Raw genomic sequence first — 58,337 nt, forward strand, 5'->3', positions numbered from 1 at the left:
GTTTCTTAGCTTGGGGTCTCCCTCTCAGAAGCTGATCATCTATCTCTCAAGATGTATTAAAGCTTTACTGCAGAAGGATCCGAGTGTCCTGCGTCGTTCTTGCTGGCGAGACGGTAGCGCGGGACATCTGGTGCCGAAACCCGGGAACTCTTCAACATCGCCGGCGCCGCGGGAGACCCCTCGGAAGACGGGGCGGATTCAGAACTGCAGGGACGTAAGTTCAGAGAGGTATGCTTTATCCTGAACACCCCTTTTCTCGACTTTGGCCTTAGTTTGTCATCACCGTGGGACGGGTCAGTGGAGGCTTTGGTGCTAGTCCTGTTTGTCCTTCTTCATCGTGGCTGGTACTGACAGAACGGTGCTGTCAGTCTGGTAAGTCGAGCGCCGTTTTTAGATAAGCCGCTAGCGCGATGGGGTTGTCACAGTCAGTGGTTACTGCCCTACAGACTGTGCTAAAACAAAGAGATCTCAAAATTGCACCACGAACACTTCAAAATTTTGTGAAGGAGGTAGATAGAGTGGTACCATGGTATGCTTGTTCCGGGTCCCTCACTGTGGCCTCATGGAACAAGCTAGGTAAAGAACTAGACAGGAAGCATGCAGAAGGAGATCTCCGCTTAGGTACCAAAGCCATTTGGAAGCTAGTTAAAAACTGCTTGGAGGATGAGGCCTGTCACCCTGCTATAATAGAAAGTCAGGGAACCTTAGAGGAAGTTCAGGATAGCATGTCAGAAACTGAACGGAGTGAGAGAATGGGAGCTCGCAAAAGGAAAGACATGTCTAAGAAAAAAGGCCCTCCCCAAGAAGTTAAGAAAGGGGGAGAGAAAGAAGGGAGTGATCATTCACCCCCTAACAAATCTAAGAAAAAGAAAAAGCCAGAATCTAGCCTATACCCTACGGTAGAGCTAGAAGCCTTGGAGCTAGATAATTCCGATTCTGACACTCTGGATTCTAGCGAAGAAGGTGGTCTAGAGGAGGAGGTGGCACGGTATGAGGAAGAAAGATATCACCCTGATAGACACCGGCCGCTGAAAACAAAAATGAATGTGAGGCCACCGCCTATAAATCCGGCGGGCTCACGCCCTTCGGCGCCTCCGCAGTATGAGCTTTGGCTGAATACTGGTACTGACTCCTTTTTACCTTTAGAGGAACGGAGAAAAATACAAATGGCTTTTCCAGTATTCGAGAATGTGGAAGGCGGAAGAGTACATACTCCCGTAGATTACAATCAAATCAAAGAATTGGCCGAATCCATTCGTAATTATGGGGTCAATGCTAACTTTACCACAATACAGGTAGAAAGGCTTGCTAATTTTGCCATGACTCCCACTGACTGGCAGACGACAGTGAAAGCAGTGCTTCCCAACATGGGACAATACATGGAATGGAAGGCTCTCTGGTATGATGCAGCCCAGGCGCAAGCTAGAGTTAATGCCACAGCTGAAGATGAGAATCAGAGGCAGTGGACATTTGAAATGCTGACAGGTCAGGGTCAACATGCCCTTAATCAAACCAACTACATCTGGGGCGTCTATGGTCAGGTGTCGGCCGCCGCTATTAAAGCATGGAAGGCCCTCACAAAAAGGGAAGGCCCTCACAAAAAGTGGACACCTTACAAAGATTGTCCAAGGACCCCAAGAGCCATTTTCAGACTTTGTGGCCAGAATGACCGAGGCCGCCGGTCGCATCTTTGGTGATTCAGAACAAGCTATGCCCCTGATTGAGCAACTTGTCTATGAACAAGCAACCCAGGAATGTCGAGCGGCTATCGCCCCTCGCAAAAGCAAAGGTTTACAAGATTGGCTCAGAGTGTGCAGGGAGCTGGGGGGACCCCTAACCAATGCAGGACTAGCTGCCACCATTTTACAAACGCACAGGCGTAGAGATTTATCTAGTCGAAAAGCTTGTTTTAATTGTGGGAAAATGGGGCACCTTAAGAAAGATTGTCAATCCCCTGAAAGAACAAGAGAACTGAAGCTTTGCCATCGTTGTGGTAAAGGTTATCATAGGGCTAGTGAGTGCAGGTCAGTCCGGGATATGAAAGGGAGGCTTCTGCCCCCTATTGAAGAACCCAAGGTACCCCAATCAAAAAACGGGTCACGGGGCCCATGGTCCCAGGGCCCTCAGAAATATGGGAACCGATTTCAGAAAAGCAATCAAGAGGAAGTAGAGGCTTCCGAGGAACCCCCGGAATGGACTTGCGTGCCGCCTCCGACTTCTTACTCATGCCCCAAATGAATGTTCAACCGGTCCCAGTCCATTCCCCTGGACCTTTGCCCCCTGCCACCATTGGGCTTATTCTGGGCCGTGGCTCCTTAACTTTACAGGGACTCATTATATATCCTGGGATTGTTGACCCGTATCATAAAGAGGAGATTCAAGTTCTCTGTTCTAGCCCTCGGGGTGTATTTTCTATAAAGCAGGGAGATAGAATTGCACAACTGGTGTTGCTGCCCTCCCTCGGGGATGGAGAAACCTACACTTTACAAAAAAGGGCTATGGGATCTTCTGGAAGTGATTCAGCCTATCTGGCTATACCCCTAAATGAGAGACCTACAATAAAATTGTTAATTAATGGAAAAGAATTTGAAGGGATAATGGATACGGGAGCAGACAAAAGCATTATTTCACTCCATTGGTGGCCGAAGTCTTGGCCCACTGTTGTTTCATCTCATTCTCTACAAGGTCTTGGATACCAGTCCTCTCCTGCCATCAGTGCCTCAGCCTTAACCTGGCGGAACGCTGAGGGCAAACAGGGATGTTTTACCCCCTATGTGTTGCCACTCCCTGTAAATTTATGGGGACGGGATGTGTTACAAGCCATGGGCATGACCCTAACTAATGAATACTCCCCCAGGCATCAGCCATTATGGCAAAGATGGGGTATACAAAGGGTAGAGGCTTGGGTAGGCAAGAACAAGGCAGAATAAAACCCATTACACAACATGGAAATCGGGGTAGAAAAGGACTGGGTTTTATTTAGGGGCCGTTGAGGCTTCACGACCCATACCGTGGAAAACAGAGGAGCCGTTATGGGTCTCTCAATGGCCTCTATCCTCTGAAAAATTAGAGGCTGTCACAAGATTAGTGCAAGAACAGGAATGGCTGGGGCATCTAGAGCCTTCTACCTCCCCATGGAATACACCAATTTTTGTTATTAAGAAGAAATCTGGGAAGTGGAGATTACTCCATGACCTGCGGGCCATTAACAATCAGATGCATCTTTTTGGCCCTGTTCAAAGAGGACTTCCTTTGCTTTCTGCACTCCCTCAAGATTGGAAGCTTATTATTATAGATATTAAGGATTGTTTCTTCTCTATTCCACTTTACCCACGGGATAGACCAAGGTTTGCCTTCACTATCCCTTCTCTTAATCATATGGGACCAGACAAGAGATTTCAGTGGAAGGTACTGCCGCAAGGCATGGCCAATAGCCCAACAATATGTCAGCTGTATGTGCAGGAGGCTTTGGAGCCAATTAGGAAGCAATTTACATCTTTAATCATGATCCATTATATGGACGATATTCTTATTTGTCACAAAGAGTTAGATGTTTTACAAAAGGCTTTTCCCATGCTGGTGGCTGAATTAAAACAGTGGGGATTAGAGATTGCCTCAGAAAAGGTTCAAATTGCAGATACAGGCCTCTTTTTGGGCTCAATGATTACTCCCAAAAATATAGTTCCTCAGAAAATAGAAATTCGCAAAGACCACTTACAAACATTAAATGATTTTCAGAAACTTCTGGGAGATATAAATTGGTTGAGGCCCTTTTTAAAAATTCCATCTGCTGATCTAAAACCCCTCTTCGATCTCCTGGAGGGTGAGCCTCATATCTCCTCACCCAGAAAATTTACCCCTGCTGCCCACCGAGCCTTACAGATGGTGGAAGAGGCCTTACAGGAAGCACAATTACAACGTATTGAGGAGTCACTACCTTTTAATCTGTGTGTTTTTAAGACAGCTCAATTGCCAACTGCAGTCCTGTGGCAACATGGACCATTACTTTGGATTCATCCAAATGCTTCCTCTGCTAAGATTATTGACTGGTACCCTGATGCTGTTGCACAGCTCGCGCTTCGCGGAATAAAAGCAGCTGTTACGCATTTTGGCAGGGATCCTGATTCCTTGATTGTGCCTTATACTGCTGCACAAGTTCAGACCTTGGCAGCCACATCTAGTGATTGGGCAGTTTTAGTTACTTCCTTTTCAGGACAAATTGATAATCATTTTCCAAAGCATCCAATTTTACAGTTTGCCCTAAACCAGGCTATAGTGTTTCCACAAGTGACAGCTAAAGACCCACTCCCAGATGGGACTGTGGTGTACACTGATGGATCGAAAACTGGTATGGGAGCTTATGTGGTCAAGGATAGGGTTATATCTAAACAATATAATGAAACTTCACCTCAAGTTGTAGAATGTCTGATAGTACTGGAGGTTCTTGAGGCTTTTCCAGGACCCCTCAATATTGTATCAGATTCCTCTTATGTGGTTAATGCAGTTAATCTCCTTGAGATAGCTGGAATAATAAGATCCTCCAGCAGAGTTGCTAACATCTTTCAGAAGATACAAGCTGCCTTGTTAAATAGGAGATTTCCTGTTTTCATTACCCATGTCCGAGCACATTCTGGACTCCCAGGTCCCATGTCCTTAGGGAATGACTTAGCGGACAAGGCTACAAAGCTGGTGGCCGCTGCCTTGTCTACCCACACACAAGCAGCAAAAGAATTCCATCAGCGCTTTCATGTGACAGCTGAGACCTTGCGCCGTCGTTTTGCTCTATCCAGGAAAGAGGCTAGGGAAATTGTTACTCAATGCCAGAATTGCTGCGAATTCTTACCTGCTCCCCACGTGGGAATAAACCCACGTGGCATTAGACCATTGCAGATGTGGCAGATGGATGTTACTCATATTCCCTCTTTTGGAAGGCTTCAATATGTTCATGTTTCTGTTGACACCTGTTCTGGCGTAATGTTTGCCACACCTCTAACAGGGGAAAAGGCCTCATATGTGATTCAACATTGCCTTGAGGCCTGGAGTGCTTGGGGAAAACCCAGAATTTTAAAAACAGACAATGGACCAGCATATACCTCTCAAAAATTCCGACAGTTTTGTCGGCAAATGGATGTTACCCATCTAACTGGCCTACCTTATAACCCTCAAGGACAGGGCATTGTGGAACGTGCCCATCGTACACTCAAATCATATCTGATTAAACAAAAGGGGAGTATTGAGGATGTTCTACCCTCGGTACCAAGAGTTGCTGTGTCCATGGCACTTTTTACCCTTAATTTCTTGAACTCTGATGCCCAAGGCCACACTGCGGCCGATCGCCACAGTTTAGAGCCTGATAGGCCAAAAGAAATGGTAAAATGGAAAGATGTCTTGACTGATCTCTGGAAAGGCCCGGATCCTATTCTTATAAGATCCAGGGGAGCTGTGTGTGTTTTTCCACAGGAGGAAGAAAACCCCCTGTGGATCCCTGAAAGACTCACTCGAAGAGCTCCTTCACAACTCCAGAATAAGAAGGATGGAGGCCAAGTGGGTGATGAAGACTCTCCTACTCGGGATGATGGTTCCTAGTATGATGGGAGAGTTACGGTGGGCCATCATGTCTACCTTCCCCCTACCGATGCCAGTGATGCATAATGCCCAGGAGTTCCCTAGATTTTTCACAACTAATAGAGAGTTGGGGCTTGCCTTTTTGCCTTTAGATCCTCAGATACAGAGTTTTCAGGATGAGAGAACCTTGTCATTGGTAGGAAGCTTGTGCTTTACTGTGATTTCTTCATTAAAGGATAATTTTATTCATATGGATCCAGAAAGATCTAATGCTAATCCTTTTGAATTAATGGAAGCTGTACTGATCTTTCTCCTATGGCAATGATTGCTGGAGGATATAGTGAGAAGGGACAGATTACTTTTGATTGGAAAGGGGCATTAGGCAACAGTCTGAGTGAGGGACAGAGCTCTGGATCATCTGATTGGTCCTCCTCCAATGTTAAGTATACCCCTTTTAAGAGAACTAATTATTCAGCTGCTCCAATTTGTGTTTGGCTGCCCTTTATTTGGGTTGTGAGTAATGATACCTTAGGTAAGAATCAGAAAGAAATAAATTGCTCTGCTTAGAATTGTTTTTATGCATTATGCTGGGATGCTATTAAGCACCCTTTTGCTTTGGTAATGCGCATGCCTCGATTTGTTCCAGTTCCTGTTGAGGTGCCAAGTAGTTTGAGTTTGTTTAGGGAAAAGCGAGATTTTTGGGATCTCTGCTATTATTGTGGGCCTGATAGCTGCCGCCGCGGTTACTGCTTCGGTTACCGCCTCGGCCCTTGCACTTTCCGCCACTGTGCAGACAACTCAAACCATTAATGAACTATCAGCCACTGTGACCATGGCCCTAGATAAACAGGCCACTGCCAATTCTCAGATACAAGGAGGCCTGATGTTGGTAAACCAACAGATTAATTTGGTTCAGGAACAATTGGATATATTGTGGCAGATGGCCCAATTGGGATGTGAACAAAAGTTGCCTGGCCTTTGTGTCACTTCAGTACAATATGAGAATTTTACAAGAGCAGCTAACCTGTCAAAAGCTCTGTCTCAACATTTATTACAGAATTGGACTTTTGAGTTTGAGCAGACACTCCGTGAGTTGAGAGTGGCGATCCTGCAAGTGAATTCGACGCGTCTGGATCTTTCTCTGATGGAAGGCCTCTCCTCCTGGATTTCATCTGCATTTTCTTATTTTAAGGAATGGGTGGGGGTGGGATCATTTAGCCTAGTTCTCTGCTGTGGAATAGTGTTGATGCTTTGGATGGTGTGTAAGCTCAGAGCCCAAACAAAAGAGACAAAGTGATGGTGGCACAAGCACTTGCTGCCTTAGAACACGGAGCCTCCCCTGACATTTGGTTAACCATGTTAAAGCAATAGGTCGCTGGCCTCCCGGCTCTTGCACCCCACGAGGCTAGTCTCATTGCACGGGATAGAGTGGGTAGGCTTCAGCAGCCCAAGGAGTTGCAAGGCTAAGCACTGCACAGGAGAGGTCTGCGGTATAACGACTTTCTCCTGGGAGATAAGTCATCTTGCATGAAGGTTCTATGTCATGATCTCCTTCCCCCAGAAAAACGACATCGGGACTGGTCAGGGCTCCCTCTGGGGATAAGACCCTGGAGAGGAGCTTTGTACATGTTCCAAATTTGCACATGGGGATTTGACCTCTATCTCCACTCCAAAGTCGTGGGTGTCCTATGGCTTCAAAAATAAATGAATAGGGGGAGATGTGAGGAGCCACCCTCACTATCGCTATCGCCATTAGAAGATGGCGCTGACATTTGCTGTCAGTTGGAGTTTACCGTTTAAGCTGTGCCTCACCCGTCATCTGGGGTGATGAGCAAACCACCAATCCCGGCTCTACACGTCTCACTCGGAGCTCCTAGGCTTATATAAGGGGCTGGGTTTCTTAGCTTGGGGTCTCCCTCTCAGAAGCTGATCATCTATCTCTCAAGATGTATTAAAGCTTTACTGCAGAAGGATCCGAGTGTCCTGCGTCGTTCTTGCTGGCGAGACGGTAGCGCGGGACAGTGTTGGATTTTGTTAAAGGCTTTTTCACTATCTAGTGAGATGATCATGTGGTTTTTCTTTTTCAGATTGTTTATATAGTGGATTACATTGATGGATTTTCATATGTTGAACCATTCCTGCATCCTTACTTGATCATGGTGTATGATTTTTTCTTATGTGTTCTTGGATTTGATTTGCCAGTACTTTATTGAGTATTTTTGCATTAATGTTCATGAGGGAGATTGGTCTGTAATTCCCTATCTTGGTTGTGTCTTTGTGTGGTTTGGCTACTAATGTAATTGTAGCCTCGTAAAAAGAATTTGGCAGTGATCCTTCTTCTTATATTGTGTGGAACAATTTGAAGATTATTGGTATTAGATCTTCCTTGAATTTTTGGTAGAATTCCACACTGAAACCATCTGGCCCTGGACTTTTCTTGGTTGGAAGACTTTTATGGCTGCTTCTGTTTCTTTAGGGGATATAGGTATGTTTAACTTGTTTATCTCTTCTTGATTTAATTTTGGTAAGTGATATCTATCCAGAAAACCATCCATTTCCTTCAGATTTTCCAATTTAGTGGAGTACAGATTTTCAAAGTATGACCAGATGATTCTTTGGATTTCCCCAGTGTCTGTTCTTATGTCCCCCTTTTCATTTTTGATTTTGTTAATTAGCATGTTCTCTCTCTGTCTTTGGTTAGGTTTGATAGAGGTTTGTCTATCTTGTTGATTTTCTCAAAGAACCAACTCTTTGTTTCATTGATTCTTTGTATTGTTTTCTTTGTTTCTACTTGATTGATTTCAGCTCTCAATTTGTTTATTTCCTGGTGTTTACTCCTCCTGGGTGAGTTTGCTTCTTTTTGTTCTAGTGCTTTCAGGTGTTCTGTTAATTCTCTAGTGTGGAAATTCTCCAGTTTCTTCATGTGGGCACTTAGTGCTATGAATTTTCCTCTTAGAACCGCTTTCAAAGTATCCCAAAGGTTTGGGTATGTTCTGCCTTCTTTTTCATTGAATTCTAGGAAGTCTTTTATTTCTTTATTCTTCCTTTACCCAGGGGTGATGCAACTGAACATTGTTCAGTTTCCATGATTTTGTGAGGTTTATGCAGTATGTGTTGACGGTGAATTCTAATTTTAAGCCGTGGTGGCCCGAAAGTTTACAGGGGGTTATTCCAATTTTTTGTATCTGTTGAGGTTTGCTTTACTGCCAAGAATGTGGCCGATTTTAGAGAAGGTTCCGTGTGGTGCTGAGAAGAAGGTATATTCTTTTATGTCTGGGTGGAATGTTCTATAGATGTCTGTTAAATCCAATTGGGTGATAATTTCTGTTAATTCCTTTGTTTCTTTGTTAAGCTTCTGTCTGGTGGACCTGTCCTGTGGTGAGAGTGGGGTGTTGAAGTCTCCCACTATAAGTGTGTGGGGTTTAATGTGTGATTTGAGTTGTAGTAATGTTTCTTTTATGAATATAGGTGCCTTTATATTTGGGGCATATATGTTTAGAATTGAGACTTCTTCCTGATGGATTTTTCCTATGATGAATATGAAATGTCCTTCTTTATTTCTGTTGATTAATTTTAGTTTGAAGTCTATTTTGTTAGTTATTAGGATAGCTACACCCGCTTGCTTCTTATGTCCATTTGATTGGAAAGTCTTTTCCCAACCCTTAACCTTGAGGTAGCATCTGTCTTTGAAATTGAGGTGTGTTTCTTGTATGCAGCAGAAGGATGGATTCTGTCTTCTTATCCATTTGGTTAACCTGTGTCCTTTCATAGGTGAGTTAAGACCATTGATATTCAGGGATATTAATGACCATTGATTGTTGATTCTTGTTTGCTTTGGATCCATTTTATGTGTCAGTTTTTCTCCTATTTCTGATTTCTGGTTAAGTTGGATTATCTATTTCCCATGTTATTTTGAGTGTAGTTAACTTCCTTGTGTCAGAGTTTTCCCTCTAGAACTTTCTGTAGTTCTGGATTTGTGGATACATATTGCATAAATCTTGTTTTATCATGGAATATTTTGTTTTCTCCATCTATAGTGATTGAGAGTTTTGTTGGGAATAGTAGTCTGGGTTGGAATCTGTGGTCTCTTAGTGTTTCTAGAACATCTATTCAGGACCTTCTGGCTTTCATAGTTTCCATGGAGAAGTCAGGTGTAATTCTGATAGGTTTGCCTTTATATGTTACTTGGCCTTTTTCCTTTGCTGCTTTTAATATTCGTTATTTATTCTGTATGTTTGGTGTTTTGATTATTATGTGGTGACGGGACTTTTTTTTTGGTCCAATCTATTTGGTGTTCGGTAACCTTCTTGTAGTTTCATAGGCATCTCCTTCTTCAGGTTGGGAAAATTTTCTTCTATGATTTTGTTGAATATATTTTCTATAGCATTGAGCTGGGCTTCTTTGCCTTCTTCTATACCTATTATTCTTAGATTTGGTCTTTTCATGGTGTCCCATATTTCCTGGATATTTTGTGTTAGGGATTTGTTGGATTTAAGACTTTCTTTTGTTGATGAGTCTATTTCCTCTAGTTTATCTTCAGTGAATGATATTCCGTCTTCCATCTCTTGTATTCTGTTAGTTATGCTTGCATCTGTAGTTCCTGATTTTTTTTTCAGCCTTTTGGTTTCCAGCATTACCTCAGTTTGTGTTTTTCTTAGTGTCTCCATTTCAGTTTTCAGGTCTTGAACTGTTTGAATTGTTTCTTTCATCTGTTTGATTGTTTTTTCTTGGCTTTCCTTAAGAGATTTGTTGATTTCTTGCATTGTTTGGTTTGTGTTTTCTTCCATTTCTTTAAGGGACTTTCTCATATCCTCTTTGAGGGCCTCTATCACTTTCAGGAGGTTGTTTTGAAGGTCATTCTTTTCTGTTTCATCTTTGTTAGTATGTTCAGGTCTTGCTGGTGTAGAGTTTCTAGACTCTGGTGGTGTCATACTGATTCCTCTGTTGTTAGCTATGTTTTTATATTGACTTCTTCCCATCCTTTCTTTCAGTAGGATCTTGTGGGGTCTCTTCCTCTCCTGGTGGGTTTGGGTCTAAGGATCCTTTCCAGTGCATTCAAGCAGGTCCAATACTTCAATGTGTGCAGGTGGGTCTGGGACACTCTTGAGCTCAGGTTGGAGACCAGAGGGTACTTAAGCACCAGGAAGAAACTTAAGCACTTAGGCACTTAAGCACCAGGAAAGGACCAGAAGATGCTGAAGACTGAGGTGTGGGCAGATTCAGTGCAATCCTTGGGGGGGCAGGTCCTCTTTAGGCACAGAAAATTCCCAGGGAGATGGAGCTGGGGGATGTAGGGAATTGGGGCCCAGATCAGGGTCCCCACTCACCTTAAGCACTTAAGCACTGGGAAAGGACTGGAAGACATTGAAAACTGAGGTGTGGGCAGGTTCAGGGAGATCCTGGGGGGGGAGGGCAAGTTCTCTCTAGGTGCAAACAACGCCCAGGAAGATGGGGCTGGGGATGTAGGAGTTGGGGCTCAGAGCAGGGCCCCTACTCACCTTAAGCACTGGGAAAGGACCAGGAGACACTGAAGACTGATGTGTGAGCAGATTCAGGGTGATCCTTCCAGGGTCTTTCTCTTAAAGGGATCCTTTGCACCTCCCTGGAACCCTGGGCTGACCAGGGTACTGCCTGAGTGCATTCTGACCTACGATGGGACAGGCCAGCATAATGCCTGAATCCCTATAATGTTTAACCTGCAATTGGGAAGCAGAGAGAAAATAAGAAGTGGGGCCTCCACATAAATACTCAAGGCTCACCCTTGGTGACTCACCTCCTCCAAGAAGGTGCCACTTTCAAAGGTTCTGCAATCAAATTACCGCACATGAGTTACTTGGGATCTGAAGAAAGGATGCCTTTGAGGAACAGTGTTTGGGAGCCAACAACATTGAAATGTAAATGCCCTTAAAGAAGACTGTGTCTTGAATGTTTGAGGATTGATAGAGCATCCATTGGTTTGAGCGAGGGAGAGCATCATTTGTCTGTGATGTTTTATATTGACCCTCATAGCAGACTAATATAATAGATTCATACATGCCACTTGGAATTACTCTACTCTTTTTGTTGTTGTTGTTGGATTTTGGAGGCAGGGTTTCTCTGAGGTGTCCTGACTGACCTGGAACTCACTTTGTAGGTAAAGTTGGTCTTAAACTTACAGAGATTCACCTTAAAGGTGGTGGCCACTATGTCCCCCAACTGCCATATTCTTAAATTCACAAATACTCATGATGCTTGAGAACCTAATAATCTTATGCTGTGTGACTGTGAAGCACAGATATTAAAGATTCCCCCACAAAAATGAAGATTACTTTATCCATGCCCTCCATTAATGAATGGGAAATCCATTATTTGAGTGTTAATCTATCTGATATTAATGGGTACATATTCTCAAGGTTCTACATGTTCTGTAGACAGTGAAAAATGCATGCTAATTGCTGTATCTCTTTGTTTTTGTGTTCCACATAAAATGGAGTACATATTGATTCCATCTGTGTCAGAATGTCTGGTAATTTTCACTGGCCTGCAAATGGGGTATTCTCATAGAAGCTCTAAGATCCAAGTCCTCTGCCCTTTTGTAGGTTTTTGACCTTGGGTATTTTTTTTTCTTTCAAACTTGCCTCAACCCACCAAATGCTGTTGGCTAGATACCAACCTTGGTTCTGAGAAAACTGGAAAGTGTTTTCTTTAGCACAAGTGACAATAGCCTTAGGACATAATAACTATTCAGATGAGATATAAAGGAATAATGGGTTCTCTCTGATGTCCATCGCATTCTTTCCAGGGGGTGAGGTGTTCTGGCCTCTGATCACAATGTCCTTTAGCATGGAAAACAAGGCAAGTATTTTTGACTTCTCCCCAGTCACTATGTACACATTCATCATAATTTACATACTTCACGAATATTCAGGAGCATATCTGCCAATTGCCTTTGGGAAAACTTACGACTACAGTAAAGAGGATTAGAGGAATGTTCTTTAACAAAGCAGAAAAAGGCAGCTAAATCAATGAATAAGGGGTATGGATGGGAACCTTTCATTCCTGAAGATGTATGTAAATTGGATTGTGATAGATGTGACTGGAGACTGTGTTCTTATGGAAAGTAATGAACAAGAATTAACCAAAATAATAACCATCTTTCTCTTAAATTAGGCTCCAAACATAGCTTTGTCTCTTGAACTCTTTTCCACACATGTGAACTAAGTTGTAACTGGTATTAAGTCAGTGATTTCCAATGAAGAGATGACTTTTCCAATTGCTGTGAGAAGATTAGGTGTCCTGTGAAGACACTCAACCTGCAAGATCTCCTGGACTCTGCAGTGGGATGAACCAGATAGATTTGCTCAGGATGCCTGAATGAAACCCATGATTTTCTACTTCTTCATGAGACACTTAATCTTAATGAATGATTTTGACTCTTGGCCCCCCAGTTTCTAAATCTTTGGCCCTATGTTTCCTAGTGGAACAAAGTACAGAATCCTACATGATGCCACCATGATGAGACTTCTGTGTGTGTGTTCAAGAAGCATTGCTAGCCTGTATGTTTCCTGCTTGCATCTAGTGAGGATAGTCATCATCCAAGTGACACTGAAGAGTTTCTTTGACCATTATATTAGTTTAGCCAAGGTATAAAACCTATGTTTTCATAGCTCATCTTCTCCAGGGTCTGTGCCTTTATCAGCATTTCTTCTCATGTTTACATATGATCATGACAGAAATAATGTCTGAAAAAAGAATCCCTGACCTCTTCATACACAGTTGGTGACTGATGACTGTTAACCCTACTTTTACCAACACGGTCATGATGCCTGGTCTCTAAGAACATTTGTTCTTTACTTTGGATTGTCTTGAAGTATACCAAACCAGTTGGAATGGAGACGTCTACTTCTGGTTTGGTGTTCAATTTTCTAATTATCTCTCTCACTATTAACTGCCTTCTTTCTATTTCCATCTTTCACTTCCTCCCTCTCTTCCTCTCTCTTCTTATTCTTCCTTTTCTCATCCTCAAGGGCAAAGTTTTGGTTAATTATTGCTCTTGAAATCAGACAGAGTTGGATGTGATCCCAAAGGCACCTGCGTGGTACTGTGTAGAATAAATACTAATATCTCTTCAGGTTTCATCTCTAAAAATAGCAGAAGAAGACAGAATGTAACTTATAAAGTTGTGAGATTTTCAAAGATTGTATGTCATGTTGGAAAAGTCAAAAGTCCAAAGTTTCCCTACAGGACAAGCATCACTTTCAAAAGACACCATGGAATATTCTAAGAAGGATGTTCACTCACTCTACGCCATTTAGGACAAATTCACTGTGGAGGAAGTGTGTGTGAGCAGACAGAGTAGGAGGAGCAGAAAGGGAGAGTATAAAGTCAGAGGCAAGGTTTGCTCCTGTGTGTGCCATCAGCAGGCAACTGGACGTGATGAGACATCTTGTGGGCTGGGTGTCGCTAGCTGTCTGCATGTATGGACTCAATGCAGGTGAGGTGGAGAAGAGGGGGTGAGGTTCAGAGGGGGAGAGCCCAGAGCAAGTGAGGATTGAGAAAGGCTGGAGAGCAACCGTCCATGACATCCTTTCAGTACAGCAAGCAGAGAGTGGATTGAACAGTTGTTCCTTCTTCCCCTCCTTGGTTGAGTGTGCACAGAACAGGTGACCTTACCTGTAAGGGAGCTCTAGTTTCAATATCTGTATAGTAATAAAAAATTTCTTCATGAAAGAGGGAGACTATTGCGGGTTGTTTTGGAAGCTTTTACAAAATCTGTTGTTAAGAAAGCAAGGGCTAGTAAATAGTATATGGTCTCAGCTATTCTTTGCATGAGAGTAGTCTATTAATGTGTTTCTAGCTGGCTGTTGACTGACAGTGTCTGTAAGTTTCAAATACACAAAACATGGGTGCCTATTGGGCAGATGTCAGGGTGACTGGGGTCAGGTTTGGTGGGGAGAAACTTCATGTTGATTCCTATCATAAGTCATTTGGAATTTGAACCATATCAATTCTATCCTCAGGAGATGAATTCAATGCAGAACAAGGGGTCTCATCTCCCAGTGTAGTTTTGTGAGGGTTAATCAGGAAGGGTAGAGGCATCCCTTAGAATGGCCAGCATCCTGCAGCTGTGTCCATAGGAATGCAGAGCCCTGGAGAAATTTGGGCCTTTTGTGCATGACAGCTAGAAGAAAGTTAGAATATTTTGTTGTTATAGTAGTTTGTTTTGAAGGAGTTTTGGGTAGTATAAATACATATCATGTTTACCAGGTAGATGAAGGTAGCCTTAAGCTCCTGATTTTCTACCTTCTGAGTGCTGAGAGTACAGGCAAGTACCACCATACCTACTCAGTTTATATGCTGTTGAGATAAAACCCAGGACTTCTTTGTGCATGCAATGCAAGCACTCAACCACCTGAGCCTTATCCTCATCTCTTAGAAAGGATCTGGACTCTTGTTGTTACCAGAGGTCTACAGGAAGCAAGAATAATGCAAGTTGGAATGCAGTCAGAAAGGAAGTCAATACCATGACATAATAGCTTAGTAAGTCTTCTCTGTGGCAAGACAAGTAGCTATCTTTGGGTTTGGAGTAAAAGAAGATTGATAGAAAAGAGGGGGTGAAAGTTGGTGAGGGAGAGTCCAGAGCAAGGATTGAGAAATGCTGGAGATCAACATGAAAATTTACCGAGTCAAGATGTGATATTCACTCGCTTTGGCCAAGGGAGTCACAGACATCACTTGCTGGAAGGGCTTTATTTCCCTCCCGTGTTTTCCCAGAACTCTGAAGTGCTCTTATCATGACTCATTTTATCTGATGAAAGTACTTCAGAACTTCGTGGAAGCATAGTACAATATCAAGGAAGTTGCATAAGTCAATCCTAACAAAACTGAAGATAAAATATAAAGCCAGAAAGTTATGAAGGAAGAATCCTTAGGAGGTTGCTTCAGAAAATAAAAAGCTATTATAAAATACTTTACACGAATGACAGCTATACACAAAGGGTGTGTAAATAACCTTACAGGAAATCAGGCTTGGAGACAGCTCATCAGATATAAAAGCTTTCCCTTAAGCTTCACCAGCCGACATAGCTTCCCAGAATACATAGTAGGAGAGAAATGACTTCTGTAAGTTGTCCTCTGACCTTAACACACCTACCGTGGCTTATAAACACACACACACACACACACACACACACACACACACACACACACACACACCAAAAACTCAAACTCATAAAAAAACTTGTAAGTATTCTCTCAGTCACATTTTCCAGCAGGTCCTTGTTGAATTTTAGGCTGATATCACCCTTATTATGGATGTTTAGTGTCAATTCTCATCCCAATTTATAACAATCCTTCTTATTTCTGCTCTCCCTTGACCAAGGCTCCTTAAATATGGCTAGCATTTTACTTTGGCACCAGTATTCCCATCAAAATGTTCTGTTAATCCAGCAATAAGCATCATTTTCTTTGAAGAACATTATTTAGATTTTTAGTGAATGGTCAGAACTGGGATGGCATTGGACATGATAGAATGATTTTAGCCTACTCCAGGGAAGATGGAATGATTTTAGCCTACTCCAGGGAAGACACAGGAAGAGTGAGAGCTCACATCTGAGTGGATGGAACTTCCTGGCTTCCTATAGCTCGATGTGCCATTTCCTTGGTAGATATACAACCACAACTTGATGAGAAGTTGTAGAACACTAATGTATATTTCATAGCTATTCTGGATGTGCAGCGCTTTAGAAGGTAGCTTACATTTCACCAATTATTTTGTGTCTTTCAGACTTGATTCCCTATTTACAGCCCCCAGAGGAAGGTAAAGTGGCAACCTCTATCTGGCAGCATATTAAATGTCAGTTTCCACCCCTTAAAGAGTAGTAGCAGATACATAATTTCCTATCGTGGAAACTTTTTCTGTTTTATTCTTCTGACCTAAGAGGTTTCCCTGAGCCACATCAGCTAAACAGTATCCAAGATCCAGTTAAATGACCAACTCAAAAGATTCTCACTTGTCACTCAAAAAGGCACTCCTTTATCCATTGGGACTCAGATAAGGCACTATGTGGCTTTCTATACTTGGTTGTTTATTTTCATTTTCACTGGCAAATAGTAATTTTCATTGACAAATAGTAATTATGTATGCACTAAGTCAAATTGGATATTTGGATATAGGTTCACACCATGAGTTGTTAAATCAAGGCCATTAATGTAATTAATAAAACCATTTTGTTCCAAATATTCCTTTACATTCTCTAACTCCTCCAATGTTTCCTCCATATCACTCCCTCTCAAATTCCTGATGTCCTCTTCTGTAAAACACACACACACACACACACACACACACACACACACACACACCATACATACTTTTACTTATGTAAGCACAACTTGGTGAGTCTATTCAGTGATGCATGCATGTACATGATTTCAGGGCTGACCACTTGGTATTGGATAATAAATAGGAAGATTCTCCATGAGAGAAAATCTTCCCACTCTGGGTATCCTTTAGTTTCTGGTAGTTCTTTGACTAGGGATAAAATTCAATGATATTTCCCTCTTCTGTGTTATTATGCCCATTGGTACTGTCCTTGGTCAGGTCTTGTTTATTCAGCTCTATTGTTGAGTTATCATGGGTAAAGCTTCCCTGTCATTTCAAGGAGACATAATCTCAGAGTAGATTCCCTGGTCCTCTGAGTGTTCCGATTTTTCTGTCCTCTCTTTCACAATGTTCCCTGGGTCTTCCGTGCAGGAGTTGTGTTGTAGATGTATCCATTAGGAATGGGAGCCTCGTGACCAGTTGTTCTTTGTTTGTGACTAGTTGTGGTTTTCTGTAATGGTCTTTGTTGGCGAAAGAGGCTTCTTTGATGAAAGTTGGGAGCCACACTTACCTGTGGATATAAGGACAAGTATTTATAACACGGTTATGAATCATGCTGACAAGCTTCAGGTTTTTTTATAGGAAGAGATAATCCATTTCTTAGTCTTTTCTTATCTTAAGAACAAGGGAATGTTAATAGGCCATCTGTATGGTTCAGTTTATGATTAAGAGTGAGCATGGGCCCTTCAGAATGGGGCACTACATTGGGAGAAGGTACAGATACGCTATTGCTGCAGACAAGACAAAGAAACAAGCTAAGTGATGGAAATGCTTGTGGAGGGCAGTGGAGAGACTGGAGAGATGTTTTAGAGATCATGTTGGTAAGTCAGGGGTACAGATGATGGGGAAGGGTCCAGAGTATGAGCTCTGGAAATGAAGTCTCTCACTGATAATGGATATCCAATTGAGGAAATCTCCAACGTTCTTGGACATTTGCTGATATTTTCTGTCACAAGTAGAAAAAGTATCCAGTGATACCACCTGCAGGTGCACATAGGGGTTTTGGGAGAGCAGACCTGGGCCTCATTGAAATGAACATTCTAAAATCAAGTTCCAGCTGTGCACAATAGCTTACATTTGTAATCTCAGTACTCAGGAGACTGAGGAAGGGAACAGACATGAGTTAGAGGCCAGTCTTGGTTATAGAGTTCTAACACAGACTGAGTTACAGGAGTGAAACCCAGTTTAAAAATTAAAGGAAACAAACATTTAAAAGTCAATTCCTGCTCAGCATGGTAGCGAATGCTTTAATGCCAACACTCAGGAGGCAGAGGCAGATTGATCTCTGAGCTAAAGGTCAGCCCAGTCTATATATCAAGCTCTCGTCCAGCCAAAGTCAGCATAGAGAGACCCTGGAGTCAACGAAGCAAGACAAAACAAAAGAAACTCATTTTCCATTTGAGCATCTTTTTACATTCCGAAATTGTTCTTTCCTCCAGAAATTCCTCTGCAAAACTGTACCTTTCCGTTCATCTATAACGGGGTAATCTACCATGGCTGCATCTCTGTTCACAGTGACTTTGATTGGTGCTCCCTTGACTATTATTTCCAAGGAAGGTGGAGATACTGCAAAGCATTTGGTGAGAGTCCTATAAACGTGTATATCAGATATCCATGACCCAAGAGGCAGTACGCAGAATCCTGAGAAAATGTTTTAGATTTCAGAAAGCAGTCTTTCCTACATTAAAAACAATCAGAGGAAAAAACCTTGAATGTTTTCTCATCAGGGATTAATTTGTGGACAGTGTTCATAGTTCATCCCTTACCCATCTTTCTCTGCAGACCCACCAATGTGTACCTTCCCTTTCCAATTTGGAAAAAAGTCCATTAATGAATGTATCAAGGAAGGCTACATTATGGATCGGAGTTGGTGTTCGTTGACTGAAAACTACAACAAAGATAGAAAATGGAAGCAATGTTCTCCTCATAAGTAAGATGATGGATGGGAAGTGGTGTGTCAGCATCCTATAAGCTATGAAAAGAGCAAAGCATTAGGCTGATGGATGAGGAGCCTGAGATCTAGATCTCCTGGCTGTGACCTAGTCAGGGGGCAGCAGACATTTCCTGTGACGTGTCTCCTGTTGAGTACAGTAGCCTTATCAGGCTATGTGGTACTGGCCAAAAATATTCAGCTTGGGTTTGTAGCACAAACATAGCCATAAACAGAGCATGTTTTCTGGATCACTGGAAAATCTGATGTGCTGGTGTCTTTTTACAGAATCATATGTGTATTAGTTACTTTTGTCATTGCTGTGACAGAACACACAAAGAAAACAACTCAATGAAGGAGGGAAGGGTTCCTTTGGTCTACTGGTTTGAAGGAACACTGTCCCTTGTGGTATCATTGTGTCTACATTCAGGATACATAGACAGACAGACAGAAAGACAGTCAGCCATCCATCCATCCATCCATCCATCCATCCATCCATCCATCCATCCATCCATCCATCCACCCAGATCCACCCAGATAGAGGCTTGTACTCAGTTGGATTACTCCTTTTTTGTCTCCCTGTTATAGTGACTGAGGCCTAAGTCCAAGAGCTGTTGTTGCCCATGTTCAGGTGGGTTTTTGCTCCTCACTTAAACCTTTTCTGACATACCTGGAAGTGTGTCTCCCGGGGGATTCCAAACCCAGTCACATTAACAATAAATACTAATTAGCAATTTCATGATTCATGCATTGCTCTTCCTTTTTAAAACTTGTTTTGAGTCACTAAATAAGTATGAGACAAATACTCTCTGAAACACTGAGGCAGCATACGACAAGAGAAACATCATCATTCTTTATGTTCTCCTCCCCTGGGACTCCCTTCCACAGATGCTTGTGTCTTCCTACACATCTATGTAGACACATAATTTTAAGGTCTTTAAAATAAAACTGATCTGCTTTCTGCTTTGTCATCATGGCTTGGTCATCATTTAAAACACATTGTGGAGGGTTTTCTCTGTGAATACATCAATCTCTCCCACTTTTCTGAGTGCATGCCTACCAAATTTTAAGTGGTCAGAAATTATCCATCATCCACATATGAGACTTGTGATTAAAACAATCTTCCTGCACATTGACAATGATGGATGATTTTCAAATAGTGGATAGCATAACTTATATCATCATAAAAATAACGTATGCCTATTTATTTATTTATTCAATATTTTAATTTTTATTTAAATCTGTTATGTAATATATTTTGACGTTTTCCCCTCCTCCAACTTTCCCCAGAATCTCCTTATCAGTATTCTTCTACCTCCTTACTTATATTTTCTCTTTCTTCCTTTCTTAAACACACACACACACACACACACACACACACACACACACACACACACACACGCAATCCACTATGAAGAATATGTACATCCTTTTGAAGCCATCGGTATTATGCCACATGGATTCATGCTATTCTAATCTCCCATCAAAGAGGAGAAAAGACTGTTTAATAGCAGGGGAGGCAAATGAGACATTGACATTGGGTGGGTGGAGAACAAAGATATTTATTCTAACATGTTACTCTTTCTTCAGTTTTTAGATAAGCTGTGTTTTTGAAGAGACAGAAGTTGCAGATCTATTAGCTGCTTCTCCAAATACAATTCTCTGTCATTAAGGAGTATTATGGTAATAAATGTCTATGCTCTTGTCTATCTGGGTACTTTGTTTTCTGGAAAAAAGTCAAAGCACTCATTTGCTGTGTGAGAGGCTTTTTCTGAGACAACACACACACATACACCACACTCTCTCTCTCTCTCTCTCTCTCTCTCTCTCTCTCTCTCTACACACACACACACACACCCCTACTTACTCCAGATTTGGAACTCACAAAAGATTAAAGTAACAATAGCACCAAAGTCCAACTTGGTGAATCCAATTAATTTTTATTGTGTTTCTAAGAAGAGTATGGGTAAGGGGTTGCTCACAAGAGTAGGGAGGGATTCACCCCTGACCCCAAATCAACTGCATCATAGAAAAACCACACTTTAGCAATTTTGACAACTCATGGAAGCTACAAGCCTGGACCTCCATGCTCAACTTGTAACTAAAGTTATGCATCCAAGAATGTCCTCTCAGTAGTTTTCCTGGACTGGATAGAGCTGTGAAAGGACATTAGAAAAGCTCCCAAGTTTCCACTTTCCCAGACATGTGACATCTTGTTTACCTCCAGAGTCTTATGAGCCTCCTGAAGGGAATGTCAGAAGAAAACACTGTACAACAAAATGAGTGATTCATAAAGTTACAGCAGTCAGTATTATCACCCTTCAATAAAAGCAGGATACATAAATCCAGGTCATCAAGAAGACTAGTATAAGATTAAACAAATGAATCAAAAGACAGGGAAAAAGGGAAAATAGAAATAGTAAGAAACACTCCCACCAGCATAAACTGTCATTGGTGTGTTTGATTTTAGCCATTCTGACAGGAGTAAGATGGTATCTCAGAGCTGTTTTGATTTGCATTTCTCTGATGGCTAAGGATGTTGAGCATTTCTCAAGTGTCTCTCAGCCTTTTTAAACTCCTCTATTGAGAATTCTCTATTTAGCTCAGTCCTCTACTTTTTAATTGGATCCTTTGGTGTTTTGGAGACTTGCTTCTTGAGTTCTTTGTAAATTTTGGAGATTAGCCCTCTGTCAGATGTGGGGTTAGTGAATATCTTTTCCCATTCTGTGGGCTGCCTTTTTGTCTTTTTGACTGTGTCCTTTGCCTTACAGAAGCTTCTCAGTTTCAGGAGGTCCCATTTATTAATTGTTGATCTCAGTGTCTGTGCTACTGGTGTTATGTTCAGGAAGCAGTTTCCTGTACCAATTCGTTCAAGGGTACCTCCCGATTTCTCCTCTAAGAGTTTCAGTGTGGCTGGATTTATGTTGGGGTCATTGATCCATTTTGACTTAAGTTTTGTGCATGGTGATAGACATGGATCTATCTGCAGTCTTCTACATGCCAGCATCCAGTTATGACAGCACCATTTGTTGAAGATGCTTTCTTTTTTCCAATGTATAATTTTAGCTTCTTTGTCAAAAATCAAGTGTTCGGAGGTGTGTAGGTTAACATCAGGGTTTTCAATTTGGTTCCATTGGTCTACCTGCCTATTTTTGTGCCAATACCAAGCTGTTTTCAGGAATATAGAGTTGAGTAGGGGGAAGAATAGAGGAGAGTAGGATGAGAGATAACATAATAGAAGGAGCCATTATAGGTTTGAGAGAGATCTGATACTAGTGAGATGTCCAGAGGCCTACAAGTATGACATCAGCTGGCAATCTAACCAATACTGGAGAGGTTACCTTAAATGCTCTTCCCTGATAACATGATTGACGACTTCCTTGTATGCCATCCTAGAGCCTTCATCCAGTGGCTTAAGGAAGCAGAGGTAGACACCCACAGCTAAACACTGAACTGAACTCCTGGAACCCAGTTGCAGAGAGGGAGGAGTGATGAGCAAAGGGGTTAAGACTTGGCAGGTGAAACCCACAGAAACAGCTGACCTGAACAAGGGAGAGCTCATAGACCCCAAACTGATAGCTGAGAGGCCAGCATGGGACTGATCCAGACCCCCCTGAATGTGGGTGTCAGTGAGGAGGCCTCAGCATCCTTTGGGGCCTCAGGCAATATATCAGCATTTAACCCTGTCATCCAGATAGACTTGGGGAGCCCATTCCACTTGGAGGGATGCTGTTTCTGCCTGGACACATGGGGGACGGCCTAGGCCCTGCTCCAGATCATATGACATCTTTTTGAGATTCCCCCATAAAGGGCCTTACCATCCTTGGAGAGTGGAGTGGGGATTGGAGGAGGGGTTAGGAGAGGGTTAAAAAGGGGCGGGGGGAGGAGGGGAGGAAGAGGGAGCTGGGATTGACTTGTGAAGCAAACTTGTGTTTGATTTTTTTTTTTTGGTTTTATGAGACAGGGTTTCTCTGTATTGTTTTGGAGGCTGTCGGTCCAGCCTGGCCTCGAACTCACAGAGATCCGCCTGCCTCTGCCTCCCGAGTGCTGGGATTAAAGGCGTGTGCCACCACCGCCCGGCGCAAACTTGTTTTTAATTTAAATTAAATAAAAAAATTAAACAAAACAAAAAACCAAACCAAAACAAAAAAGAAATAGGAAGAAACAGGTTGTGTAGGTGGTTTAGTGGGTAAAATGTATGCTGGGCAGGCATGAGAACGTAAGTTTGGAGCCCAGCACACACATTAAATAAACAACAACCGCCTGTAACCTCAGCACTGCTTGGAGATGGGGATGGAAGCAACAGACCCTGCTGGCTTGCTGGCCAGTCAGCCTAGCTATAACGGTGAGTTTCAAGTTCAGTGAGATACCCTGCCTGAAAAAACAAACTGGAGAACAACAGTGGGAAATATTCCAAGTTGACATCTGGCATTCACACATGCATGCACACTCAAGTGCACAGAGTCCCCATGAACACACATGCTTATCACGCACACACACACACACACACACACACACACTGAGGGGGGAGAAACTGAGACACATCTATATCAATACATGCATAAAACACAACAGATAAGAGGCAATAACTCATTTTAACATCTCCAAAAGTTCACAGCTCCTCACTAAATTCTGGAAACCAAAGATAATAAGAAGGATAAATACAAGATAAAGATATCAACTACTCCAGGGAATTCCTCACATTTCAGAGTACTTGACCAGTATAACGGATACCACAGGATTTCTGGTATGTGTGTGTGTGTGTGTGTGTGTGTGTGTGTGTGTGTGTGTGTTTTATTTGGTTAAAGTTTATTGTTTGTTTTTCTTTTTCCTTTTTGGGTGTTGTTTTATTTTGTTTTCTTGGTTTTGGGGTCTGTAGTCATTATATTGGGTTTTTAATTTTTCATTTTGAGAAAGAACTTAAAGTTGAGTGGATAGGGATGGGGAGAGGATCTGGAAGGACTTGTGGGGAGGGAAAGAATCTGATAAAAATATATTTAAATTATTTAAATAATAAAGCCATAGCATGAAAGTATAGAATAAAATATATGTATGAGTTATGGGAGAAATTGTAAAGCACAGAAACCCAGTTGGTAAAAAGAAAATTGAAGTGAGACTAGGAAGAAGTGGGGATGGAGAAAGTGGATCCTAACAACTTGTTAAGAGGAAGATGCTCTGGTTAACTACTGTACAGAGCCGGGTGGGAGTGTATTGTGTATCCAAAAAGCAAGAGGAAAAGTTGTTGAATTGTTCATCATAAAGAAATGCTAAATATTTGAATTGCTTTAAATAGTACAAGATGTATGTATGTATGGGCACATCAAATGGGTACACTGTAAGTGTGTACAGTCTATGTGTGTCATTTAAAAATAAATTAATAAAAACAAGATCAAAATAAAAAAGGATCAGTGATCATACAGAGGACCCAAATGGATAGATTAAATAAGAAGCCCAGTTACAGGCCTAGATGAGAAAGTTAACAATATGGGTGAAATGGCCAAATCTTTAGAGGAAACATCCAATAACATGAAGTTAAGATTAAACAAAGAAATTGAGCCTAAATGGAACCAAATAATAGAATTACTGGAAATAGAAGAGCCAATCAATTCAATAAAAAGTGCGGTGTTAAGCATCAGCAATAGACTAGGGTAAGCAAATGAATGAATTTGGGGGGATAAAAAGATAGGACAAGTTGAGACAATATTCAATTCATACACCCTGCTCTATCTTTACTAATCTATATCTATATCTGTATCTGTAACCTCTGCACTGGTTGGGAGTGGTGACAGAAGCAACAGATCCTGTTGGCTTGTGGCCATCTAGTGCTGTGGAATATTCCTTTATACTTTGTGAATATATGTCACCGTGGTTGGTTTAATAAACAAGCTGACTAGCCAATAGCTGAACAAGATAAAGTTAGGTGGGAAAACCAAACTGAGAATGATGGAGAGAAGAAGGATGGGTAATTGAAATGTAAGAGTTAGCTAGTAATAAGCCCGAGCTATTGGTCAAGCATTTATAAGTAATATTAAGTCCCTGTGTTGGGACAGGGAGTGGGCAGTTAGGACAGGAAAACTGTGCCATACTATCCAGTCTAGGAATAATGATGAGCTTCAAGTTCAGTGAGAGACTCTGGCCCCATCTCCCAAAATAAAGTGGACAGTGATAGTTGAATACTTTCAAAGTTGATATTTGGCATTCAAGCATGCATACACAACTAAGTGCATCCTCCACAAACACACACACACATGTATTTATACATATATACATACTATATACATACAAACTTGCATATGTACATACATACAAACATACAGCGAGAGGGGGGAGTGAGCGAATAATGAGATTAGTATGGCCTAAGCTCAATGACTTCAATATATTCAAGAGACAAAAACCCAAGAATCCATGGTGTGGAAAGATGAGTACAGAAAGTCTAATAGCATAGACAGCGTGTTCAGTGACACTGTAGTAAGTTTCTTAACTTAGTGAAGGAAACAAATTTTTAAATTCAAATATGAGAGACATTCATATCATAGCAAACAGGTTAATTTTACATGGATGACTTAGATTTTGAAAGTTAGCCTAGTTCCACACAGCAGATATGCCCTTTCAAGACATACATGTTAATTGAAAAACAACATGTAGCTTATCCACATAGTGGGACATTATTGGTCACAGCAAGAAACAAAATACTGAGATAGATAAATGTGGGTAACTCTCCAAAGCAAGACACAAACTGTCATATGTTGTATAATCCCATTGTTGTTGAGCATCCACAATTGTAAAATTGATAACAAAAGAAAGGTTTGTGACTGTCAGCATCGGGGGAAAAAGAATGTGGGTGATTACTGCTTGGTGAGTACAGAACCCCCTTCTGTGATAATAAAAATGTTTTGGAGCTTGGTGGAGGTCATTGTTCAATATTCTGATTGTATTAAATGCTACTGACTTGTTAAACTAAATGTGCTTAACTGTACATTATGTGAGTTTTAGCTCCAAAGTTTTAAGCTGTATATTTTATTTCCATAAAAATTAAAACGTATGAGGTATCATGAGAGATCAGTTAACTTGCCTCAAACTAGAGGAACCTGATTTGAACGTTTTTTTTTGGTTTTACGAGACAGGGTTTCTCTGTATTGTTTTGGAGGCTGTCGGTCCAGCCCAGCCTCGAACTCACAGAGGTCTGCCTGCCTCAGCCTCCCAAGTGCTGGGATTAAAGGCGTGTGCCACCACCGCCCAGCTGATTTGAACATTTTTAAAGAATTTAATTGAGAATGGAAAATCCACACTGAGTGTTGGCAGCATGATCTCACTCACTGAGTTCTCTCAGTGAATAAAAATGTAAAATAGGTGAAGTAAGTCTACTAAGCCCTAGAATTCGCCCCTTTGTCTCCTGATTGCAGATACAATGTAACCAGCCACCCCAAGACCTTTCCCTGGGTCACAACTCCACCACATGAAAATTAATTGATCCTTAATGTGCTTTGCTCTTTCTACCCAATCCAGGAAAACAAGACATCAGTGTAGACAAGAGAGTAGGCATTTATTATTGGAATGTTCCTTAATGATAACTGAAGAATTATATTTGGAGAGACATCTGATGGATCTTTAACTTCTGTCTCTTCAAAAGCACACACGTTTACCTAAAAACTGAGGTGGAAAAAAATGTTAGAATGAATGTCTTAGTCTTCTCTACTGTCCCAAGATCAATATCACATGTGTCTCCTTCCTTTGTAGTCTTTCTTCTTCTTTTTTGCTTTCTAAGGAGCAATCAGAATTGCATGAGTACATGAGGTAGGAGATGTGGCCTAAGAAGAGTACATACATTCCTGATCCTAAAAACTGAATATACATTTTTTATGACAATATAACTTGTACAGTACACTGTTTGAAAGACATTTAATTCGATGTTCAGTTAAGTTTGTTTTAATCAGAAATCTCATGTGTGGATTCAACCCATGGTGATAAAGGGGATTCAATTATATTTTAAAGGCCCCAAAATTGTGTGCCTATGTATAAGTGTAGGAAGACACAAGCATCTGTGGAAAGGAGTTCCAGGGGAGGAGAACATAAAGAATGCTGATGTTTCTCTTGTCATATGCTGCCTCAGTGTTTCTGTATTTATCTCATACTTATTTTGTGACTCAAAACAAGTTTTAAAACAGGAAAACAACACATGCATTATGAAATGGCTTATTATGAATCACTGTTAATGTGACTATGTTTGGAATCACCTAGGAGACACACTTTCAGGCATGTCAGAAAAGGTTTAAGTGAGGAGCAAAAACTCACCTGAATGTAGGCAACAACAGCTCTTGGATCGAGGTCTCAGACAACACAACAGAAAAAGGAGGAAGCCAGCTGAGTTATCAGCATATTTTGTTGTTGTCGTCTGACTGCAGATACATGCAATCAGCTGTCCTATGCTCACATCATGACACCTTACACACCATGATGGACCGTATCCCCTCAGCAAAATGTGAACCAAAGTAAACCCTTCCCTCCTTTGTTGAATTGCTTTCCTTGGTGTGTTATTACAGCAACAGCAAAAGGAACACATGTGATTATAATCATTAGACAGTATGTAAAAAGACACCAGCACATCAGATTTGCCAGTCCTCCAATACACTTGTTCTGCTTGTGTTTGTATTTGTGTTACAAAGCCAAGCTGAATATTTTTGGCCAGCACCATGCAGCCTGATAAATCTGTTGTACTCAACAGGAGACATGTCACAGGAAATGTCTGCTGCCCCTGACTAGGTCACAGCCAGGAGATCTAGATCTCAGGCTCCTCATCCATCAGCCTAATACTTTGCTCTTTTCATAGCTTATAGGATGCTGAGACACCACCTCCCATCCATCATCTTACTTGTGAGGAGAACATTGCTTCCATTTTCTATCTTTGTTGTAGTTTTCAGTCAACGAACACCAACTTCGATTCAAAATGTAGCCTTCCTTGGTGCATTCATTCATGGTCTTTTTTCTGAATTGGAAAGGGAAGATACACATTGGAGGATCTGCAGAGAAAGATGGGTAAAGGATGCATTAAGAACACTGTCCTCAGAGAGCAGAGGAGGCTGTCCCTCGGCGCCACCCCTTTGAAAACCATTGCACCTGCACCCCCAGTTCCCTCTGTGACCTGCTGATCTGTCCTCCAGTGAAAAGAAGGAATTGAGCACGCTTTGTGGAGACACATCCGTGCTTTGATTATGTCCCTTTGGGTGTCACACCACAAACAGAAACTTCTAATAACACAGTCTCTTCTTTCTGCCACTTAGAACTTGGGTTCCCTTTGCCCAGCAGGACCTCATCTAGCCACTCAGTTCTGCTTTCCCTAAGCCCACTGTACAGCACTTATAAATTATGCAGACTAAATAGACACCCAAGTCACAAGAGGAGGAGATACAAGAAGCAGCCCCTCACCCAAGCCTGGAGAGGGAAGGAAAAGTCGTATTTGAAAACATTTCCATTTTCTGTCAAGCCGTGAAGTTAGCAGCCAGAACACTTTGTCAATACCAGACCTTTCATAAAAATGAAATTTGGGATACTTTTCAATGGAATGTCACCACCACAGGAAGCCAGCTGAGGTTGTGACTGGAAGACACTCTGGAACATTTTGCTTCCTTTGGAATTTACAATATTGTCTTGCTGAATCTAATTTGACGCTCTAGCAAATGGAGCATTATATTAGGCTCGGGGAAGCAGACATATCACCCTGTGCCACTCCCCCACCATCTTTCCTTTGACTTTGTCTTATCCCATCAAACAATGTAGCACCTCATCCAATCACCATAAAAGGCAGGCTTCTGATGTCAACAAATAAACAAACAAAAAAACAACACTGTCCTCAAATTGGTCTCCGTGGAGAAAACAGCCAATTATTTTCCTATCAGATTGTTTTCAAGTTCTTCAGACTACACAGAGAAGACAATATCTGAACTCAGTTCTTTCTGAAATCCAAAACCTTTCTTCTCTTGGGCCATGCAATCTGATGTATACCCTCGGAGGACTCTCACCCAGTGCTGTGCAGTAACGCCACCTTCCTTGGAATTGAAAATCAAGGGAACACCAGTCAAAGTCACTGTGGACGGAGATACAATTGTAGTGGAATTCACCACCATAGATGAATGGAAAGACACAGTTAGCAATAGAAATTTCTGGAAAAGAGAATGATTTTAGAATACAAAATAAGCTCATATTGGAAAGCGACTTTCAGGTTGTTTTGTTCTTTAGGCTGATCTCACCCTGTAACCTAGCTAGACTTCAAACTCACTCTACATTTGAGGCTTGCTTGCAGCTCATGCTAGCCCCCCTGTCTCAGATTTCTAAGTGTTGGGATTTCAAGCTTGAACTATTGTGCATGACTCAGACTTGACTTTGGAATGTCTATTTTGAAGACAGGACAGCAGTTCCTGTCTCGTCATTACCACATATACCAAAGCTGGTGTCTCTTGCTGCCTTTCGTACTTCTCATGCAAAGTATCTTCAAAATCTCCAGAGGAGCCTTGTTTTGTTCCAGATCTGGGTTCAGGTTGGAGATGCTGGCTTCCTCAATGAAAGTACGTTAGCAATGAGGGACCCCATTTGTCACAGTTCACACTCTGGTGAGAGTTCTTCTCACCATCTGTTTTGACTAGTTTTTGTCAGCTTGACACACAACTAGAGTCACCTGGGAAGAAGGAATCCTAATCAAAGAATTTTCTCTGTATGACTAGCTTGTGTACATATCTGTAGGTCATTTTCGTGACTGATGATTGATGTAGGGGGGGCTATCCCACTTGGATGGTGTCATCCCTGGGAAGGTGGTTCTGTTTTGTGTAAAAAAGCAAGATGAACAAGTGATGGAGAGCAAGCCAGTGGGGAGAATTCCTCCATGTTACTGTTCTCTGCCCCTGCTTGAGTTCCTGTCCCAGTTTTCCTCAGTGATGGATTGGGATTGTTAAGTGTTATCACAGCAACCAAAAGTAATTAGAATAGAAATTGGTACAGGAGTGGGGTAGTGCTTAAAAAGGATTTGATTATGTTGTTCTTTCTTTTTTTTCTGTTCAATCACACCTTTTAACGTATATTAGAAAATACATAATTATCACATTAAATTATGGACTCAATGGTATAAATAATTAGGATGAAACATAACAGGAAGTTAGACTATTTACTGAGTAAATAGTTCTGGTAAGAAATCCCTGTTAGAAGCAAGTATAGAAATGCCAATGACCTTTCTAGTTGCACTTCTACAAATCAGCCCAAGGTAAACTTTCCACAGAGAGTTGAACTTTCACACAGGTGAAGGGATACTTCATGTGGTTTTTAAAAAAATATTCTTCTCTCATACATTACATCCCAACTGCAGTTCCCTTCCTTGATTGTGTTGTTCTTTGGGAAGACTGTGAAGGTGCTGGGAAGCTTTGGATTGGAAGCAGCATTCTTCCATCATTACTGGGCTGGAGAGATGGCTCAGCCGTTAAAGGCTAGGCTTCTATCATTACTGCCTCTGTTCCTGCTCAAGTTCCTTCCCCTGACTTCCTTCAATGATTGACTATGATTGGTAAGTATAAGCCAAAAACCACCATTGCTTTCCCAAGTTGGTTTACGTAGTGTTTTATCACAGCAACAGACAGCAAGTACAACATATATGTTTTCCTCTGTTCTTGAAAAAATGAATCTCCTGTTTTGCCAAAGTGATCTCTAAATCATCTCTCAAAGATCTCACTGCTATCCACAAGTTTCTTCCTATTTTCCCCCTCTCTCTTCCTCCTCATCCTCTCCCTCCTTCTCCTCCTCCTCCTTGTGCGTTTTTCTTTGCCCTGCCTCAGCAATAGTATAGCTGTGACTTCTCCCAGTGTATTGCTCCATGCTGAAGGGCTCACTTCTAAACACGAACCCAACCCCACTTGCATTCTCTTGTTCTTAGAATAGGAAATAGCTTCAGGTGGTTTATGATTTGACTAACTTTGTACTTCCCAATACTTATACATTAAAATCATGCATTATGTTTCCATGCCTTATAATTCATGTTTGTGATAAGATGATTATATTAATTACCTCAATTTATTCACCAATGGTGTGAATATACATCTATAAATTATGCTTAACTTCCTATAAATATAACTATTATTTATCATTGGAAAAGGAAAGAACAAAGTGCAGAAACATACATTGTCTTTTCTTAGTCCTAATGGAGAAAAGGGTGTTTTACTTGAGTGACTGAGAGTTGGTTACTAAATTGAATCTTTCATACATAGTTTTTCTGCTGTAACCAAAGGGAACCCCTCATATCAGAACATAATACAAGAAAATCTATATGACAGAAAAAGTGCAAGAACTTTAAAAATATCTAATTCCTTTTAAGGGGTGGAAGCTGATATCTGAAATTCTGCCCAATAGAGTTGGTTGTCTTACCTTGTCCTGGAGGATGTAAATGAGAGATCAATTCTGAAAGACAGAAAGAATGGGAGAAATGTAAGCCACCTCTTAAAACACTGCACACCCAGAATTACCACGAAATCCACATCACCACTCTTCAATGTTACATCAAGCTGGGTTGCATATCTACCCAGGAAATGTCACGTCAAGCTATGAAAAGCCAGGAAATCCCACCCAATCACATTGAGTTCTTACTCTTCCAAATGCCTTCCCTTAAGTAAGTTAGAGTCATCCACTTACTTACTTATTGTTGCTAAATAGCTTTCAGCTCAGAAAATATTCTCTGAAGGACAATGATATTTATTGGGGATTAGCAGGTAAATGTTAGCCATATATAAGAGACCTGGGGCAAGGGGGAAAAAGTGAAGGTAAAAGTAAAGAGGGTTTTCAGGTGAATTTGGATTGCAGTTGTCTTCAGTCACTAATGACCAGGCTGGTACCAACTCAAAATTCAACAGACACCTGTGGGAAAATGTGATCGACAGTGCACTTCTGTATGAGAGTGTATATATCCTTTGGGTACCTATCTGATATGGAAATTATTTCACTTGCAGGAAAATGGATTAAGCAATCCCATATTTCAACAGAAAGTACTGATTTTTCTCTCAAGGATGGGATATATTTGTCATATTGGATCCACAATTGTGAAACAGAGGGAGATGGATGTTTGTGCTTATGCTTATTCTAATTTTATGCAGTTCATAACCCAAACCAATAAATTGGTGCCATCTACTTTGTGGGTGTGTCCTATTTTAAATAATCTAATCAAGTTATTTCTCACAAGCATACCTAGAAACTAACATAATTTAAATAATTCCTCATAGATATGCCCACGGTCTTGTCTCCTATGTGACTGCAAATCTTGTCCAGTTTACTAGCATAATTAGTAAACTTGTGAGCTACATGTGACATGAAATCAGAAAGGAGTCTATTTAGGGGAGAAATTCTATAGTAAATTAAAACCATTATTTTGCATGCTAATTGCAAAACTCATCAAAAGAATCTAGGTAAACCAGGCTATTTCTTCACTGGATGTGAACAGTGTGGATGTGAATAATGACCTCGGAGAACTTACTCAGACTGTGGAAGAGCAAGACATCATAAAGAGAACTCACTTGAGAATGTTGGGGGAAGCACAAGAAGGACACAGGAAAGTCATGTGACCATCTTGACCAAAATGAGTGAAATCCACTTCTCAACTGTTTATATTGTATCTTGTACTTTCTCCTACACAAAATTTATTGAGATATGCAGTCACACGATTGGCCTCTTTACTGACTTCACTATGCCTTGAATTATTCTTAGCTTCCCTTAAACTTTTGGCACCAAGAACCTAAATTTCATCGAAGAGCTGAGAATATGTCTCAGTTGGTTGAGTGCTTGCATAGCAAGTTCAAAGGAGCCCTGGATTTGATCCCAACAACACATAAACTGAGCACTTAGGAAGTAGAAGCTGGAAAATCAGGAATTCATGGCTATCTTTGTTCACATAGTGAACAAGATATCTACTTGGACTACCTGAGACTTCCTTAAAACATAATACTACAAGAACAAAACATTCTAACTTTCTCTTTATTAGACACAGAATACTCCATGCTCTGTATTTTTCAAGCTGTTATACACAAAAAGCCCAACTTTCCTGAGGACTCTGCATTTCTGTGGACACAGTGCAAGATGCTGGTTACTCTAAGAAATTCTTCTACCCTTCCTGATCAGCCCTCACAACTACACTCCAAGATTAGAACCCTTGTTCTATACTGAAGGTAGTTGTCTCCTGAGGATGCCATTCATATGATTCAAATTCCAAGTGACATAAAATGAATCAACATGAAATTTCTCTCCACCAAACCTGACCCCAGTCACCCTGATATCTGTCCCATAGGTAGATCATGTTTTTTCTACTTTTTAAAAATTTAATAATTTAGTATCATTTTACATATCAATCCTCTTCATTCCCTCTCCCCCCATCCTCCCATTCACCCTACCTACCCTCCCAACCCATCCCCCACACACTCCCCAAGGATGGTGAGGTCTTCCATGGGGGATCAGCAAAGTCTAACATATCATTTGGGGGAGGGCCTAGGTCCTCTTTCATGTATCTGGAGGTGAAATAGTATCTCTACATAGGGAATGGGCTCCCAAAGTCTATTTGTGCAGTAGAGATAAATACTAGTTAGACTGTTAGAGGACCCAGAGACTCCTCAGGCCTCCTAACTGGCTCCCATATTCAGAGGGTTTGGTCTGGTCCAATTCTGGTTCTCCAACTTTAATACTGAGGTCCATGTGCTCTTATTAGATCAGGTCATCTGTTTCTGTAGGTTTCTCCAACATGGTCTTGACTTCTTTGCTCATCCCTCCTCCCACTCTACAACCGAATTCCAGAAGTATGGCTCAGTGGTAGCCCTTGTTCTGTGTGTTTGAAATTTACAGACACTTTAAGTGAACAGTCATCTGAGAAGGCATTAATAAATTAATCTAATGCAAATAATAGCTGAAACCATATACTATTTATTTTAGACCTCGCTTCTTTGACAACAGACTTTGCAGACTTTTCCAAATCAATCTATTATAGTCTCCCTCCTTCATGAAAATTTTATTGCTGTGTAAGTACTGAGACCAAGACTCCTTCACAGGTAAGGTCACCTGTTCTGTGCTCACTCAACCAAGGAGGGGAAGAACAACAGTCAAATCCATGGTTCTCTGCTCTCCATTCGGTAGACTGAAAAGCTATCTTGGACAGTTGCTCTCCAGCCTTTCTCAATCCTCATTTGCCTTGGGCTCTCCTCCTCTGATCCTCACCCCCTCATCTCCACCTCACCTGCATTGAGTCCATACATGCAGACAGCTAGCGACACCCAGCCCACAAGATGTCTCATCACCTCCAGTTGCCTGCTGATGGCACACACAGGAGCAAACCTTGCCTCTGACTTTATACTCTCCCTTTCTGCTCCTCCTACTCTGTCTGCTCACACACACTTCCTCCACAGTGAATTTGTCCTAAATGGCATAGAGTGAGTGAACATCATTCTTAGAATGTTCCATGGTGTCATTCTAAAAGTGTTGTCTTTTGGGGGGAATTTCACTTTGCTAACATGACAGCCAATCTGAAAAAACTTTGACTTGTTTTACCTTTTATCTCTATCATTTTCTCTTTGAGACATGGATAGTAAAGTGATACCCTTCTATGCATTTGAAATTACTGACTTGGTGCAATTACAGAACAACTCATTGTATATGTATAGAAAACAAGGAAATAACAACCAAGGAGAAAAAATTTATTTTCTTTTTTAATCTTTGCCATCCGAGTGACTCTGGGGAGTTGCTTTTGCATTTGGAGCCTAATTTGGGAGAAAAATGTGTACTGTTTGAAGTTAATTATTTCCTTCATATCATATCACAGTATTGAATCATAACTATCCCAATCCAACACACACACACACACACACACACACACACACACACACACACACACACGTACACTTCTGGGAATGAACTGTCCTTTCTCATACCTCTTCTTCATAGATTGATATTTGTGGCTGGGAGTTAGCTCCATCTTGAATTATTTACATGCCTCTTTCCTGATTTGTTGAAGAATATTCTTCTAATCTTTTTTACTGGGATCATAACCTTTCCCAGTGACAAAGTAGATGTGTTACTGAATATTCATGAAGTTATGGAAATTATGATAAACATCTAAATTGTGAGTGAGGAGTGGCCTAAAGATTTGATTTGTGCTACATGCTAAAGGACATTTTGATCAGAGACCATAACATCTCTCCCTCTGGAAAGGCTGTGACAAATACCAGAGAGAACTCATTATTCCTTTCTTGCTCAACCGAATAGTAATTATGTCCTGAGGCTCTTGTCAGAACCAAGGCTGGTACTTTATCAATAGTACTAGGTAGATTGAAGCAAGCTTGGAAGAGAAAATTTACTTGAGTTAAAAAAAAACAAACACGTAACACCCCTTCATGATAAAGGTCTTGGAGAGATCTGGGATAACAGGGACATACTTAAACATAATAAAAGCTATATACAGTAAACCAACAGCCAACATCAAACTAAATGGACAGAAACTCAATGCAATTCCTCTAAAATCAGGAACAAAACAAGGCTGTCCACTCTCTCCATACCTTTTCAACATGGTACTTGAAGTCCTAGCTATTGCCATACGACAACAAAGGGGGATCAAGGGGATACAAATTGGGAAGGAAGAGGTCAAACTTTCACTGTTTGCAGACGATATGATAGTTTATATCAATGACCCAAAGAACTCTACCAGGGAACTCTTACAGCTGATTAACACCTTCAGCAAAGTGGCAGGCTACAAGATCAACTCAAGAAAATCAGTAGCCCTACTATATACAGATGATAAAAGGGCTGAAAGAGAAATCAGAGAAACATCACCCTTTACAATTGCCGCAAACAACATAAAATACCTTGGGGTAACGCTAACCAAACAAGTGAAAGACCTGTATCGTAAGAACTTTGAATCTTTAAAGAAAGAAATTAAAGAAGCCCTCAGAAAATGGAAAGATCTCCCATGCTCTTGGATAGGTAGGATCAATGTAGTAAAAATGGCAATCCTGCCAAAAGCAATCTACAGATTCAATGCAATCCCCATTAAAATCCCAGCACAATTCTTCACAGACCTTGAAAGAACAATAATCAATTTTGTATGGAAAAATAAAAGACCCAGGATAGCCAAAACAACCCTGTTCAACAAGGCAACGTCCGGAGGCATCACCATCCCTGACCTCAAGCTCTATTATAGAGCTATAGTCCTGAAAACAGCTTGGTATTGGCACAAAAATAGACAGGTAGACCAATGGAATCGAATTGAAAACCCGGGTATTAACCCACACACATACGAACATCTGATCTTTGACAAAGAAGCTAAAAATATACAATGGAATAAAGAAAGCATCTTCAACAAATGGTGCTGGCATAATTGGAGACTGGCATGTAGAAGAATGCAGATCGATCCATGTCTATCGCCATGCACAAAACTTAAGTCCAAATGGATCAAAGACCTCAACATAAATCCAGCCACACTGAACCTCTTAGAAGAGAAAGTGGGTGGTACCCTTGAACAAATTGGTACAGGAGACAGCTTCCTGAACATAACACCAGTAGCACAGGCAGTAAGATCAACAATTAATAAATGGGACCTACTGAAACTGAGAAGCTTCTGTAAGGCAAAGGACACAGTCAGCAAGACAAAAAGGCAGCCCACAGAATGGGAAAAAATATTCACTAATCCCACATCTGACAGAGGGTTGATCTCCAAAATTTACAAAGAACTCAAGAAGGAAGTCTCCAAAACACCAAAGGACCCTATTAAAAAGTGGGCTGCAGAACTAAATAGAGAGTTTTCAATAGAGGAGTCTAAAATGGCTGAGAGGCACTTGAGAAAGTGCTCAACATCCTTAGCCATCCGGGAAATGCAAATCAAAACAACTCTCAGATACCATCTCACCCCTGTCAGAATGGCTAAAATCAAAAACACCAATGACAATTTATGCTGGAGAGGATGTGGTGAAAGGGGGACACTCCTCCATTGCTGGTGGGAGTGCCAACTGGTTCAGCCACTTTGGAAATCAGTGTGGAGATTCCTCAGAAAAATGGGAATAAACCTACCACAAGACCCAGCAACTCCACTCTTAGGCATATATCCAAAAGATGCCCATTCATACAACAAAGAGGTCTGTTCCACTATGTTCATAGCAGCTTTATTTGTAATTGCCAGAACGTGGAAGCAACCTAGATGTCCCTCACCCGAAGAGTGGATAGAGAAAATGTGGTACATCTACACAATGGAGTACTATTCAGCAGAAAAAAATAATGGAATCATGAGATTCGCAGGCAAATGGATGACACTAGAAGAAACCATCCTGAGTGAGGTAACCCAGTCACAAAAAGAGAAACATGGCATGTACTCTCTCATATATGGATTTTAGACATAGATCTGGGGAGTGCCAGCCTACAGTCCTATGGCCAGAGAGTCTGGGAAACAGAAACTTTATTTAGTGGCTGATCGAAGAAGAGGCAGACTCCCGTGGTTAAGTACTGAGCTGAACTCAAGAAAGCCAGTAACAGAGAGGGAGGACTGATAATCAAAGGGATTAAGACTGGGCTGGTTTAACCCCCAGAAACAGCTGACCAGACAAAGGTTAACTCTTGAATCCCAGGCATTAGCCTGGGAAGCCAGCATGGGACTGATCAAGACCCCCTGAATCTGGGTGTCAGTGAAGAGGCCTAGGGAATCTATTGAGCCTTGGGCAGCAGATCAGTACCCATCCCAAGTATACACACGGACTTTGGACTCCAATAGAACAATGTGAGGTGCACTCTCACCCAGAACTCTTGGGAAAGGGTCTAGGCCCTGCCCTATATGAAATGACACACTATGGACACCCCCATGGAGGGCCTCACCCTCCCTGGAGAAATGAGAGGATAACGGGGGGGGGAGGGGAGGGCACGGGAGGAAGGGAGGGAATGGGAGAGGGACCTGGAAATGACTTGTGAAGCAACCTTGATTCTTATCTAAATTTAAACTGGAAAATAAAATAAAAAAAAAACAAACACAAAATGGCAGAGCCGAACTTAAATTCCAAAGCATCTATATGAATACTGCATTTTCAGATCCAAGAAAAATGGGTTCTGATATACACAGAGTGTATAAAAGTTGAAGTTTATGTGGAACACAAAAATGAAGAAGTATTGAAACACACTTGCATTTTACTCTGTATTTAAAACATGGGTCTAGATATTGCATGGCCCATCCAACCCACTGAAACCCCAGAGACTTGGAGGCAGCCTCCCCACATGCCAAACCATCCAGGAGCACACCTATCAGAAGAGATGAATGCCTGGGTCCCTGACCCCCAGGATTCCCTTACCCCTAAGTCTTTAATACCAGGAGCATGTCACACTCCCTACTCTTCCTCGCTGTAGCCCCAGACCTGGGGAGAGGCTCCCCAAACCCAAAAAATCCAGCACTGCATCTGCCTCCATTGGAGCCTTGGCTGTGCCCCAATCAGGAGAGGAACAGTGATCACCTAAGTAACAGACCCCACCTACACCAATTGGAGGAAGAGAGACCCCCTGAATCATAGGCCCCACTTACACCCATTGTAGCAAAAGATGGGTAGACAACAGTATAAAAACATATTCAACAATATAAAGTGTAATATGATATCACCAGAGTCTAGGGATTCTACACCAGCAAGACCTGAACATCCCAATGCAGATGAAGCAGAAGTAAACAACCTTAAAATAACGTTATGAAGATGACAGAGGCCCTTAAAGAGGAAATGAGAAACTCCCTTATAGAAATGGAGGAAAGACAAACCAAAAATGGAAAAATAGAGGAAAAGACAAACAAAAAATGCAAGAAATCAACAAATCCCTTAAAGAAAGCAAGGCAAGTCAACATAAAACAATCAAACAGGTGTAGGAAACAAACAGTTAAAGACATGAAAACAGAAATAGAGGCAATAAAGAAAACACAAACCGAAGGAATGTTGGAAATGGAAAATCTGGGTAAATGGTCAGGAACTACAGATCTAAGCATAACCAACAGAATGTAAGAGATGGGAGATAGGATCTCAGGTGTTGAAGATACATTAGAAGAAATAGATTCATACACCAAAGAAAATGTTAAATCCAATAAAATCTTAACAAAGATATCCAGGAAATCTGGTACATCATGAAAAGACCAAACCTAAGAATAACAGGTATAAATGAAGGTGAAGAAGTCCAGCTCAAAAGCGCAGAAAACATATTCAACAAAATCATAGAAGAAAACTTTCCCAACTTAAAGGAGACATGCCTAGGAAAGCACAAGAAGGTTACAGAACACCAAATAGAATGGACCAAAAAAAGTCACATTGCCACATAATAATCAAAACACCAAACATACAGAATAAAGAAAGAATACCAAGAGCTGAAAAGGAAAAAGGCCAAGTAACATATAAAGGCATACCTATCAGAACTACACCTGACTTCTCAATGGAAACTCTCAAAGCTGGAAGGTCCTGGATAGATTTTCTATAGACACTAAGACATCATGGATTGCAGCCCAGACTACTATACCCAGTAAAGCTCTCAATCACTACAGACTAAGAAAACAAGATATTCCATGACAAAACCAGATTTAAACAATACCTATCCACAAGAAAGTACTGGAAGGAATACTCTAAAGCAAGGAAGTTAGCTACATTCACAAAAACACAGGCAATAGATAATGTCACGTTACAAACCCCACAAAGGGAAACACAGATAGACAATACCACTACCACCAACAGGTCATTTCATATTCATCACAGGAAAAATACATCAAGATGAAATTTCAATTCTGAACATCTATGCCCCCCAAACAAGGGCTCCCACATTTGTAAAAGAAACATTACTAAAACTTAAAATCACACACAACCCCCTAATAGGAGGGGACTTCTACACCCACTGTTGCCACTAGACAGTATTACCAGACAGAAATTTAATAGAGAAATAAATGAAATAACAGAAGTTATGACTCAATGGGCTTAGCATCTATAGAACTTTCCATCCAAACACAGAAGAATGGAACCTTCTGTAGAATTGACCACACGCTTGGCAACAAAGCAAACCTCAACAGATACAAAAATGAATAATCCCTGTATCTTATTGAATCACCATGGGTTAAAATCAGAATTAAACAATAACACAGACTGCAGAAAGCCTGCAAACTCATGGAAATCAAACAATTCTCAATTTCATCATGCCTGGGTCAAGGAAGAAATGAAGAAAGAAATTAAGGACTTCCTAGAATTCAATGAAAATGAAGGCACAACATATCCAAACTTGTGGGACACTTTGAAAGTAGTGCTAATAGGAAAGTTCATATCACTAAGTGCTTACAGAAAGAAATTGGATAACTCCCGCACTAGTGACTTAACAGTACACCTGTAATCTCTAGAACAAAAAGAAGCTAACTAACCCAGGAAGAGTAGACACCAGGAAATAATCAAATTGAGGGCTGAAATAAATAAACTAGAAACAAAGTGAACAATGGACAGACTCAATAAAACAAAGACTTGGTTCTTCAAGAAAATCAACAAGATAGACAAACCCTTATCCAAACTAACCAAAAGCCAGAGAGAGAATATCCAAATTAACAAAACCAGAAATTAAAAGGGGGCCATAACAACAGACACTGAAGAAATCCAGAGAATCATCAGGTCATACTTTGAAAACATGTACTCCACAAAATTGGAAAATTTAAAGGGAATGAACAATTTTCTGGACAGGTATCCCACACCAAAATTAAATCAAAACCAGGTAAACAAATTAAATAGACCTATAACCCCCAAGGAAATAGAAGCAGTCGTTAAAAGTCTCCCAACCAAAAAAACAAAACAAAACAAAAAACCAAAAAAAACCCCAAAACCAAAAACCAAAAAAACAAGGGCCAGATGGTTTCAGCACAGAATCCTATTAGTACTTCAAAGAAAAGCTAATCCCTGTAGTCCTCAAACTGTTCCACACAATATAAACAGAAGGAACATTGCCAAACTCTTTTTATGAGGCTACAGTAGCCCTTATACCCAATCCACCCAAAGATGCAACAAAGAAAGAGAAGTACAGATTAATCTCACTCAAGAACATTCATACAAAAATTCTCAATAAAATACTGGCAATCCAAATCCAAGAACACTTCAGAAAAATCCTCCCCCCATGACCAAGTAGGTTTCATACCAGAGATGCAAGCTTGGTTCAATGTACAAAAATCTGTCAATGTAATCCATCATATAAACAAACTAAAAGAAAAAAGCCACATGATCATCTCACTAGATGCTGAAAAAGTATTTGACAAAATCCAACACCCCTTCATCCTAACAGTCCTGGAGAGATCAGAGATACAAGGAACATACCTAAACATAATAAAGGTGATATATAGCAAGGCAACAGCCAACATCACACTAAATGCAGAGAAACTGAAAGACATTCCACTAAAATCATGAAAAAGGCAAGGCTGTACCCTCTCTCCATATCTATTCAATATAGTAGAAATTCTAGGCAGAGCAATAAGACAACAAAAGGAGTTCAAGGGGATAAAAATTGGAAAGGAAGAAGTCAAACTTTCACTATTTGCAGATGATATGATAGTATACATAAGTGACCCACAAAACACTACCTGGGAACTCCTACAGCTGATAAACACCTTCAACAATGTGGTAGGATAGAAGATTAACTAAAAAAATAAGTAACCTTCTTACATTAAAATGATAAAGGGACTGAAAATGAAATCAGATAAACATTATCCTTTGCAATATGCACAAATGCAAAATATCTTGGGGTAACACTAACCAAACAGGTGAAAGACCTGTATGACATGAACTTTAAGTTCCTAAAGAAAGAAATTGAAGGATCAACATAACAAAAATAGCAATCCTACCAAAAGCAATCTGATTCAATGCAATCCCCATCAAAATTCCAGAACAATTCTTCACAGATCTTGAAAGAACAATACCCAAGTTCATATGGCAAAACAAAAAACAGAATAGCTACAACAGTTCTGTACAATAAAGGAACTTCCAGAGGCATTACCACCCATGACTTCAAGCTCTGCTACAGAGCTCTAGTAATAAAACAGCTTGGCATTGCCATAAAAACAGACAAGTGGACCAATTGAATTGAATCAAAGACCCTGATACTACTAATCCACACAATTATGAATACCTGACTTTTGACAAAGAATCCAAAAGGAAAAAGGAAAGCATCTTTAACAAATGGTGCTGGCCTAACTGGATACTGACTTGTAGAAGATAGCAAATATCTATTACCATGTACAAAGCTCAAATCTCAGTAGATCAAGGACCTCTCCATAAAGCCAGCTACATTGAACCTGATAGAAGAGAAAGTGGAAGTAGCCTCAAACACATTGGCACAGGAGACCACTTCCCAAATATAACATCAGCAGCACAGACACTGAAAGCAACAATCAATGAATGGGACCTCCTGAAACAGAAAAGCTGTAAGATAAAGGACACTGTCAATAAGTCAAAATGTCAGCCTACAGAATGGGAAAAGATCTTCACCAACCATATATCTGACACAGGGCTGATGTCCAAAATATATAAAGAACTCAAGAAACTAGACATCAAAATACAGAATAGCCCAATCGAAAAACACAGAATTCTCACTAGAAGAATCTCAAATGGTCAAAAGGCTTTTAAGGAAGTGCTCACCATCCTTAAGCATCAGGATAATGCAAATCAAAGAAAAACCTCTGAGATACCATTGTACACCAATCAGAATGGCTAAGATAAAAATCTGAGGGTAGCTTATGATGGTGAGGATGAGGAGGTCAGGGGAACACTACTTGATGCCCCTCTACCAAAGAATGGATAAGAAAAATGTGGTGCATTTACAAAATGGTGTACTACTCAGTGGTAAAAAAGTTTGACCTAATGAAAATTTCAGGCAGATTCAATATCTGTTGCCATTCCTGTCTTGGCTCCCCACCAACCAAGAGAGGTGAGTGCCTAGTTTCTCCTCCCCACCTTTCCCTCTTGGACTCCCCTGACCTGCAACCCACAGACCTGTCCTGCCACTATATCCCACAGAGAGACCTGGAGGCAGAACAAAGCATCCAGTATCTGCCTCCATTATTTTCTTGGACCTACACTCACTGTAACAGGTATGTGCTGGGCTTCTCCTCCCACCCTTTCCCTGTTGGAGTCCCCTGACCCTGAGATCCTTCCCCACAACAAATCTCCAGAGAGACCTGGAGGCAGAACAAAACACATAGCATCTGCTGTCATTCTTATCTTAGACCCACACTCACCTGGTGAGGAGAGAGCTTTGGATCTGCATCCACCAGGAGAGGGAGAGACCATACCTGTACCCACTGGAAGAAGGGATGGAAAGATGGCAGTATAAGAGCACATTAAACAACAGAAAGACTTATGTGACACCACAAGACGCTAGGGATTCTATACCAGCAAGACCTGAACACCCCAAAACAGATGAAGTAGAAGAGAATGACCTTAAAATAACTTTATGAAGAAGATAGAGGCACTCAAAGAGGAAATGAGAAAATTCCTTAAAGAAATGGAAGAAAAAACCCAAAAATTGGAAGCAATAGAGGAAAAGACAAATAAAAAATATACAAGAAATCAACAAATCTCTTAAAGAAAGTAGGGAAAGCCAAGAAAAAACAGTAAAAAAGATGAAGGAAAAATTCAAACAGTTCAAGACCTGAAAACTGAAATAGAGACAATAAAGAAAACAAAAACTGAGGGAATATTGGAAATAGAAAATCTGGGTAAATGATCAGGAACTACAGGTGCAAGCATAACCAACAGAATACAACAGATGGAAAAGAGAATCTTAGGTGTTGAAGATACACTAAAGGAAATAGAATCATTGACCAAAGAAAATATTAAGTTCAGCAAATATTTAACATAAAATATCCAGGAAATATGGGATACCATGAAAAGACAAAACCTAAGCATAACAAGTATAGAAGAAGGCAAAGAAGTCCAGCTCAAAAGTGCAGAAAACATATTCAATGAAATCATAGAAGAAAACTTTCCCAACCTAAAGAAGGACATGCTTAGGAAAGCACAAGAAGTTTACAGAACACCAAATAGAATGGACCAAAAAATACCCCATTGCCCCATAATAATAAAAACACCAAACACACAGAATAAAGAAAGAATACTGAGAGCTGCAAAGGAAAAAGGCCAAGCAACATATAATGGTGGACCTATCAGAATTATACCTGACTTTTCAGTGGAAACTCTGAAAGCCAGAAGGTCTGGATATATGTTCTACAAACAGTAAGAGACCACAGATGCCAGCCCAGACTACTATACCCAGCAAAATTTCAATCACTATAGATGGAAAAAACAGGATATTCCATGACAAAACCAGATTTAAACAATGCGTGTCCATAAATCCAGTCCTACAGAAAGTACTGGAAGGAAAACTCCAACTCAAGGAAGTTAACTATACTTACAAAACATAGGAAATTGATAATTCCATTTTACTAAAAGCAAGAAAAAGAGGGGGGAATTCACACAATACCACCACCAAAAAATCCAAAACAAACAAAAAACAACACTGAATGATTGTTAATATCCCTAAATATCAATGGTCTTATCCCACCTATAAAATGACACAGGCTAGCAGAATAGATATGAAGACAGAATCCATCCTTCTGGTGCATACAAGAAACAGATCTCAATTTCAAAGACAGACATTACCTTAGATTAAAGGGTTGGGAAAAAGATATTTTCAATCAAATATCCAAGAAACAGCTAGTGTAGCTCTCCTAATATTTAACAAACTAGACCTCAAATTAAAATTAATCAAAGGAGATGAAGAAGGTATTTTTATATTCGTCACAGGAAAAGTACATCAAGATGAAGTTTCAATTCGGAACATCTTTGCCCCAAATACAAAGGGACCCCCATTCGTAAAAGAAACATTACTAAAACTTAAATCACACATAAAACCTTAAACACTTACAGTGGGAGACTTCAACACCCCAATCTCACCGCTGTACAGAATGACCAGACAGAAAGTTAACAAAGAAACTAGCAGAAGTTATGATCCAATGGGTTTAACAGACATCTATAGAACATTCCATCCAAACACAAAAGAATATAAATTCTGCTACTGCTGCGTCTTCCATCCCAGTGGCAGGAGCCAATGCTCCCTAGTCTACTGCTCCACCCACGGGTCCAGGCAAACCAGGGCCCATTTCCAGACTGCTTTCCTGGGCCTGGGGTCTGCCACTGAGGCTTCAATCCCGACAGAGGTGGCAGGAGCTAAGATACCATAGTTTCCTGCTCCACCCATGGAACTAGGACTAGACTGGCTGCCACAGTGGATTCCATCCCAGAGGCAGGACCAAACTCACCCTAGCATCCTTGTCTCCTGCTCCACCCACGTGACAAAGACTATCAATGACTGTCTCCAGACTACACTCCTGTGCCTGGTGTATACCACTGGGGCTCCCATCCATCCCAGTGGGACCCAAAGAACCCCAGAATCCTAGTCCACTTTTCCACCCACGAGACCAGGAAGTGAAGAACTACCAGAACAGTGGACTTGCCGACACCCAACAGAAGAGAACCCTGGTCCCACACCCATCAGTAGAGGAACAGGCACCCTCTGGAACCCACTGCAGGAACAGATGGGAAGGAGACAATATAAAAACACAAGGAGCAACAGAAAAACCAATATGACAATGCCAGAGTCTAGAGAACCTACACCAACAAGACTGGAACACCCCAACACAAATGAACTAGAAGAGAATGGCATAAAAAACAACTTCATGGAAATGATAGAGGCCCTCAAGGAGGATATAAGAAAATCCCTTAAAGAGATGGAAGACAAAACAATCCAAAAAAAGCAAGAAATGGAGCAAAAGACAAAGAAAAATTGCAAGAAACAATTCAAACAGTGCAAGGGCTGAAATCTGAAATAGAAACAATAAAAAAAAACAGTCTGAATGAATGCTGGAAATAGAAAAGCTGAGAAAACGGTCAGGTACTAAAGATGCAAGCATAACCAACAGAATACAAGAAATGGAAGAGAGAATCTCAGATGTTGAAGATACACTAGGAGAATTAGATTAATCGAACAAAGAAAATTATAAGTTCAACAAATCCCTAACGCAAACTATCCAGGAAATATGGGACACAATGAAAAGACCAAACTTAAGAATAATAGGTATACTCCAGTGATCCCAGCTTCAGGTGAGCTTGGATCTCCGGGGGGCACTCCCCATCCCACCCCAATACCCGTCCCCTCAATCTTCCGGGGACCACTCCTGGCATCCAGAAGATCCACCCACACAGGAAAGACTTCAGCCCTTCCAGGCCCCAACCTCTGCCGATTCCAGCTTCAGCCCTTCCAGGGTCCAACCTCTGGTGATCCCAGCCTCACCTTCAGCTTGAGGAAGGAAGGAGGCCAGGGGAGATGGAAAGACCCCACCTATACCCACTGGAAGAAGAGATGGGAAGAAGACAGAATAAGAGCACACTCAGCAATAGAAAGACCAACATGACTCCACCAGAATCTAGAGAACCAATGCCAGCAAGACCTGAAAAGCACTACATGGATGAAGCAGAGGAGACAGACCTTAAAAATTATTTTATGAAGATGATGGAGACCCTCAAAGAGGAAACGAGGAAATCCTTTAAAGCAATAGAAGAAAAACAAACAAAAAATCCATGAAATGGGGGAAAAATTCAAGAAATAAACAAATCTCTCAAAGAATCTAAAGAGTACTAAGAAAAAACAACCAAACAAATGAAGGAAACAACTAAAACAGTTGAAGGATTGAAAGCTGAAATAGAAACAATAAAGAAAACACAGAATGAGGGGATGGTGGAAATAGAAAAGCTGGGTAAACGATCAGGAACTACAGAAGCAAGTATCACCAACAGAATACAAGAGATAGAGGAGAGGATCTCAGGTGTTGAAGACTCTTTAGGGAATATACAGTCATCAACCAAAGAAAATCTCAAAACCAACAAATCCCTAACACAAAATATCCAGGAAATATGGGGCACCGTAAAGATGCCAAACCTGAGAATAATAGGTATAGAAGAACGTGAAGAAATACAACTCAAAGGTACAGAAAACACTAACCCCACATCTGACAGAGGGCTAATCTCCAAAATTTACAAAGAATTCAAGAAACAAGTCTCCAAAACACCAAAGGATCCAATTAAAAGGTGGGGTACAGACCTAAATAGAGAATTCTCAATAGAGGAGGCTAAAATGGCCAAGAGACACTTGAGAAAGTGCTCAACATCCTTAGCCATCAGGGAAATGCAAATCAAAACAACTCTGAGATACCATCTTACTCCTGTCAGAATGGCTAAAATCAAAAACACCGAAGACAATTTATGCTGGAGAGGATGTGGAGAGAGGGGAACTGTATCTTTACTCTTAATGTTTACTTTCTAACTCCCATTCTTGATGTTTTCTTTCTAGCCCATTTTAGCTCCTTGTCCTTCTGTTCTCATCCTCTGTTCTTTTTCTTGTAGTTTATCTATTGCAACAAAAATTTTCAGGCAGTGCTGGAGTCACAGCAGGATTACATTCCATTTCACAAGTGAAAGGTTAAAAGCAGAGTCATCCCAACAACTCACATGCATTATATTTAACTCATAGAGCACAGAAGGAGAATGTTTCCTTACTCAACTCTTTCATTGGCCGGCTGCAAATTGCTATTGTAAAGAAAGAATCAGTCACTTTATTTTCTATCTTGAGAGGAAATCTTTAAGGAACTTTAACGAAGTCATAAACCTAAACTAAGGAAGTGACCAAGTAAATGAGAAAACTGTGCATTTATATCCCACACTTTTTTGTGTAATTAGGACTGAAAATAATTTTGTCCTTTTCCCCTGCATTTTTCCAGGCAGGGGAAAGGGAAAGGTAATTTAAACTAACCCATGACTATATAAACATTTTCAGCTAACACCCTGTGATCAGGAATCCTAAATTCTGGATTCTCTTTGGGTCTGAAAGATCCCCAAAGAGTGGCAGTTCTGGGACAAAGAGATGCTTGGGGTGTCATAAATCTTGTAGTTCAGGCTCATGTCAAAATTCTGAAGCTAATGTAAATCCTTTAGCAGCAGCTCAAGTTTGCACTCTCAAGTAATTGTGACACTATGGCACTTTAAATCTCCACATCTAGTCTCTGCACTGTATATAATTCTTGATCATAAAAAGAAACTTGTAGCCATATCTTATGGCTATAAAATCATACTATTCTCTGTGCCCCTGAGCAGTTAATATCTCTTTCCCTCAGATATTTCTGAACAAAATCTGTTTCTGTTTCTAGACCTTGGTTCTCTGCTCCCTATCTCGCATGTAAGTCCATGACTCAACATTTTTATACACAAAAAAACAGTCAGTTAGCTGAACTTTGAGTCTTCAGAGTACATATTCTTATCAGAAAACTGAGGTCATAAATCTGTGCCAAGAATTAATCATTGTCCTGGTTATTAATTAGACCATCAAGGAAAGTGCACACAGCCATCATACTGTGTACACTGTCAACTCTAGCCCAAGAAACCAGAGAGCTCAACTATGTGTCCTTGTAAAGTTGTGACTGTTTATCTTTTTTTTTTTAGACATGATGTTTTTTTTAATTTTAAAACAATCTTTTCTCATTTTACATACCAATCCCAGTTCCCACTCCCTCCTCTCCTCCCCCTTTCACCATATTTTCCCTATACTTCCCATTGAGAGTAAGGCTTCCCATGAGGAGTCAACAAAGTCTGGCATATCTCTTTGAGGCAGGACCAAGGTCCTCCCCCATATAACTAGGCTGAGCAAGGTATCCATCCAAAGAGAATAGGCCCCAAAAAGTCAGTTCAAACACTGGGGATAAATCCTGTCTCACTGACAGTGGCCTCACAGACTACCCAAGCCATACAACTGTCATCCACATTAAGAGGTCCCAGTTTAGTCCCATGCAGGTTCCCCAGCTATCAATTCACAGTCAGTGAGCTTCCCCTAGGTCATCTGTCTCTGTGGGTGTCCCCAAAATGGTCTTGACCCCTTTGCTCATAGTTTCTCTCCTCCCTTAGTTCAACTGGACTCTGGGAGTTTGGCCCAGTGCTGAGCTGTGGATCTCTACATCTGCCATCACTTGCTGGATGATAATGACGATGATAATTGAGGCAGTCATCAATTGATTAACAGTGTAAGGCCAGTTCAGGTACCCACTCCATTAATGCTTAGGGTCTTAGGTGGGGCCTTCTTTGTAGATTCCTGGGAATTTCCTTAGTGTGAGGTTTCTCACTAGCCCCATAATTACTCCCTTGATCAAGATATATCTGTTTCCTTGCTCTCCCTGTATGAATACCTGTGCACATATTTTAACTTGCCAAATTCTGTAACTTGAGTAGCATCTATTTGTCATAAATGATTAGGAAGTAGACCTCAAGGGTACACTCCTAAATTAGTTACAGGTAAATATTGTGGCCACACCTTACTGTTTGACAGTTTTGACAAGCAGTCTCTCTAGTTAAACCAAATCGCTTTCTTAGACTTCTGTTATTTTGATGATGAAAATTATGAGTCTGCAGAGCTCTCTATATGAGATAAAGCAACCAATTTTTAATCTGTTGACTCGTTTCCTTTAGCCAGTGAGTGAATGAGCTCTCATGTCACCCACAAAACATGGCAATTGCATTTTGAATTTGCTCAAATAGTATTCTAACCTGATCATTGTTAATTCCACTGCACTGAACTGTCTCTATTACTTGATGAGCTTTAAAAACATAATGATTATCAGTATACAAATTAAATGAATTGTTTACTAGAAGTTGAAAAATCATTATGACAGCCCATAACTTGACTATCTGAGCTGAAGTCAGAGTTGTTTGCTCCACATACTTCTTACTATCTGTGACATAAGCTGCCATTCTATTAGAATCATCAGTAAAAACTAACATAGCATTTTTTACAGGACTGACTGCTCCTTACAATTTTTGGGAATATAAAAGGATGTATTAGCTCAAAGTGTAACAGCCTATGAGCTGCAAACTGATTATCAATTCTCCCTGAAAACTGAGCAAAAGCAGTTGTCCACAAATCATTGTTCTGAAACAATCAGTCAATTTGTTGACTGGTATAAAGAACATGTATTACACTTTGTTCTTTGTCAAAATATCTCCTAGATTCCATATGGCATTTCTGAACCACACAGGCTACTGCTTTAAAACAAGGATTTAACATTTTGGCTGGAAAGATATCATAAGCTTCCCATAGTTTTGTATTGTTAATATAACATATTTGCTGATGTTGGATTACACTCTCTAAGAGTAGAAGAACCTGTCTACCCTCTTTAGTTAACTGTCTTGGTGAACTGGGATTACTATCTCCTTTTAGAATCCCATTTAAGGGTTTTAAGTCACCAGTAGACATCCTTATAAAAGGACATAATCATTGAATATTTCCCAACAACTTCTGAAAATCATTTAAAGATTGTAAACTATCCTTTTTAATTTTTAATTTTTGAAGCTTAATCTCTTTAGGCTATAACATATGTTCCAAATAATTTTTGAAAATTACTTAAAGTTTGTGAGTAGTCTTTTCTAATCCAACTTGTAAAGCTCTCACTAGCTGACAAGGCTTCATTTTCATCTTAGCTGACATGGTCTAATTTGCATCTACACTGACACTTTTGTGGGTGGGGTCTAACAGGGTGGCAGTTCCCTGAGGCTTCTTGTCAAAAACTTTTTTTCAAATCATGTATTACTTTTATTTATTAGATTTTTTTAACCACAAAATTTAGGAGGATCTCTGTATCCTCTCCTCTGCTAAACTCTATAGAATCATCCATACAGATTCCCATGCTGCAGGCTTCTGCTATTTTTTCACCAACTGGTTCTGAGGGCTCAAATGGCCAACCTTTTCAGTTAAGACACTGATTGGCTGAATGCTCCTTTTGGCTATATCCAAAGCACTTAGCTTTTTAACTATGTCCAAAGTAATTTAAGTATCTTTTTAATCATATCCAAGGCAATGTGAGTAGTTCACATTTACGCATTCACAATCATATTTCATACATAGCGGTTTGGCCACATCATACACACAGAACATGCATACATCTCTCAACTCTCCTTTTATCTAGGTTATGATTAGTTTGTTGAGGTGAAACATCTTTAATTGAAATCTCTTGTAACACAGCAGCTACAGCCTATCCTTGAATTATGTGCATCCAAAATCTGAACAAATCAGAATTTATCCATGCTGTCTTTCTTTCTCTATAAGGTCTTAAGACAGTTTCTGATGTGTTGTATTAATAGCATTTTCTATACACTATCATCCATGGTAGCATTTCCTATACACATCATCCATGGTAGCAGTCTTCCTTGCCTTTACCCTCCGGGTCTGGGCTGGCCTGTTGTAGATCATCTGTGGCTGTTTTCCTCTCCTGCATCTCAGGCACCAACCTGGTCCCCTATTTTCTCCTGTTAGGACATTATCTGATCATGTGCCCTTTCTGAACACATCCAAAGTAACCTTTAGAAGGCTCTGTGCCTCTCTTCCTCCCTATGCCTTGCTTTCTCTGTAGGAATAACATATCCTTAACTGAAGTCCCCGCCAGCCCGATATCTGAACAAATCTTGATTAACTCATCTGTGTCACTTTCTTTCCATAAGGTCTTACTTGCATGTTGCATTAGCATTCTCATAAGCTAGTTGTTTCACAATCAATTGTTCAACACCTGCATCTCTCATTATTCTGGATGATGCCTGCATTAGCCTAGAGACAAAATTCTGAAATAACTTCTCAGGTCCTTGTCTTTAAGGCAATCTCCTATCCTCTGCCAACGTTTTTCATCAATGGTTCCTTCTTGGGGAAACCAGGGACAAATGTCCCTCAAAAATGTAAAAAAAAAAGCTCCAAGATCTTTGATTTTAACCTGAGTTCCTCATGTCTTGAGGACTTCCTAAGGTCCTAGAGAAACAATTCATGTTTTGATAATGCTTGTCCCATGATTGTTGCTCATGTACTTACCTAATCGGATGTGTCTCACAGGTGGGCAGACTGTGGCAATCCTGGACAGGTTCTCCTCTCATCTTCAATAAGGCACAGGGATCCAGAATGAAGTCTGATGGGCCCGTCAATGAGTGAGCAACATTTATCTAAAGATTCTCATATAAGAATCCACTACATTGGGCGCCACTTGTCCCAACAACCTTCAGTCAACTGGGGTTATCCAAGAGGGAAGACAAATGGGGGACAAGAGAATGGAAGCCATATAACATGGCTGATCAAGCTCTGTTTATTGAACAATTCATACCAGTTTAAGTAGGGGAATGAGGTAGGGGGTTGGGGCAGAGGAATGCAGGATGTTTTTAAAGGCAGGAAGCATTAAGTAATGGGTTATCTTTGGTGCATAGCTTGACTGCAGGGGGTCACCTGAGAAGCAGCTTTAGGCTGAGAAATGGAAACTTAGTGAGACCTGGTAAATGGGGACTTACTGAGGCCAGTACTTGTGCTTATTCAAGGTCCCCCACAGAGAGCTTATTTTTGGCATATGATTCTAGAGGGATAAGAATAAATGATGGGGGAAATGAAGCAACTGTGAGAAGTGGGTAGAGCTATAGGAACAGGAAACTTAAAGTTACTCACCTCAAAGACAAGTAGGAAGCAGAGGGAGGAAGCTGGAAGTGACTTAGGATTTAAGATCTCACAGTGCACCCTCTATGATCTATTTTCTCCAGCCTTACAAACCTGAAACAATGTCATCTCATGGGGGAAAACTGCTCAAATACCAGTGTCTATGTGAGGGCATTTCCCATTCAAACCAGCACAAATGTTAATACCTACATTGTATTGGAAAGAGTATAAACTCCTAATGGAAATACTAGAAGCTCCAAATGGTAACAATGATGTGTCATGGGGAACGCTGTGGCTGTGTCCTGTTCAGTGGTAGTTCATGAGACAAGGACGACTTGACAATCTGGTTTGAAAAGATGATGAGCTTTTGACCCATGGAGTTTTTGAATGGAGATGGATAAGATGGAACCAAGTGAAGTCTACAAAAGGTACTAAAGCACTACAAATACAGCCAAGGCTGAATCAGGAGGAGCCAAGCTTCACTGTCATCACTGGCTATATTGTGAGTTCAAGGCCATTCTAAGCTATATTTCACCTCATCTTTAAAAAATGCCTCCAAATTTCCCCAAATTCCCATGTTTCACAGGACACTTACCATTTCCTTTGAGGTGCCATTTGTAATGTTTCCAGTGACTCTGGATTCTTAATAAAGGTTGTCTTACTCCAGTAAAAATAACTAGACACAAGAACATCTCTGGCATTTATGATGAGACAAATTATCTAAAATGGAAAAACATGTAAATGAAGGTCAATACAATCATTACTCACCTTTTAAATGGCATAATTTTCATGAAACACTAACCAAATATCCATGGGAATTCTAAAAATACTTATTATTTTCATTTGGACAAATAATATGCACCAGTGCAAAATTTATGTGGCCAGAATTCTCTTTTATAATTTTGTTTGATTTTATAAATGGAACAGCAAAATGACTGAGTTTGGTAATAATATAAAGGGACAACAACAAAAAGACTCCTTCAACAGAATAATTATTGGTTATTCAATAACAAATTCCTAGCCCTGAAAACATACTTACAAGTAACATTGTACTGACTAAACAGGTTGTAATTAAATAGTTAGGAAAATAAGATACTTATATGGATAAAATATGATTAATGAAAAAAGAAACCACAAATTTGAAAGAGAGACAGGAGAAGGAGTATATGAGTGGATTTGTTGGGAGGATAGGAAAGGGTGCAATGGACATTTGTAATTATAGTATAAAATAAAAATGTCAGGTCAAAAGGCAATCATTTCACATAAAAGGAACTTTATATTTTCTATTAATTATTCTAGAACTCATCTCTCTAGGCTTTAATTTCCCCAGCCAATAGTTTACCAAATCTAGATAAGACACATGCATAAAAGTTAATGGTCACGCTGGGCGGTGGTGGCCTCACACCACTCCCAAATATTAGTAGTCACAACTTCACTTTGACTTTTTCAAGAGAGATTATTTTTCTAGGTTTGTCTTTGTTGTTTAAATATAAAATATTTTAAACTTCCCAGTGGAGGAACTTTTTTGATAACTTTCTTACTAATAAGGATCTACAATATGTTAGAACCTGGCCATCTCTGATCCCTACTGCAGATCAGTGAAATGGGAGGTTGCTGTGGTTACTAATCTACAGTGGACAGTTGCATGCAGCAAAATTCAGTGGGTATAGCTGGGCGGTGGTGGCGCACGACTTTAATCCCAGCACTCGGGAGGCAGAGGCAGGCGGATCTCTGTGAGTTCGAGGCCAGGCTGGACCGATAGCCTCGAAAACAATACAGAGAAACCCTGTCTCGAAAAACCAAAAAAAATTTCAGTGGGTACAAAGATATATGACTATTGAACAATCTCCATGACTATAGTATTGATGCCTGGTCAGGGCACTTTTCCTATGAACAGTTCTGCCTAGGGTGATTCACTCACAGGACTTGGGGGTAATTGTAGAATTATTATAAGCTAATTGACTTTCCTGACAGGAAAAGAGTATTATCCACTGTACACTAGAGTTTGAACTCTGCTTGACCTATATATGTAGTTCCTGAAGGCTCTAATGTGATATTTCACTTTCCTTATTATTTACCCAGGATCATTGTGTGTTGATCCACATCCTGGTACTCTATTGTAGTCTGGGGAGGGAACAAATCAGCATAACCCAGTGCATGAGAATCCTTGCCTTTTCACTCCAACCTATACTATCAGAGTGCATCTCAGCAAGAGCTCTAGGGCCTGTCATGTTAGACTAAGTTCAAAGAATATTGATCAAATATTTCATAAGCACTGAGCACTGCCACTGAACACTGACTTTGGCTTTGGAAAGGAAGGTGGGAGCTGATGAGGTGTGGTCCTTCCTTATTGATTCTTATCCCATTTCAGTTTCTATCTAGGGTGAGTGGTCCCAGATGGGCACAGATTGGATCTATTTGGTACCACCCTTGGTGTGAATCAAGAAGACAATCTCAATCAGTCAGTTTGTTCTTGAACAAGAAGAAAATTGATAGTCATCTTTACAACCATGACTATGAAAATGTCTCAAGTAGAATATACACCATACAATTACAACACAACTCTTTCCAAGCACACAGACCTGTGGTGTTCACAATGCTCCCATGGTGTCAGCACAAAATATATTCATCTAGCACATACTCGATATGCAACACCTACTTATTAAACATATCCTATAGTCCTGGCTCATCATCTTTCTATGTATATTATGGTGCAGTGAAGTTGACTATCGCAGATATTTCCCAGGGATGGAGTCATATCATCTGTGGTTTGAAGCTGACTCCCTTCATTTAACACAGTGCCACTGAGATGCATCCATGCTGCAGTGTGTGTCCTAGTACTGCTTCTTTTTAAGGTAAATAAATCCCCTTCTTTGTATTTACCACACACACTTATATTTATGTTAATATGCTCATTTGTCAGCGGATTTTTTTAAAGTTTCATTTTTTAGGCTGTTGTCTGAATCCTTTTCCTGCTTTCTCACTATCCTTGGCTTTTCCATGTAATTGAACTTTCAAAGTCAGCAACTGAAAATTTATCCAGTGTTCAGTTCTCTGACACCCAACAAAACCCCTTCTCCAAACCCCTGTGTTGCCACTTTCTGGTACTTTAAATTTTCTGCCTCTTTTTCACTACCTGTAAAAGATCTATGCTAATTCTGTTCCTAATTGTCCTTTGTTTCACAAATTCTTTCATCCATGCTATTATAACTTGACAGTATTTCGTATCTTTATTCCCATTTCTTTCCTTCTTACCCCTTCTGTTCCCTAAGGAAACAGACCCATTTCAGAGTCTGCCTTAGAACTTATTGTCATTGCTCTAAATCCTTAGGTAATCCTTTGAAGAAACAGTTCAAGCCAGAGGTCTTTTTCTGAGTTGAAATGCTCTCTCACACAACTCTCTATGTCCCCTAAACATTTTAAACATAAGATATATAGAACACTCTACTCATCACTCAATTGAATGAAGGTCAAATTCCTAACCTTCCTAAGACAGTCCCAGACCATTTTCACTAATAGTCCTTAACTGATTTAGGGTAAGTCAGTATGACTGTGTCTTCGTCTCTTATTACAAATTTATCACTAACCTCTCCATAGAGTTCTTTTTTAAGCCTTATGACAGGGAAAGGTATTTATTCAAATCAATTTTAGTCCAACATCATAAAGAGCTTTTTGCGGGTGTTGTTAGGATTTCAGCCTTGGGTACCTGTGAAGCTGATAGTAAATGCTGAGATGTAAGATTTATAGTGAAGAGAAAAAGTAATAAATAACTCCTAGTTTGTTGTAAAGTAAACACTGATGGGAATTAATAGATACTTTGATCTGCAGTCCAAGGTTGCATTGAACAGTTGTGAACTTACTAAGAGATCACACTCTGCATCATTTGTGAGTGTGAGTTCATGACCTCAAACCAGAAACTCAGTAAAAGGTACAAGACATAGAAATTAGGCTTCATTTAAATGTTTTACAACACAATTTAGATGTCTGTATAGTTTTAAAGGCCCAGAAAACAACAGCGATCATATAAAATGCTGCCATGTGCATGTCTCTTCTTTTTTAAATTTATTTTATATTTTTCCTGTTTCTTTTTAATTTAAATTAGAAACAAACTTGTTTCATATGTGAATCCCAGCTCCCTCTCCCCACCCCCAACCTCCTAAATCCCCACTCAGTCTCCACTCTGCTCCCCTGGGAGGGTGAGGGTGCAAGTCTTTTCTTAAAACCTTAGCTTGAAATGATCCTTTCCAAATCTATTAGTTGTATGTTTGGACACCTTGAGCAATGGTCTTTGTGATATTCTGCATATGTTGCAAAAATGAGTTTCTTTGACAAGGGCTGAGAACTGCATTTGCCTGTGGGTATGAGGACAAGTATTTAGAAAACAGCTGGAAATCATAGTAGATTAGGAACCTGGTGGCAGGTGGTTCTCTTGGACTTAGGCCCTTTCCAGCCCCATATGGTTGTCTATGTTTACAGTACCAGACACAAGCTCCTTCTTTTTGAGTGGACTTTAGGTTCAATTAGACAGTTTTTTATTTCTCCAAGATGAAAGTACCACTATTGTGCCACTGTGGATGTCTTGGTAGTCCAGTCACTGTTGTGGCTCACAGGCTACATATTTGGAAAGTTTGCTGGTCTTCCTTGGCAGCTTCTAAAACATCTCACTTTATGAAAGCCACTTCTCAGGGAAAAGATTTCAAGGTCAGTTACAACTGAATTCCTGCAATTTCTGTGTCAGAAATGCTTTTCAGCTTCAGTAATAACATCTTGTCTTCACAGTGTTAGAGTCTACCAAGGGCAGCAGTAGCTGATACTGTTTTTTGTGTGTGAAGGTACCATGTGATTTATTGTTCTTCAATATATGTTTTTATTTAAATTAGAAACATGCATGCTTCACATGTCAAAGCCAGCTCTCTCTCCCAGACCTCCTCACTTGCCCCTCCACCAGCCCTCCTCCAGCCCCCACCCAATCCCCATATCATACCCTAGGGAGGGCGAAGCCCTCCTTGGGGGAATCTCCAGAGTCTGTCATTTCATCCAGGGCAGAACCTAGGCCCTTCCCCATTTGTCCAGGCTGAGAGAGCATTCCTCTATGTGGAATGGGCTCCCAAAGTTCATTCATAAACCATGGTAAACACTGATCTACTACCCAAGGCCCCAGATATTTCTGAGGTCTCCTCCCTGACATTACATTCATGGAGCCTGGATCAGTCCCCTGTTGGTCTCTCAGCCATCAGTCTGGGGTTCAAGAGTTCCCCCTTGTCCAGCCAGCTGTCTCTGTGGTTTTCACCAGCATGGTCTTGGCCCCTTTGCTCATCATTCCTCCATCACTGTCACTGGGTTCCAGGAGTTCAGTTCAGTGTTTAGCTTTGGGTATCTGTCTCTGCTTCCATCAGTCACTAGAAGAAGGTTCTAGGATGGCATATAAGGTAGACATCAACATTATCATCAAGGAGGGGCTATCAATGTAGTCTCTCTGCTATTGCTTAATTTGCCAGTTGGTGTTATCCTTGTAGATCTCTGGAGATCTCACTAGTGTTAGCTCTCTCCTCAAGCCTATAATGACTCCATTTCTTATGGTATCTCTCATCCTGCTTTTCTCTATTCTTATCTTGACTCAACCTTCCTACTCCCACACGCCTTCTTCTCCTCTCTTATCCCTCTCTCTTTTTCCTGGCTCCCTCTCCCCTCCCGCAATGTTCCCAATCTGCTCAGGAGATCTTGGCTCATTCCACTTCTCTTGGGTATCATGCATCTCTCTTAGGAACCTCCCTGTTTCCCAGATTCAATGGCACTGGGATTGTAAGCTGACACTCCCCTGATCCATATCTAAAATCCATATATGTGTGAGTACATACCATGTTTGTCTTTTTGTAACTGGGTTACCTCACTAGAGCCATACATTTGCCT

The 58,337-nt window shown here is 40.6% G+C and overlaps 2 protein-coding genes across 2 annotated transcripts; one reads left to right on the forward strand and one right to left on the reverse strand.

Annotated features, from left to right (window-relative positions):
- Positions 1-12,582: 12,582 nt before the first annotated feature.
- On the forward strand, positions 12,583-18,858 carry LOC101830661 (binder of sperm protein homolog 2-like). The gene is made up of 5 exons (XM_040734232.1): positions 12,583-12,611; positions 13,968-14,038; positions 16,331-16,363; positions 18,364-18,504; positions 18,707-18,858. The coding sequence occupies exons 1-5, from the start codon at positions 12,583-12,585 to the stop codon at positions 18,856-18,858; spliced, it is 426 nt and encodes a 141-aa protein (XP_040590166.1).
- An 8,861-nt stretch (positions 18,859-27,719) lies between these two features.
- LOC101830929 (binder of sperm protein homolog 2-like) lies at positions 27,720-34,830 on the reverse strand. The gene is made up of 5 exons (XM_040734233.1): positions 34,787-34,830; positions 34,096-34,166; positions 31,254-31,286; positions 28,871-29,011; positions 27,720-27,871 (listed from the first exon to the last, which is right to left on the reverse strand). Exons 1-5 carry the CDS (start codon positions 34,828-34,830, stop codon positions 27,720-27,722), a joined length of 441 nt encoding a protein of 146 aa, XP_040590167.1.
- Between the last annotated feature and the right edge of the window lie 23,507 nt (positions 34,831-58,337).

This window comes from Mesocricetus auratus, unplaced genomic scaffold (assembly GCF_017639785.1).
Source record: "Mesocricetus auratus isolate SY011 unplaced genomic scaffold, BCM_Maur_2.0 Super-Scaffold_100038, whole genome shotgun sequence".
In the NCBI taxonomy this organism is placed as follows: Eukaryota; Metazoa; Chordata; class Mammalia; order Rodentia; family Cricetidae; genus Mesocricetus; species Mesocricetus auratus.

Bases quoted from the DNA above. Each gene is read 5' to 3' on its own strand.
- LOC101830661 (XM_040734232.1), top strand. From the start codon at position 12,583: ATGGATGGGAACCTTTCATTCCTGAAGAT. The intron at 12,612-13,967 runs GTATGTAAATTG...TGCCATCAGCAG, and splicing joins AACCTTTCATTCCTGAAGAT to GCAACTGGACGTGATGAGAC. The intron at 18,505-18,706 runs GTGAGAGTCCTA...CTTTCTCTGCAG, and splicing joins GAGATACTGCAAAGCATTTG to ACCCACCAATGTGTACCTTC.
- LOC101830929 (XM_040734233.1), bottom strand. From the start codon at position 34,830: ATGGAGCTAACTCCCAGCCACAAATATCAATCTATGAAGAAGAG. The intron at 31,287-34,095 runs GTGAGGTGGAGA...TCTGTCTTTCAG, and splicing joins CATGTATGGACTCAATGCAG to AATTGATCTCTCATTTACAT. The intron at 27,872-28,870 runs GTGAGAGTCCTC...CTTTCTCTGCAG, and splicing joins GCGTTACTGCACAGCACTGG to ATCCTCCAATGTGTATCTTC.